This window comes from Zea mays, chromosome 1 (assembly GCF_902167145.1).
Source record: "Zea mays cultivar B73 chromosome 1, Zm-B73-REFERENCE-NAM-5.0, whole genome shotgun sequence".
Classification (NCBI taxonomy): domain Eukaryota; kingdom Viridiplantae; phylum Streptophyta; class Magnoliopsida; order Poales; family Poaceae; genus Zea; species Zea mays.
Genome location: NC_050096.1, coordinates 98,199,271 through 98,271,359, shown reverse-complemented (window position 1 = coordinate 98,271,359; position 72,089 = coordinate 98,199,271). Strand labels below are relative to the sequence as shown.

The 72,089-nt window shown below is 45.3% G+C and overlaps 1 protein-coding gene across 1 annotated transcript; it reads left to right on the top strand.

Moving 5' to 3' along the window:
- Positions 1-39,096: 39,096 nt before the first annotated feature.
- Positions 39,097-43,742, top strand: LOC100216593 (Eukaryotic translation initiation factor 3 subunit B). The gene is made up of 11 exons (NM_001360043.1): positions 39,097-39,324; positions 40,194-40,434; positions 40,819-40,965; positions 41,079-41,207; positions 41,338-41,466; positions 41,543-41,626; positions 41,722-41,846; positions 41,941-42,139; positions 42,231-42,763; positions 43,005-43,113; positions 43,212-43,742. Exons 1-11 carry the CDS (start codon positions 39,203-39,205, stop codon positions 43,554-43,556), a joined length of 2,163 nt encoding a protein of 720 aa, NP_001346972.1. The 5' UTR covers positions 39,097-39,202; the 3' UTR covers positions 43,557-43,742.
- The last annotated feature ends 28,347 nt before the right edge of the window (positions 43,743-72,089 follow it).

The window sequence follows — 72,089 nt, the reverse complement described above, 5'->3', positions numbered from 1 at the left end:
TGATGACCAGATCGCTATCCACTACGTCATCAGTGGCCTTCGTGCCGGCGTCCTCTACAGTCATTGTATCAGAGATCCACCCAAAAACCTCCAGGAGCTATATCAGCTCTTTGAGAAATATGCCAAATCCGAAGAGCTCCATCAGCGCAAAGTTGAGTCACAGCGGAAGCCCAAAGATGCCCCGCAGTCCAGCCGCACATGGACGAGGACTCCGCAGCCAGACTCCAGTCGAGATGGCCGCAGTCAGCAGCAAGTGCACAACATCGCCAACCAGCAGCCTGCTGCTGACCCCCCTCGTCGCCAGGAATATCCCCCCCAGGGCCGCGGAAATGGAACTCGCGGCAGGGGCCGAGGGCGCGCGCAGCCGCCGTGCCGATTCTACTGCCTTTTCCACGGCGAAGACTGCGCCCACCAAACCAAGGACTGCCCCGAAACAAAGGCCACCAGAGACAGAATGGCGAGGGCGCAGCCAGCCGACAATCCCAGAATTGTCGCACATAATTACCAGCCACCCCCTCCACCATATATCCACGCTCCCGCCCCGCACCCACCGCACCACGCTTACCAACACCATCAGGAAGTACAAAATCGTACCTCCTCCACCCCCACCACCACACCAGCAACACCAAAACATCCCCCACGCCCCCAAGCAGGAAGACTTCGCCGATCAACCATATCGCGGAGTCATTCACATGATAACAGGGGGGTCAAGCACTGACTTCGACACCAAGCGGCAGAAGCGGGACCACTACCGCAGCATCAACCATGTCGCCGTCACTGGCCCAGTCGTGCAGACAAAGTGGTCCCACATACCGCTAACCTTCGACGCACGAGACGTCGACCTGCGCAGCGCTCCCCACATCGACGTCATGGTAATCAATTGCAGCGTGGCAGGCTGGGACTTACACAAAGTCCTAGTCGACAACGGCAGTCAGGCGGACATCATCTTCCTCCACGCCTTCGACCGCATGGGTATAAGCCACAGCCTGCTCAAGCCTTCGGACAACCCGTTGTATGGTTTCGGCGGCAAGGGCACCTTTCCCGTTGGCAAAATAGAGTTGCCCCTCTCCTTCGGTGTAGCACCCAATGCCCGAAGTGAGCAAGTAACCTTCGACATTGTCGACATGGTATATCCATACAACGCCATCATGGGCCGGGGCTCCATCAATAAGTTTGAAGCTGCCATCCATGGACTGTACCTATGCATGAAGATACCAGGTCCGCTAGGCGCAATTACGATCTACGGCAACCAGCAGACGGCGCGCAACATAGAGCGGGACTTCGTGCCTGGTCAGAGGAACGTGCACTGTCTCACGACCCAGCGCGAGGTCCCTGCGCCCGCCAGTCCAACCGATAAGCTGCATGACAAGGCACAGTTGCAGAGCCAAGACGGGACCAAGACTGTCCCCCTCGATCAGGCCATGCCCAGGCAGACAGTCACTGTCAGCGAAGACCTTACCTCACATGAAGAAGAGAAGCTCCTCTGCTGCCTGGCCAAGAATAAAGATGTCTTCGCCTGGTCTGCCCTCGACCTGGTCGGAGTCAGCCGATCCATAATTGAGCACAGCTTGGGAATTGACCCTTCGGTGCGACCAAAAAAGCAAAGGCTTCGCAAAATGTCCGACGAAAAGACAGAGGCCGCCAAGGCGGAGGTGCACCGCCTCCTAGAAGCTAAATTCATCGAGCCAGTGGCCTACCCCACGTGGCTCTCCAATGTCGTAATGGTGCAGAAAAAAAGCGGGAAATGGCGAATGTGCATAGACTTCACCAGTCTCAATAAGGCCTGCCCAAAAGACAATTTCCCGTTGCCGTGGATCGACAAAATAGTCGATAGCGCGGCCGGATGCGAGGTCATGTCACTCCTTGACTGCTTCTCCGGCTATCACCAGATATACATGAAAGAGGAAGACAAGGCTAGCACCAGCTTTATAACACCCTTCGGCACTTATTGCTTCATCAGAATGCCGGAGGGACTCAAGAACGCCGGGTACTTGAAGGGCAGGTTGGCAGAAATATATTTACATATGTGGACGACATCGTCGTCGCCAGCAAGAATAAGGAGGACCATCTCGCCGACCTCGCCGAGACATTCGCGAACATGCGAGATGCACGACTCCGCCTAAACCCGGAAAAATGCGTCTTTGGCGTTCGCCAGGGCAAGATATTGGGCTACCTGGTGTCACACCGCGGCATTGAGGCCAACCCAACCAAGATCCAGGCCATCGTCGACATGTCGCCTCCGCAGTTCGCCAGGGACGTCCAACGTCTGACAGGCAGATTGGCCGCTCTCAACAGATTCATCTCCAGGTCCACCGAGCGAAGTCTCCCCTTCCTCAAAACACTCTGCGGTGCAAAAGACTTCGCCTGGGGACCAGAGCAAGCAGCGGCCTTCGCCTCACTAAAACAGTACCTGTCGGAGCTGGCCATCCTCACGAGCCCCGACTCCTCGCTCCCCCTATTGCTCTATGTCGCGGCTTCGCCGCACGCGGTCAGCGCGGCACTTGTGCAGGAGCAGACAGTTGAGGGCGTGGTCAGACAGTGCCCTGTTTACTATGTCTCCGAAGTCCTGTCACCGTCCAAATGCAACATGACAGAGCTGGAAAAGATCGCCTACGCAGTTGTTATGTCTTCGCGCAAACTGCGCCATTACTTTGAAGCATTCAAGGTCCGAGTCACCTCTGACAGGGGGCTCGGCGAACTATTCAGAAACCCGAAGGCATCGGTGAGGATTGCCAAGTGGGCAGCCGAACTCTCCGGCTACCACATCAGCTTCGAGCCCAGGACAGCCATCAAGTCACAAGTCCTGGCAGACTTCGTCGTCGACTGGACTGGGCCAATAACGCAGCCGGACCCGTCCACAGGGAAGGTCTGGACCATCCATTGCGACAGAGCATGGTGCCATGTGGGGGCAGGCGTCGCCGCAGTCGTCACCTCACCAGCCGGAATCAAACACAGATATGCAGCACGCCTCAGCTTCGCCCTGGAATCCGATAGATGCACAAACAATATAGCAGAGTATGAAGCGGTTATTCTCGGCCTCCGCAAGCTAAGGGCCCTCGGAGTCACCACATGTATCATCAAAACAGACTCCAAGATAGTTGTCGGCCAGGTCGAGAAAGACTATGCAGCAAAAGACCCCACGCTCATGCAATACCTCGCGACCATCCGAAGTCTCGAGAGACAGTTCAAGGGATTCACCTTGCAGCATGTGGATAGGGCCAAGAACGAGGAGGCCGATGCATTGGCCAAGGCTGCCGCCAGGGGCGAGCCCTTGCCCTCCGACGTGTTCTTCCACACCATCGGCACGCCAGCCGTCCGGAGCCCCGAAGGGCTCCAAATAACTAATGATAGCGAGGGCCACCGCATAGTCAACCTAATCATGACCGAAGACTGGCGGGCACCAATAACCCTGTTCCTACAGGGCTACTATCATCCAGCCGACGTTAGTGAGGCCAAGCGCCTCAGACACCGAAGCCGGGATTTTGCACTGATTGAGGGCCAACTCTACAAGAAAGGGGTCAGTCAGCCAATGCTTAAGTGCGTCACCGAAACCGAAGGCATGCAGATCCTACGTGAAGTCCACAGTGGCACGTGCGGCTCGCACGCAGGGCCAAGGGCCCTAGCTGCCAAGGTGATCCGCCAAGGGTTTTACTGGCCCGCAATGATCTGCGCCGCAAATCGGGTTGCAAGATCCTGCGAAGCCTGCCAGAAGTTTTCTCCTCGGTCAGGCAGCCCCTCGCAGTATACAAAGCTGATTGCCCATACATGGCCTCTCCAGCGCTGGGGCCTGGACATCGTCGGGCCCCTGCCCACCGCTCAGGGGAACCTCAAGTTCGCCTTCGTAGCCGTCGAATACTTCACCAAATGGATCGAAGCGAGGGCTGTTTCTACAATAACATCAAAGACTGCCCAGAAATTCTTCTGGCAAAACATTGTTTGCCGCTTCGGAGTACCGTCCGAGCTAACAGTTGACAACGGCAAGCAGTTTGATAGCCAAGATTTCAAGGATTTTTGTTTCTCCATCGGCACCAAGCTTGCCTTCGCTTCGGTCTATCACCCGCAGTCCAACGGGGTCGTGGAGCGCGCCAATGGGAAAATCTTCACAGCTGTCAAGAAGATGCTCCTCGATGAAAAAAAAGGCAGATGGACCGATTTGTTGCCGGAGGCAGTCTGGGCGCTAAACACAACTGAGTGCAGGGCGACTGGGTTCACTCCTTTCCGCCTTTTATACGGATCGGAGGCCATGACCCCACAAGAAATAAAGCACGGGTCCCCGCGTACAGTTCCGTCAGCCGTGCCCGACGTGGACGAACCAACTTCAAAAGATCTCATTGACGGAGACCGGGTCTTCGCCCTACAGGCCCTAAACAAATACCAAGCCCAGACCAAAGCATGGCGCGACCACGCAGTCATCCCGAGGGAGTTCAGCGAGGGGGACCTCGTACTCGTCCGAACAGCTCGGACGGAGTCCAGAGGCAAGTTGGAGCCCAAGTGGGAGGGCCCCTTTATAGTCAAGACAAAAGCTTCCCCCAGCGCTTACAAGCTCACAACGCCAAACGGCGAGGACCTGGAGCACTCCTGGAACATCGACAACCTTCGCAAATTTTTTGTTTGACTCATTAGGGCTGATTTCGCCCTTGTAATTCGCCAAAAACAATCTTGTACCGGCCCGCACTCTTTTCCTCCGGGGGGGTGAGGTTTTTAACGAGGCGGAGCCATGTAATATATGTGTGAAAAATCCCCCGCAAAAACATGCGTCGAAAAAAGACCGCGACGACGGTCTTCGACATTCGACCAATTCGAGGTCACCGCGAGGCTAAGCGCTAGCCACCCTCGCGTGCGACAAATCCGCGTAGAAGTCGCCTAAGGGTGCAGCCGGACTAGCACAACAAGTGCGAAAAAACACGAAGTCTATCGCGAAGACCATCTGCGCAGAAGTCGCCTAAGGGTGCAGCCGGACTAGCACAACAAGTGCGAAAAAACACGAAGTCTATCGCGAAGACCATCCGCGCAGAAGTCGCCTAAGGGTGCAGCCGGACTAGCACAACAAGTGCGAAAAAACACGAAGTCTATCGCGAAGACCATCCGCGCAGAAGTCGCCTAAGGGTGCAGCCGGACTAGCACAACAAGTGCGAAAAAACACGAAGTCTATCGCGAAGACCATCCGCGCAGAAGTCGCCTAAGGGTGCAGCCGGACTAGCACAACAAGTGCGAAAAAACACGAAGTCTATCGCGAAGACCATCCGCGCAGAAGTCGCCTAAGGGTGCAGCCGGACTAGCACAACAAGTGCGAAAAAACACGAAGTCTATCGCGAAGACCATCCACGCAGAAGTCGCCTAAGGGTGCAGCCGGACTAGCACAACAAGTGCGCAAAAACCGAAGTCCACCACGAGGACCATCCGCGCAGAAGTCGCCTAAGGGTGCAGCCGGACTAGCACAACAAATACGGAAGAGCCGAAGTCTACCGCGAAGACTGTCGCACCAGCATCGCATAACAAAACATACCAGACAAAGCACCCAACACCTTCGCAGGCACGGGCAAGCGAGGGCACACAACTTCATACAAGCCTTCACACATATACAAGCGAGGGCGCCACACCCTACATCGGCTCCACCTTAGGAATAATTCCCATCTCCCTATAATTAAATAACATTATCCTAAGCTCCTCACCCGCGAAAAGACTTCGCAGTTCCCCTTCCCCTGTATTCGCGGCGGCCGGCAAAGACAACAGCTCCTGCCGACCAGCCCTACTCACGCGAAGCCGAGCCCTTTCCTCCGTACTAACCCTATGCTTTGCAACCGCCCTCCGTCGTCGGCGCCCGGTGCTAGGACCTGGCACGTCTGGCGCGTCCGCGGCGTGTGTCGAAGCCTCCGCCGCAGCCACGTCCAAGGCCGCAAAATAATCCAAGTCCTCCTCCGACGACTCCTCAGTCCACTCAACCGAGCTCCCAGAGTCAGTAAAATCAAAAAACTCAGATGCAGACCCACCATATTCATTACCACCTTCCACGGTCGAAGCCGCCAAAAACTCAGTAGTAGCGGTTGCGTGCGCAGGCCCAAAATCTTGAACCTGCGCAGCAACCAAAATTCAGCACAACATCCAAAATTCCCCAACCCTAAACACCCACTACGCCACCTGCGAAGGCCCTGACGCCGCGGGAGCCTCCGCCGTTGGCTCCGCCGCTGCTTCCGCCGTTGTTTCCACAGCCACCGCCGCAGGATCTTCAGCACTCGGCACAGCAGCTGCGGGGGCATCAGGGGCGCCTTCGGCCACCTTTGGGGGCAGGTCTTCGCCGGCCGCAGCAGATGTGGGGGCAGCCGTCGCGATCGCTGCGGTCTCCGGGGTTGGCTCCAGGGCGACCCCAGTCGAAGCCTCTGCAGGGGTCGGCTCCGGGTCTGGCAGCGCGCTGTTCAGAGCCCCGAAGTCGTCCACCCGCTCGCCACGCTCCGCCTAAGGCAAAACACACACAATTTAGCAAACCAAAGCACACCCCACATACAGCAAACGCCAAACAAACAACAACGTTACCTGAGCCCTCGAAATCTCGGCCCGCTCCCTGACCACCTCACGACCGTGCGGGCCCCACATCCGGTCGTAGAGGGCCCCGGCGGATTCCTTCACAACGGGGTCTTCGACCTTATAGACATCTCGCTCAAAATCTTCATCTGCCTGGTCAAAGACCTCGAAGTGCCGGCACCCTTCGCGGGAGAGTGCGTTCACCGCCCCCTCGCAGGTGACCAGGGAGGCGTACGACATGAACCCCCCCACGACAGCGGGGAGTTCCTGCAGCTCCTCCTGCACCCATTCTAGACAACGAAGCCCGGGCTCTCGGTCCGGCACCTCGAAGTCACCGGTCCGCGCACCCAGCTCACGATATGTATCCATAAGCTGTGTGCGCGTCCGTTCGGCCTCCGCACGCATCGCGGCCTCGGCCCCCTTCGCGCGGCTCTCCAGGGCGGTGAGCCGCTCCTGCAGATGTCCGGCGAGCTCCTTGGCAATATTGCCTTCCGCCCGCGCCAGCTTGGCCTCCGCCTGCGCAGCCTGCTCTTTGGCGATGGCTTCGTTGGCCTCCCTCCTCTCCCCCGCCAGCTGGCGCCGGAGGTCAGCCTTCTCCTTCCCCAGGGCGGCCACCCTGTCAGCCAGTTTACGGCACTTGCTGTCGGAGGCCGATTTCTCACGGACAGTGTCGGCATGTTGCGTCCGAAGTCTCTCGACTTCGGCAGACAAAGCCGTCGTAAGGGCCCCCGACGCAGTACGGCTGGTGAAGTCAGCCACCTGCAGAGCACACGTAAGGCCGTTGCCTTTAAAAAAAAGGGGGGAGGGGAAGAGAGTATAGCTCAGCGGACCTGACTCAGCGCCTCCGTCGCCTGACTCAGCGCCTCCATCACTCCCTTCAGCCGGCGGGTCGCTGCGCCCGCCTCATCCCTGACCACCGCGAGGGCCGACACCTCGCCTCCGGCGCCAAGAGCTTCGCCCTTCGCCCTCGGCACTATGGCAGCCGTCGCGATCGCCGCGCCAGGCGCAGCCATAGCAAGCTGGCCCTCGTCCGACCCTGCAACGCATCAACGAATTAAAAAAATAAATAAATAAATAAAATAAAATAATAACAATAGACCAACGACTCACCACCAAGATAATCGTCCACAGTAATATCGGTGCCGAAGTTGGCAACGCGTTTGCCCGACAACGGCAACGCTCGGGCCGCCTTCGAAGCCTCCGCCACTCCGCTGGCCGGCGGCACCACCTTCGTTGACTTGGAGCCTCTGGCGCCCGCCGTTGCCTCCGGCGCCTTGCTAGGTGCAGAGGCGCCCGCCTTCGCCGCCAGCGGCGGCTTGCCTCCGCCGGAGGCCGCAGGCTTCGCAGCCCCCCGCTGCCGCTTCGGCCTAGCTTCATGCAGCCTGACAGCCGCCTGGCGTTTTTGCGCCGCCCCTTGGCGATCCTTGTCCATCACTGCCCACACAACAGCACCGATATTCCGCCCGTAAGGAAAAACTCTCCACTGACGAACCATACGAGATGTAAAACAGTCCTCGTCAGCCGCGCAGGGGATAGGAACATTCCTAGGCCAGCAACCCCCGGTAACCCTCAGCATCCGAGCTGAAGACTCCCGGAGCTCGGGCGAAGACATCCTTTCCCCCGGGGCCGCACACATCCTCATCAACTCTCTAGCAAAACTATCAGACACCCCAAGTCCTCCCATCGCAGTACCTAATTTTCTCTTTTTTGAGGGAGGAGCGGCCGCCGGCGCAGGGTCGCCTCCAGTCTCCACCGCCGGCTTCTTCCCACGGCGGTCTGCTTCGTCTTGCCCAGGGTAGCCGTCGTACGGCAGCTGATTTAATTCAAAGACCCTGTTCAAACGGTCATTCAACCCGCGGATATCAAAGCTGTGCTGGCCTTCCGTCCTCGGCACGTAACGTCCCACGAGCCGCACCGCCCCGTCCTCCGCATCGCGCACAAAGGCGGCCGGGTCGCGGTTCCGCAGATTCAGTGCGAAGGCAGGACTTCGCACCTCCCTTCCTCCGTGAAAGGGCATCTGGCGAGGGCACACTTCGCCCAACGCCCAGCCATGCGCCAAGGGCCACACCCCGTACGCCACGAACTCCTCAACTAAATCACGCCCACTGCTCTGACCGGCGGCGCACCGAAGGGCCCCTTCGTCTGCATCCTCCTCTACCACTTCAAAGGGCGGATACGCAGAGTAATAATGAGAGCACATCTCAGACACGGGGAGTCCCTCATGGCCTTCGACAGTACCCTCAGCAACGTAAAACCAAAATTCATTCCAATTGCCCCACTTGTTGCGGGCGCACGGAACCAACTCCACTACTTGCATTGTGGTCTTGCCAGTCTTCGGCGTGAATGTGCATGACCCGAACTGGGCAACTTCGTCCCCAATCATCCTCTTCTGCCAGTGCAAGCAATAATACTTCGCAAAAACTTCAACCGACGGCTGCCCGCCGTACGAAGTCGTCGCCCAGACATACTTCGACAGTGCCACCATGGCATTCGGTGTCAGCTGATGTATTTGAACGTTGAATCTACGCAGGACTTCGCCAACAAACCGGTGCGCAGGCAAGCGGAGACCGGCGGCGAAGAACGCCTCGAAAACGACCAACTCACCCTCCGGCTCGGGGACTTCCTCCGTCCCCGGAGCACGAGCAACTCCGCCGCCAAAATAGCCCAACCAGTGCATATCTTCAACGCGGGCTGACGTCATCCGCGACACACCAAAATCAACAGAGTCGCCGGCGCGCAACTCCTCCACCATCAAGCTACTCAACGTCTCCTCAGACGAGGCGGCGGCCGGCGGCGTAGCGGCAGCGGATGAAGAAGAGGACGGCATTGCTACGTACCGTCGGCGGCGGCGGGCGGTCTGCTTCACTCGAGCCAGATCTCCGGCGAGCAAGAGCACGGCGGGCAGACGAGCAGCAAGACGGCGGGCGGCTAGGGTTTTCGCGGAGCGCGGAAGGCAAAGTTCAAAAAGCGCCGACCCCCGCCCCCTTTTATAGGCAGGGCGCGGCTCTTCGGGAAACCCGCAATCCGACAGGGCGCGGCGCTTCGGGAAACTCGCAATCCAACAGTACGCCGTCCATCAACGATCACATCAAAAACCCCCCGCGGAACCACTTCGAGCGAGGGCAGCGTCTCCGCCATCTAGCGACGTCTCCGGCACCAGGTGACTTTGTCGAACTGGTCCCTCGGAGGGCAAATGTTGGGGCGAAGGCAAAGACGCCACCCTTCGCTCGAGGCCTTCGCTGCAGTCGCTGGTCTGACAGAGACAAAACGGGCAGGGACACCCTTCGCTCCATTCAGCACCAGACGAAGGCCTGCGGCGACGTCACCCCGCGGCACGGCCTCGTCCAGCTCTGAGGCCCACGTGTAATCTGGCCCATTGTAACGGGCCCTGCGTGGCCGCCTCTGTGTTACGGGCCTAATTTGTAAAGGCATTCTTGTAATTACAGCTTGTAACCCTGCTTTATGGGAATATTCTGGGGATAAACTAGGTGTCTGAGGGCACATGCGTCCTTAACACAAGGCGCTGGGTACTCAGATACCTATAAATACCCCCGCACAATGCCCATGAGAGGCTAGATCAACAGAGCTATTGCCTTCTAGCACGTAACCCTGTTGCCACCACTGTTCACCCTTGTTGGCCACCTTGCAGTTGGGAGCAAGTTCCAACAGGGTTGATTCTTATGTTTTCTAGGGTCTCTTCTGCGAACTGGCAAAGTGAAGGGGTATCGGCCATGATGGGCCATCGGATCAGACCTGAACGGCCCAGATTAGGTACGTGCACTTAAGTGATCAGTCTGCAACGCGAGCCCTTGGATCGGGATCCTACGGCCCATAGCCAATCCGTGGGTTGGAACGCAGAGCCAAATCTACCCGTTTGTTCCCAAACCAACGGTTCCGATTTAAAGAAATTCATCACCGCGCCAGCACTAATCTCAAGCGCCCAACCAGAATCCAACGGCCCAGCACCGACCAATCCCCACCGTCCATCTCCCACTCCACGGATCACCGGCTGTCTTCTTCCTCCCCACGCCCATCTACCCCTTTTCTCTCTCTTCATGGTTGTATCCTCGCCTGAAGCCCCCCCATGGCGATGAGTACCCCAGAGACCGAGGCCCACGATTGACAGGCAATAACTACCGCAGACCGCAGTAGCTAGGCGCGGGTTATGCGTTATGAGACTCACAGGGAGGTTAACGCACCGGAACCCGGATGGTGTTGGGGAAGATGGCCGTCGGCGGACTTGCGTTGGAGCGCGGATCCTTCGCCTAGTTGCCCGACTCCTAGCGCTGGTAGTGGGGAGAGGGTGTAGCGGTGGCGTTTGGCTCGATTCCTCCCACGACTGCGACGATGATGGGGCATGGTACGAGGGCAGGGTGGTGACGGTCCTCGATTTTATAGCCCCGAGGTAAGTCCGCGTGGGCGCTAGGACCCCGGTCGGAGCGGGGAGGTCGACCCTGCAGCATCGCACGACCCGGCGAGAGATTTGCAACAACCCGAGGAGGAAGAGGAGGGCTGTTGACCCGGGCCCATCCATCATGCTGATAGAAAAGATAGGAGTGGCTGACGGAGTGGACCCACGCGCAGTGAGAAACGGGAGAGCAACGCGCGCAAGCAGCCGATCCAGGGGACCCCACCTGTCGGCACGTCCGTTTGGCTAGTGGGCCGCGCGAGTGGCTTCTTCAGGTGGGCCGAAAGGAGGATTCCGAGTCCAGGTAACTCTCATCCTTTTTTTCTTTTCCTTTTTCTGGTTTATATTTTTTTTTATTTGAATTCCAATTTCAAATTCAGCCATGTGATAAATCTTCCCCAGATCAGGAGTATAATTTGAACATACTTTTGTTACCTTTATTTATAGTATTTATTTTGTATATATATATTTTTTCTCCTTTGTTTCAATCCTAGGATTTCTTTTAGATTCTAAATTCCCTTTTGGACTTTAATATACTTCCTGTCACATTATTTTCATATCATCACAAAATGCACACAAAATAAACATCCAGCATGATGCATAGTTTAGTGGTATAACTTTTTATTAGTTATTTGTCTTTAAATATGCTATTCACATGTGATGATAAGTAGATACAAAATACACATATACATAAAGGAGATAAATTTTCCCTTTTATATATGATCTCTTACAAATTGGGTATTACAAATCCTACCCCCCTTAAAAATAATCTCGTCCACGAGATTAGTAAGAAAAGGGATACAATAAGTTTGGTCTAGAATTTTAGTTTCTCATTTGGGTTTTGGAAATCAAAGTTTTGTTCAAGTTTTTACATAACGGTTAGTAGATGATATGAATATTGTATGTCTAGATATTCATTAGGTCAAGTACGGTTATGGCAAGTAGAGGTTGTGGCAAGGGCATAATAAGGAAAGACTTCATCCTAAACTATGGATCTTGATTCCGCTGGCGATTCAACTTGATCTTTGAAGTCTTGAGTTGATGCTTATCCTTCTTTGACATGGTTGGTCTTCTTTGGCCTTTATTTCTTGGAGTTGTCATCCGAGTTAAGGACATATGGCTAGGACATATGTGAGTAGGATGGATTGTATGGTGTAGGTAGGTTAGAATCTCTTGCTAGGTTAAAATTGTGGGGTTATGCAACTATTGGATGGTTAAGGTAGTTGCATATGGCCAAGTCGATCTGTCATTCTTAATTTAGTGCAGGGTGAACTAAGTTAAGACCCGTTCTATAGGAGTAGAGTCTAATCTATTTCATCAGTATTATCTAACATGTTTGATAAGTCACTTTAGATTAGATCAGATCTAGGTTAGATTGGTGTGACTAGTTTGACTAGATAAGATCTTATTTATTTTAGGCTAGATCATGGTTGTTACACTAGCGTGGGATAAATATGCTTATTGGGGTAAGATGAATCCATAAGGATAAGGTAGAATCTTTTGAGGTCAGATAGATCTATTAGGATAAGATAAATCTTTTCAAGATAAGATGAGAATCTATTTTTTTAGGATAAGATGGATCTATGAGTGTAGGATAGACTTTTTCAAGATAAGATGGATTTTGCTAGGCTAGATTCTTTGATGAGGGATAACCTAGTTCATTTAGATATTTTTATAACCGTTTTTTTTCTATATGTATATGCAGATGTGATTGTGGACATTACTCCACAACTAATCACACTCAATCAAAGATCCAAATCAAACAAGTATCATAAGAACAAACATTCAAGCATACAAATACCTATAAAAATAGTTTTGTTTTTGTTCCTAAGAGTAGGTCTCCTATTCCTAAAGTCACTTTAGGCACAGGATTTCAAAGTGTGAAATCCACATTTGTCTTTAGAATGAAAAGAAAATAAGAGTAATCAGAGTAAAGCGAAAATAGATGAGAAAAGATTAAGAGAAGTTTAGAAAGAATCAGAGTAGCAAAGGTAAGTAAGTATTGGTTGTCCAGTTCTATCTAGGCTTCGTCCTACAGTCAACATTCCTCTGATACCACTTCTGTCACACCCGGGTTTTAGGGGCACCAAGACCCGGGCGCGAACATAATCACCAGGTGTGCTGGGACCAAGTCTCACACATATGATGAATCATGGCACAGGATCGAATGTCAAATCTTTACTACATAACAGGAGTTCTGTACAAAATAAATAAATAATTACATTATAAGGAGACGACGGTCCAGCAACCCAAAGTTGACTGGGAGACGACGACCTAGACCTCTCACGAACACATCGCAGCATCCTCCACGCGCCTCATCCTGTGGTACCTGCTCTTGACCTGTGTGGGGGGGTGTGAGACAGCAAGAGTGAGCTCACATACGTTCATCGCTCAACAAGTTGTGGGGAATAATGTGCATGAACTCGCCAAAGGTGGGAGCTCACGTGAAGTGTAAGGCTTACCAAAGAGGATGGTTAGAGCTGAGCATTGCTTTTAAAGTTGGTCAAAATTTTATTAGCAATTACTAAGTATAAGTAAATACCAACCCAATTAAATAGTAGAACAAAAGTAACAACCTCACCTGCGATGCAATGCATATGACAAATTGAGTTTAAGTTCCATAATTTAATCATGTGAGTGTCCGAGCTGCTCATGACCGTGAGCACGGCTAGTATACCAGTTTTACACTCTGCAGAGGTTGCGCATCTTTACCCACAAGTCGTGTTACCCATTTGCCACGGAGTTGATCAGACTCCATACACCTCTACCGAGGAAGCGAGGCAGGGTACCACTACGAGGCCTTTACAAAGTTCCACTAGCTTCAGACTACCCGCTACAGTTTATAGGAAGCTCCAGTGCAGGGTTCTTGCCTGACCGCCATCGCAGCAAAATCAACCAAGGACCTCCCTACACTGACCACTCCCCTACTGCCCTTGCCCCTTTCGGGTAAGGTAGCCATCCACTAGCTTTCCTAGTTAATCAGCCAAGGGCGTCCCATAAACCCTTGTGGTAGCACTGTTTTCCCGGGTGGTTCTCCATGTTCCAATTAACATAATGATCTTATCATGAACAGTAAATAACAACTGATAACAAAGATATAATCATGAATAAAAGGTATCTCCATACCCAAAACCACATATAGCACTAGCAAGTACTACCCAGAAAGTTCAGTGGTAAACAAGGTATAAAGATAGACAAACTAGGGTATCCTATTGGGACCCATCAAAATTAACCTATGCAGATCATTATGATTAATTAGAACATGAGTGGGTAAAACGAAGTGATCAAGGGCACAACTTGCCTTCCACGAGCTCCTGCTCAGCAGTCTCTACCAGCTGAACCTCAGAATCCTCGGTAACTTGACCGTCTACTCGCATCAACACAATACATACATAGTATAGCAAGAATTAACATTACACCAACCATGTAAAAAAATACACAGTAATAATCTATACACTAAAATGAGATCACAGGAACTTGAATCATTAAATTTGGAGTTACAGATTTTAAGATATGAATTTCTGAAGGTTTTAAGTATTTACTACAAGATTAATTGCTAGATAAATTTTAATGTGTCTTTCATGCCAAAACAGAGGCACTAATGGCTAGACAATAATATTACAAAAATTTAGGAACTGGAATGGACTAATTTAGAGTTCATATGCATTTTCTACAAATTAAACAAGTTTCTGCATTTAAATATGTACTAAAAACCATTTTCTAAAGGATTTTCCTGGTTTTGTTAATTATCTGGACTGGGCCTCAATTACAGAAATGCGCAGGGGCTAAACAATAAAAATTCCCGAGACACAGAGGGTAACTCAAGTGACTGCGGGTTGATTCTTAAGTTTTCTAGGGTCTCTTCTGCGAACTGGCAAAGTGAAGGGGTATCGGCCATGATGGGCCATCGGATCAGACCCGAACGGCCCAGATTAGGTACGTGCACTTAAGTGATCAGTCTGCAACGCGAGCCCTTGGATCGGGATCCTACGGCCCATAGCCAATCCGTGGGTTGGAACGCAGAGCCAAATCTACCCGTTTGTTCCCAAACCAACGGTTCCGATTTAAAGAAATTCATCACCGCGCCAGCACTAATCTCAAGCGCCCAACCAGAATCCAACGGCCCAGCACCGACCAATCCCCACCGTCCATCTCCCACTCCACGGATCACCGGCTGTCTTCTTCCTCCCCACGCCCATCTACCCCTTTTCTCTCTCTTCATGGTTGTATGCTCGCCTGAAGCCCCCCCCCATGGCGATGAGTACCCCAGAGACCGGGGCCCACGATTGACAGGCAATAACTACCGCAGACCGCAGTAGCTAGGCGCGGGTTATGCGTTATGAGACTCACAGGGAGGTTAACGCACCGGAACCCGGATGGTGTCGGGGAAGAAGGCCGTCGGCGGACTTGCGTTGGAGCGCAGATCCTTCGCCCAGTTGCCCGACTCCTAGCGCTGGTAGTGGGGAGAGGGTGTAGCAGCGGCGTTCGGCTCGATTCCTCCCACGACTACAACGGTGATGGGGCATGGTACGAGGGCAGGGTGGTGACGGTCCTCGATTTTATAGCCCCGAGGTAAGTCCGCGTGGGCGCCAGGACCCCGGTCGGAGCGGGGAGGTCGACCCTGCAGCATCGCACGACCCGGCGAGAGATTTGCAACAACCCGAGGAGGAAGAGGAGGGCTGTTGACCCGGGCCCATCCATCGTGCTGATAGAAAAGATAGGAGTGGTTGACGGAGCGGACCCACGCGCAGCGAGAAACGGGAGAGCAACGCGCGCAAGCGGCCGATCCAGGGGACCCCACCTGTCGGCACGTCTGTTTGGCTAGTGGTCCACGCGAGTGGCTTCTTCAGGTGGGCCGAAAGGAGGATTCCGAGCCCAGGTAACTCTCATCCTTTTTTCTTTTCCTTTTTCTGGTTTATATTTTTTTTATTTGAATTCCAATTTCAAATTCAGCCATGTGATAAATCATCCCCAGATCAGGAGTATAATTTGAACATACTTTTATTACCTTTATTTATAGTATTTATTTTGTATATATATATTTTTTTCTCCTTTGTTTCAATCCTAGGATTTCTTTTAGATTCTAAATTCCCTTTTGGACTTTAATATACTTCCTGTCACATTATTTTCATATCATCACAAAATGCACACAAAATAAACATCCAGCATGATGCATAGTTTAGTGGTATAACTTTTTATTAGTTATTTGTCTTTAAATATGCTATTCACATGTGATGATAAGTAGATACAAAATACACATATACATAAAGGAGATAACTTTTCCCTTTTATATATGATCTCTTACAAATTGGGTATTACACCTGAGCAGCTTCTAGGTTTTTCTTGATGACTCTGACCTTTTCCTCTGCTTCAAGTACCAAATCTGGTCCAAATATTTCCCTCTCTCCTGCTTGAGACCAATTCACCTGGGTTCTACATCTTCTCCCATATAAGGCTTCAAAAGGTGCCATCTTCAGACTGGACTGGTAGTTGTTATTATAAGAAAACTCTGCCAAAGAAAGACACTTGTCCCAATCCTTTCCGTAGTGTAGCGCACATGCCCTCAACATGTCTTCCAAAATCTGGTTTACCCTTTCTGTCTGGCCATCTGTTTGAGGATGGTATGCTGAGCTTCGAACTACATGGGTCCCAAGTGATTCTTGTAGCTGCTCCCAAAAGCGTGCCACAAACAGTGCTCCTCTGTCAGATACAATGGTCTTTGGAATACCTTGCAACCGCACTATTTGATCAACATAAATTTCTGCATATTTCTCTGTCTTGTGGGTGGCATGGACTGGTAAGAAATGAGCGGTCTTGGTCAATCTGTCCACAATAACCCAAATTGAATCGTGGTGCCCGGAGGTATTGGGCAACCCCACGATAAAGTCCATGCAAATGTCCTCCCATTTCCAAGATGGTATGGGAAGGGGTTGCAAAGGGCCTGCTGCCTTCAAATGACTGGCTTTGATCCTCTGGCAGGTGTCACACTCGGATATGTACTTGGCAATTTCCCTCTTCATTCTGGTCCACCAGTATAAAGATCTAAGATCATGATACATCTTGTTGCTGCCGGGGTGCATGGAGAACTTTGAAAGGTGAGCTTCATCCAATATCTTCTTTCTAAGCTCAGGGTCCTTGGGAACAACCAATTGATCTCCAAACCATAGAATTCCCTTGCTGTCCTGACGGAAGCACTTGTATTTCTCCGCCTTCTGCTTGATCATTTCTTTGATAACCTGAACACCCTTGTCTTCAATCTGTGCCCTGACTATTTGCTCTTGCAGTGTGGGCTCCACCGAGATATAATTTAAATCACCCGAAGAAACAACTTCCAGGTTCAATTTGCACAACTCATCACACAGGGTGGTAACTCTTGCATCCATGCTCATACAATTGCACTGGGCCTTTCTGCTCAAGGCATCTGCCACAACTTTTGCTTTGCTCGGATGGTAATGCACCTCCAAATCATAGTCCTTGATTAACTCCAACCATCTCCTCTGCCTCATGTTCAGATCTGCCTGAGTGAAAATGTATTTGAGACTCTTGTGATCAGTGTAAATGTTACAGTGAGCTCCCATCAAGTAGTGTCTCCATATCTTGAGAGCATGAACCACGGCTGCTAACTCCAGATCATGTGTGGGGTAGTTCTGCTCATGGGGTCTGAGTGCTCGGGAGGCATAAGCAATTACTCTGTTATCTTGCATTAAGACACATCCCAATCCAGTACCAGAAGCATCACAATAAACTTCAAAGGGCTTGGTGTTATCAGGTTGAGCCAGCACTGGGGCTGTTGTCAAATGTTGCCTTAATGTATGAAAGGCATCTTCGCACTTTTGGCTCCAATTATACTTGACTCCCTTCTTTAACAGTTCAGTCATTGGTTTGGCAATTCTGGAGAAATCTGGAATAAATTGTCGATAATACCCTGCCAATCCCAGAAAACTCTGAATCTGCCTCACTGTAGTCGGGGGTTTCCAATCCATTACCTCTTGTACCTTCTCAGGATCAACTGATATCCTGTCCTGAGAAATTGTGTGACCTAAGAATTTAATTTCCCTTAGCTAGAACTCACATTTAGACAACTTGGCATAAAGATGATGATCGCGTACCCGCTGAAGCACGATGTGCAGATGCTCAGTATGTTCGTCTTCATTCTTGGAATAGACCAGAATATCATCAATGAAAACGACCACAAACTTGTCTAACTCTGGCATGAATACTGAGTTCATTAGGTACATAAAATAAGTCGGGGCATTTGTTAGCCCAAAAGACATCACCAAAAACTCATAAAGCCCATATCTGGTTGAGAAGGCCGTCTTGGGAATATCGCTGGCACGGATCTTGATCTGATGGTAACCCGAGCGAAGGCCTATCTTGGAGAACACTTTGGCTCCCACCAACTGATCGAACAAAACATCAATGCGGGACAGTGGGTATTTGTTCTTAATAGTCACCGCATTGAGAGGGCGGTAATCGACACACATTCTCAAACTCTCATCCTTTTTCTTCACAAATAAAGCAGGACATCCCCATGGTGAAGTACTTGGGCGAATAAACCCCTTGTCCAACAACTCCTGCAGTTGCTTTTTCAATTCTGCCAATTCTGCGGGAGGCATCCTATAGGGTCTCTTAGAGATAGGAGCAGTCCCGGGTTGCAATTCAATGGCGAACTCAATGTCTCTATCAGGTGGCATTCCTGGCAATTCATCCGGAAAAACATCTGGGTAGTCACAAACCACTGGGATCTTTTCCACTGGGGATTCTATCATAACGAAGGCACAAGAACGGGTACAACCCTGATCAGGCAAATATAAAACAGTCTCGCCATAAGCAGGGGAGTGAATTTCAATGGCCCTTGCCGCAATATCCAATACTACCTGATGCCTGGTTAGCCAATCAGTTCCCAATATAATATCCACGCTATCCAATCCTAAGATGAGAAGGGTGGTTCTAATAACAATACTCCCCAATTTTATAGGCACTTGCCTGTTGATTTGGTAGGTGGCAACCCTGCCTCCTGGGGTCGAAATTGTAATACCCCCATCGGTGTGGTGAAAAGGTAACTGACACTTGGCACTAAATTTGGCACTGATAAAACTATGCGATGCACCAGAATCAAAAAGAATAATGGCAGGATAATTCAAAACTGTAAAGATACCAGTCATGACGGGTGCTCCCTCTGGAATATCAGCCATGGTGGTGAAGTTCAGCCTACCGTGCCTCACTTGCACCTTCTGTCTTTTGCCTTGATTCTGATTAACATTCTGTCCCTGCCTCTGTTGGTTTCTGGGGCAATTTTTGCATAATGTCCGGTGTTGCCACATGTGAAACACCTGTTGTCATTTGCCTGACGATGCTGCTGCTACTGTTGATTGTTCCTCTGTGCTGGAAATTGGGTACGGTTGGGTGCCTGCTGCTGCTGTTGTGGTCGGATCACCCATCGCCCTTGCTGCTGCTGAGGTCCCCTGTTCTGAGTGTCAGACACAATCCTGAAGCGCTGTGGCTGGGCTGAGGGTCCGACCACAGGGGTCTTCCTCTTCTTTTCTGCCTGACAAGCTGTGATACAGTCCTCCTGGGAGATGGCCATGTTGACCAACTCATTATAGCTGTTGGCCCTGACGGTGTTGAGACGGTCACAGAGCTTAGTGCTGAGCCCCCTCCTGAACCTGTCTCTCTTCTTCTCGTCCGTGTCTGCATGGTACCCGGCATACTGGCACAGGTCATTAAAGGCCTGAGCATACTGCAACACTGTCCTGTTTCTCTGAGTGAGTGCCAGAAACTCGTTGAGCTTTCGGTCCATAATACCGGCTGGTATATGGTGCCCCCTGAAAGCTGCCTTGAACTCTCTCCACTCCACCTCTCGGTCATCTGGCTGCATAGCAAGAAAATGGTCCCACCAAGTCCTTGCGGGTCCGCGAAGCTGCTGGGTGGCGAACCTGACCTTAGTGACCTCTGAGCAAACACCATGGAGTAGCGGGAATTTGGATTCCACTACTCTCAACCACACATCCGCATCAAGTGGGTCCTCTGCCCTGGTAAACAATGGAGGCTGGGTACTGAGGAACTCCTGGTAGGTGGCTGTCGCGGGGTGACGCTGATGATCTCCACCATAGTGCTGAGGTGGTGGCTGGCGCTGAGCCAGCTGCCTCAAGATCTCATTCTGCTGAGCCATTAGCTCCTGCAGAGTGGGAGGCAGTGGCAGCGGTGGAGGAACGCGCTCATTCTGACCACGACGCGCTCTCCCGGCCATCTGAAAAATCACATATATTCTCAATAACACATCTTTAAGGTTCAAGGTTCAATCGCGAAGAAAAAGTCAAAAGGTGAAGTGATAGATTCTTGCATAAACATAAAGGATTTCACAAGGCATGAACTTTTCTTCCCAAATTAAGACTAACATCATCCATCAACCATGCTTCCAAAAGAGTTTATCATGATTACATCAATGGCCCAAAAGACTCAACTCTATCTAGCCTAGTACCCCAAGGGTGCAAAAGCTAAGCTAGCTTTGAGGAGTCCCACCATTACCGACTTCCAGCTCTACCCCTGAGACCTAGTGAGCGAACGAGGCAACACTCGACTCGGGGGAAGGTGGTCTCCCTGAGCCAGCAGTGTCCAAGCTAGAGGCAGGCTCCTCTCCTCCCTCGATGTCGACATCCTCATTGGCCTCCATATCCTGGATCTCCTGGTGATGCAGGTCCAGGTGCTCATTAGCCTCGGCAAACTGCTGCTGGGTATTAATAAGCTGATCCTCAAGAACCTCGATGGTGTTCTCCCTTGTTCCTACTAATTCCTCTAGCTCTTGGATCTCATTTGACAGCTGCTCCACCTGCAAGTCCTTTTCCACCATCTCAGTGGACAAATCAACCACAAGCTCCTCTCTGTTGTCCAGGGTGATCTTAGTTGCCTCCAACAATGCCATCAGATGAGACATTGCCTCACCACGCATCACTTGCAGACGGTACAAGGCATTCATGCACCGCACTGTCAAGTGAGTAGTCTGTCTTGGGTAGAGAGCCCAGATGTCCTTGGCATGCTCTACTCGATCCTTCCACATTGGGTCGTCCTCCTTCTCCGCGGGGAACAAGCCAATGGGGTGGGTGGACAGCTCCAAGGGGTGAAATCCGCAGAAAGTGGTCAACCCGTGCAGAGCAATCGCCTCAATTGTATCCTCAGCCCGGTATCCAAAGGACTCAGAGTCCAGCGAACGATAGCCTGGCTGCAGGGGATGAGGCTCCAGGGTCATCCTCACCCTACAGCGGGGCACTCGGTGCTTCTCGAACTGCTGCACCGCGTACTGAGGAGGCGTTGTGTATCCGGCCCCCTGAAGTACCTCCCTCAAAATACGGAGAAAGCCCTCTCGTGCAAGCCCGTCAGTGTGGGACAATGCATTCCCGTCGTCCGAGGATCCGTGGGAAGTCATCTGTGTACGGTTAAGCGTAAGTAAAAGAAAAAGAATTATAAAAAGAAAAGGGAAACTCAACTCAGCCTCTCTCTAAATATAACAATGGTACTGGGGTACTTAGTTGGTCATCATTTGGTATTAAGGTCCTTACTCAATTATCCATTTGTTTGATTAAGAATGCATGCATGCTCGTCCTGAACGACCTCACATCAACGTAAGGGAGTAGGGAAGAACTCCCATCCCTTATAATAGCCTGTAGGGCTTAATCACTTAGCCACCTAACTACCCCTCTATCATCCTAAGGCTTCACGTCCTAGACCTATCCTGATCGTCCTACGATCTATCCAACATTTGTTTCTATCAAGTTTTACTTCGGAAAAGGATGATATTTATATTTTATTGATTCCTCTGTGGTGGTACAAGCTCTGATACCAGCTGTGGCGGAACTGCCCGAATTATTCCGACTTAAGTGCCTAAGTCCCGCATTAGAGGCCAGACCACACTTAAATGGGAATAACCCGTCAATCCCTCGGATCTAGTCCGACGAGGCCACTGACAGGATCAAGTACCACAATCTCACTCGATGGTGAGTCACAAAGCAAATACAATAAAACGTAAAACCATACATTAAGGAGTATTAAATTATTACATCATCATCGGAGTTTTTGCAAAAGTAGTCATCATTGTTCGAAGTGCAGCGGAAATAAACTAACGATAAATAAATGGAGGGATGGGGAAGCATGTCCCATCACTCCTCATGCTCCTCCTCGGCCGAGGCGGGGTCCCACTCGACAGTCCAACCCGGTGGCAAGATGGACGGCCAAGTCACTCCAGCAACCATGTCCTCCAAAGAACCTGTAAAATTGTGCCACAAGCAAGGCTGAGTATACTAATACTCAGCTAGACTTACCCGGTGTGAGGAGTCTACTCCTCTATCTCTAGACATGCAGCTGTTTGGCTGTGGAGTTTGGTTGCCAAAAGCACTAGCTGAGTTTCTAAATCAAGTTTTAACTTTGTCAAATTTAAGTGTGACTCTCTTAAGGCTAAATATGTACTATCTACTCATACATGGTAGCAAACATTTTTAGCAATCAACATCTTGTATCAACTCATCATATTTCCTCTTGTTACTCAATGCAGTACAATGGATCAAGCAGTCTCATTAGCTGCGAGAAGCAGACGATTCGAATCGAGTTTTTATCCTTGCAAGGTAAACCTAAACACACGACATGTAGGGGCACTCCGTCCCCACACACATCAACCGTCCCCATCGATTCCCCGTCAGCGGATCAGGGCTCACCGCCTTGGCGTACAATGCCTCACTGACCCCGACTGCCGTCGTGCAGTGACCGCACTTGTACCCACCATAACCGGAATGGGAGACCACGTCTCAGGTCGCGTGAGGGGATATGTCCACTGCCAGGTTCACTCAGGTACTAGGCTTACCGATTTACCATATTTCTCGGTATGTGCTTAGTACGTTCAAACGCTTGACACAGGTATCCGCACGTTAATCCTTGTTCCAATTTCATCTCATAGACCACGCATCCCCATGGATCCGTGTCCACAGACCAACTATCAATATGATATGAAAGTGGGTACAACCAATTCCTGACCTCGCGCGAGTGCTAGAAAAATCACTCGACTTCTACCGAGATCCTGGTTAATAAAGCAGCTACTCGACCTAGCATACTAGTATTCATCTCAATAGGATTCCTGAGATCATGCAACTAGGGTTTCAAACACCTCCTACACTTAAGTGCACATTCAATCCTACAATCATTAAGTGTAGTAAAATAACATAAATAACAGGTTATGCATAAAACCGGGGCTTGCCTTCCAAAGCAGTGGCAGACAGATCCTCTGGTGTAGGCTCTGGTGCTGGATCCTGGGCTACCTCCTGAGCAGCTCCTTGCTCCGGCATGAGGACGTACTCTCCGTCAGCGAGGTTGCAATCTATCGAATGCAATGAATATGTATGTCATGATCATGCAGGATTTAACAACTTTATGCGAAAGGAAGAAAAACTAAGTTAATTAGTAACTTAGGGTTTCTTGGTCATACGTGGCTTTTGGTGGTTTATGCTTACTACTCTAGGTTTAGGTTTTGTTAAGGAAAAGTATAGTGGATTGGTATTTCCTTTATATATTTCAGTGGACAAATTACAAAGGGTTTTAGAATGACACTAATTTCCATTATTCATTGTCCCTTTCTTTATTTTCTATTTATGAATTTTAGTGTAGGTTTGAACTACAATAGTGAATTAACTTTTTCCAAAAGTTCTGTAAAAATTATAGTGGCTTGCCATTGGTCAATATAACATGTTCTAGGAATTTGAGGTTCAAAAGTAAAAAGGCTATGCTTTAGACAAAAATAACAAAAGTTGGGTAAATGGGCCACTTTGTACTACAACTCTTAACTAGGGGTGGGTTCTGTCCTAAGGGTTATTTTTGTTGGCATCTAACAGTAATAATAAGCTTCTGTGCTAAAAATCACAGAAAGTTAATTAATGGTTATTTAGTTGTGATTTTCTAAAGTTTAATACCAAAAAGGCACCTTCTACTGTCTTGTTATTTGAAAAATGTCAAACAGCAGATTTCATATTTTTCTATGTTTTTAATAACAAAACATTTATTTTCCCAAGGTTTGGGGTGTTTTCACCTTGAGGTTACTTTTCTAGGGTTTTTCTAAGTTTTCCTTGTTGTCTTAAAATAAAAGGTATTCCAATTATTTTGTACTAAACTAGAGTATAATAAATTTTTCTAGTAAACTATACTGAAATAAGTAGACTAACAAAAATATGGGGGCTCCCTGATTCTTTATTTAATTTACCTTCCCTATTTTCTTTAACCTTAAGCACAATGTGAAATAAATGGCAAACTCTACCTTAATGGGGTGGGCAGAGGGGTTTATCATTTTTAAATAGGTCAGTAGGGGGTCAAGTACTTCTCTATTTTTTCTTAACCTCAGTCAAATAGTGCAACTATTTTTCTTCCTATTATTTAGTTTTTGGCCAAATTAATATTTAAATCAGAACCCTAAAGTTTTCTGTAGCACATAGGGGTTTTATATTTTTCTTAAGTAGTCTACATTATTTAAGATCTGGCAAAATTGGTTTGACTTGATTTGGGTGAATAAAACAGAAGATATGAATTATTCAAGTTCTGTTTGAATTTAAATCAGATTTATTAAAAGGTTTCCTGGAAAAACCACTTTGCACCGAAGTCCTCAGGTTATTTCCAAACTAACTCTGTCAGTTATACCCCCGCGCTACTATTCATCCGAGTCACTGACATTGCGCAAAACCCCCTAGCTTTCTCTTCTTCTCCCCCGCGGTCCCTCCCTAGGTTTAAACAGTACCCGCAAGAAAGAAAAGGGCGGCGCGGCTTACCAGCGGTGAGAGAGGTCCGGCGAGGGGCGGGGTTGGCTCCGGGAGGTCCTGGCGGTCACAACAGTGTACGGCTCGACGGCGGGGGTGGCCGGAATCGTCCGGTCCACGTGCGCAGGCGGGTGCTCTCGTCGGCGGCAGGTGCTCCGGCCAAACCACGGCGATCTAGTTAAATCCAATGGCACGGTGAGCTTCACGGGGTGACGTAGAGGCTGTGTGCACACGGAATCGAAGAATGGAGCAGAGGATTACCCGGTCTACGCTCGCTGGCGGTCGGGTGGAGTCCGGCGACCGTGGACTGGCCTCTTCGGCGAAGCAAACTCCGATTCCTTGCTCGGGGAGCTTCACCAAGGTGTGCACAGTCTTCTCCGAGGGCTGGACGGGGTTGGGAAGGGACCTGTTGGCCGGTCTACGGTGGCAGGGGGATCGGGCGGCCGCGGGCACGCCGTGCACGGGCAAACGCCGGTGGTTTTGGGCTCCGGTGAGGTCGAGCGCGTGCGGAGGGGTACGGTCAAGGTCCCTGGGGGCTTTATAAGCGCTGGCGCGGGCCATGGCGCCGGCTGGGCTTTGGCGCGACGCGGGGCGCGCGTCGGGCGTGCTCTGGCGAGCCCAGAGTGCGTCGAACACGTGGCCGTTGTTTTCTGCCCTTGTTCTTGCGCCTGCTGAGAAGCCAAACGTGTGAATCTCGCCCTATGGCTTTTGTAAGATTTCTTCCCTGCACCTAGGGCTACCTAGTTCATGTAAGTTCCAAGGGAAGATCGGGTCTGGTTTAGAAGATATGGTGGCGCCAAGTCTTGTTTGTCTGCACTGTTCAACCCGAGACAAAATAGATGCCAACTCATGTCAAACGGTCTTGGCTTGGGTTCAAACTCTTCCAGGGGGTTCCTTAGATAATTTGGCTCCTTTTGTTATTTAGACCCTGGGGTTTTGATGCCATTAGCTAGGTGAACACCCCTGATCTCTAGATTAGGGCTGATTTTGGACTTAGAGGGAATGGGGGTGATTCCATAGTGTTCTCCACTTGGGGCTGATTTAGGGGTCTTATAGGGGTCTTTTTGTAAAGTTCCTTTACTGTCTTTTGTAAACATTTTGGTACCCTTAAACTTTGGTTAAGGTTTAAATTATGAAATGTGCATTTGCTTGATCTTTCTCTCAACTAAAGGCTTCAAGAGAGGGGGCCCAAGGTTCAATCCTCCCTTGCCCTAGGTGATCATTGCCTAAAAGCTTGGGTAATACTTTGGTCCTTGGCATTTCTTAACTCACTCATGCTTCCAAGGTCTTAAGTACTCCCTCTCCTCCAAGTTTTACCCACATGTGATAATAGGTAGATGTGCCATTAGGAAGCCAACACCTTGGTAACACCTGGGGTGTTACAATACCGTTAGAGTTGAGTGGAAGCCTTGTCTTTGTCGAATACTCCATTTCCCTTTCAATCTACGACTTAGAATAGAGATACACTTGAAAACATATTAGTCATAGTCTTGGCACAAGAAGAATAAGAAATATACATGTGTACCAAATAAAATATATATGATCAAAGGTATGTAAATGAGCTATGTGTGCAATGTTTCATTCAAAATTCTGAGAATCAAGTATATTTAGCTCATTCCTAAGTTTGCTAAAGGTTTTCTCATCTAATGGCTTGGTAAAGATATCGGCTAATTGATTCTTGGTGTTTACATAAGCTATTTGGATATCCCCCTTTGTTGGTGATCCCTCAGAAAGTGATACTGAATGTCTATGTGCTTAGTGCGGATGTGTTCAACGGGATTATCCGCCATGCGGATTGCACTCTCATTATCACAAAGGAGAGGGACTTTGCTCAATTTGTAGCCATAGTCCCTAAGGGTTTGCCTCATCCAAAGTAATTGCGCGCAACAATGGCCTGCGGCAATGTACTCGGCTTCGGCGGTGGAAAGAGCTACTGAATTTTGTTTCTTTGAAGCCAATAACACCAGGGATCTTCCCAGAAACTGACAAGTCCCTGATGTGCTCTTTCTATCAATTTTACACCCTGCCCAATCGGCATCGGAATATCCTATTAAATCAAAGGTGGATCCCTTGGGGTACCAAAGCCCAAACTTAGGAGTGTAAACTAAGTATCTCATGATTCTCTTCATGGCCCTAAGGTGAACTTCCTTAGGATCGGCCTAAAATCTTGCACACATGCATACAAAAAGCATAATATCTGGTCAAGATACACATAAGTAGAGTAAAGATCCTATCATCGACCGGTATACCTTTTGATCTATGGATTTACCTCTCGTGTCGAGGTCGAGATGCCCATTGGTTCCCATGGGTGTCTTGATGGGTTTGCCATCCTTCATTCCAAACTTATTAAGTATGTTTTGAATGTACTTAGTTTGGCTGATGAAGGTGCCCTCTTGGAGTTGCTTGATTTGAAATCCTAGGAAGTACTTCAACTCCCCCATCATAGACATCTCGAATTTTTGAATCATGAACCTACTAAACTCTTCACAAGTTGATTTGTTAGTAGACCCAAATATGATATCATCAACATAAATTTGGCATACAAACAAATCTTTTGCAACAGTTTTAGTAAAGAGTGTAGGATTGGCTTTACCGACTTTGAAGCCATTAGTGGTAAGAAAATCTCGCAAGCATTCATACCATGCTCTTGGGGCTTCCTTGAGCCCATAAAGCGCCTTTGAGAGTTTATAAACATGGTTAGGGTACTCACTATCTTCAAAGCCGGGAGGTTGCTCAACATAGACTTCTTCCTTGATTGGTCCATTGAGGAAGGCACTTTTCACGTCCATTTGATAAAGCTTAAAGCCATGGTAAGTAGCATAGGCAAGTAATATGCGAATTGACTCAAGCCTAGCTATGGGTGCATAAGTTTCATCGAAATCCAAACCTTCGACTTGTGAATATCCTTTTGCCACAAGTTGGGCTTTGTTCATTGTCACCACACCATGATCATCTTTCTTGTTGCCGAATACCCACTTGGTACCTACAACATTTTGATTAGGACGTGGAACTAAATGTCATACCTCATTCCTTGTGAAGTTGTTGAGTTCCTCTTGCATAGCCAGCACCCAATCCGGATCTCTTAGTGCATCCTTCACCCTGTAAGGCTCAATAGAGGACACAAAAGAGTAATGCTCACAGAAATGTGCAACTCGAGATCTAGTGGTTACCCACTTATGAATGTCACAAAGGATGGAGTTGACAGGGTGATCTTGTTGAATTGCTTGGTGGACTCTTGGGTGTGGCGGTCTTTGACCTGTCTTTCTTGATCATCTTCCTTATCTTCATTCTCTTCATCTCCCCCTTGATTATTGTCCTCCTCTTGAGGTGGCTCATCCTTTTGATCTTCATTTTCATCATTTTGAGACTGTTCCTTATCTTGAGTTGGTGGAGATGCTTGGTTGGAAGATGACGGTTGATCTTGTGCTTGTGTGGGCTCTTCGGATTCCTTAGGGCACACATCTCCAATGGATATGTTCCTTAGCGTGACGCATGGAGCCTCTTCATCATCTAATTCATCAAGATCAACTTGCTCCACTTGGGAGCCATTAGTCTCATCAAACACAATGTCACAAGAAACCTCAACTAATCCAGTGGATTTGTTGAAGACTCTATATGCCCTTGTGTTTGAGTCATAACAAAGTAAAAAACCTTCTACAGCCTTAGGAGCAAATTTAGATTTCCTACCTCTTTTAATTAGAATAAAGCATTTACTCCCAAAGACTCTAAAATATGAAACATTGGGCTTTTTACCGGTGAGGAGTTCGTATTATGTCTTCTTGAGGATTCGGTGAAGGTAGAGCCGGTTGATGGAGTAGCAAGCAGTGTTGATTGCTTCCGCCCAAAACCGGTCCGATGTCTTGTACTCATCAAGCATGGTCCTTGCCATGTCCAGTAGAGTTCTATTCTTCCTCTCCACTGCACCATTTTATTGAGGTGTGTAGGGAGAAGAGAACTCATGCTTGATGCCCTCATCCTCAAGAAATCCTTCAATTTGAGAGTTCTTGAACTCTGTCCTGTTATCGCTTCTTATCTTTTTTATCCTTAATCCGAACTTGTTTTGAGCACGTCTTAAGAATCCTTTTAAGGTCTCTTGGGTTTGTGATTTTTCCTGCAAAAAGAACACCCAAGTGAAGCGAGAATAATCATCCACAATAACTAGACAATACTTACTCCCGCCGATGCTTATGTAAGCGATTGGGATGAATAGATCCATGTGGAGTAGCTAGAGCGGCCTGTCAGTCGTCATGATGTTCTTGTGTGGATGATGAGCACCAACTTGCTTTCCTGCTTGGCATGCGCTACAAACCCTGTCTTTCTCAAAATGAACATTTGTTAGTCCTAAAATGTGTTCTCCCTTTAGAAGTTTGTGGAGATTCTTCATCCCAACATGGGCTAGTCGACGATGCCAGAGCCAACCCATATTAGTCTTAGCAATTAAGCAAGTGTCGAGTTCAGCTTTGTTATCATTAAAATCAACTAAATATAGCTGACCTTCTAACACTCCCTTAAAAGCTATTGAATCATCACTTCTTCTAAAGACAGTAACACCTATATCTATAAATAGACAGTTGTAGCCCATTTTACATAATTGAGAAACTGAAAGCAAGTTATAATCTAAAGAGTCTACGAGAAAAACATTGGAAATAGAATGGTCAGGTGATATAGCAATTTTACCCAAACCTGTGACCAACCCTTGATTTCCATCCCTAAATGTGATAGCTCTTTGGGGATCTTCATTTTTCTCATAGGAGGAGAACATCCTTTTCTCCCCAGTCATGTGGTTTATGCACCCGCTATCGATTATCCAACTTGAACCACCGGATGCATAAACCTACAAAACAAATTTAGGCCTTGTTCTTAGGTACCCAAGCAGTCTTGGGTGCTTTGATGTTAGAAACAAGCACCTTGGGTACCCAAACACAAGTTTTGGAGCTCTTGTGTTTGCCCCCAACATATTTGGCAAGTACTTTGCCTGATTTGTTAGTAAGCACATATGAATATTCAAAAGTCTTAAATGAAATGTTGTGCTCATTTGATGTAGTAGGAGTTTTCTTTTTAGGCAATTTAACATGAGTTGATTGCCTAGAGCTAGAAGCCTCATTTTTATATAAAAATGCATGATGGGAACCAGTGTGAGGTTTTCTAGCATGAATTCTCCTAATCTTATGTTCAGGATAGTTAGCAGGATATAAAATGTAACCCTCCTTATCCTGAACCATGGATGCTTTGCCCTTAACAAAATTAGAAAAATTTTAGGGGCATTAAGCTTGACATTGCTTCCCTGTTGGAAATCAATGTCATCCTTAATGCCAGGGCGTCTCCCATTGTAAAGCATACTACGAGCAAATTTAAAATTTTCATTTTCGAGCTTATGCTCGGCAATTTTAGCATCTAATTTGGCTATATGATCATTTTGTTTCTTAATCATGGCAAGGTCATCATCTATAGCCTCTACATTAATATATCTACATCTAGTGCAAATAGAAACATGATCAACAGTAGATGTAGAGGGTTTGCATGCATTTAATTCTTCTATCTTAGATGTCAATTTAGCATTCTCATCTCTAAGACAGGAAATAGTATCATTGCAAACATTTAAATCTTTAACCTTAGAAACTAAGTTGGCATTTTCACTTCTAAGGCTAGAGATTGATTCATGGCAAATACTAAGTTCCTTAGATAAATTTTCACATTTCTCTACTTCCTTAGCATAAGCATTTTTCAATTTAACAAATTTTTTATTCTCTTTAACAAGGAAGTGCTCTTGGCTATCCAAGAGTTCATCCTTCTCATTAATAGCTTCAATCAATTCATTTAATTTTGCTTTTTGGTCCATGCTAAGGTTGGCAAATAAAGACATTGAATTATCTTCACTATCACTAGAGCTATCCTCATCACTTAATGTTGTGTACTTGGGAGTGGCTCTAGTGTGTACCTTCTTTTTCTTGCCGTCCTTGGCCATAAGGCATTTGTGGCCGACGTTGGGGAAGAGAAGGCCTTTGTTGACGGTGATGTTGGCGGCGTCCTCGTCGGAGGAGGAGTCGGTGGAGCTCTAATCGGAGTCCCATTCCCGACATATGTGAGCATCGCCGCCCTTCTTCTTGTAGTACCTCTTCTTTTCTTTCTTCTTCCCCTTCTTGTCATCATTCCTGTCACTATCACTTGAAATAGGACATTTAGCAATAAAGTGACGGACTTACCACATCGGTAGCAAACCTTCTTGGAGTGGGATTTGTAGTTTTTCCCTCTCCTTTGCTTGAGGATTTAGTGGAAGCTCTTGATGATGAGCGCCATCTCCTCATTATCGAGCTTGGAGGCGTCGATTGGAAGCCTACTCGATGTAGACTCCTCTTTCTTCTCTTCCGTCGCTTTGAATGCAACGGGTTGCACATCGGGTGTTGAGGTGGCGCCTTGCTCCAAGTTGACAATATGTTTGGAGTCTTTGATCATAAGTTCAAAGCTCACAAACTTGCCAATTACTTCCTCGAGAGACATCTGTTTATATCTAGGGTCTCCACAGATTAGTTGCACTTGAGTGGGATTATGAAAAACAAGTGATCTAAGAATAACCTTGACCATTTCATGGTCATCCCACTTGGTGCTCCCGAGGTTGTGCACTTGGTTCACCATAGTCTTTAGCCGGTTATACATTGCTTGCGGCTCTTCTCCCTTGTTGAGGATGAAACGACCGAGCTCCCCCTCGATCGTCTCCCGCTTGGTGATCTTGGTCACCTCGTCCCCTTCGTGCGCGGTCTTGAGCATGTCCCAAATTTCCTTGGCGCTCTTTAACCCTTGCACCTTGTTATACCCCTCTTGACATAAAGAGGTGAGGAGTATAGAAGTTTCTTGGGAGTTAAAGTGCCGGATTTGGGCTACCTCGTCCGAGTCGTAGTCCTTATCCCCCACTTGTGGTACCTGCGCTCCAAATTCAACTATGCCCCATATGCTTTCGTGGTGTGAGGTTAGGTGATGCCTCATTTTATCACTCCACATACAATAATCTTCACCATCAAAATATGGTGGTTTGTCAAGGGAACGGAAAGTAATGGAGCGCGCTTAGAAATACGGGGATAGCGGAAAGGCATCTTACTATACTTCTTGCGCTCATGGCGCTTAGAAGCGACGGACGAGTCGGAGCTCGATGTAGAGGGTGACGAAGAGTCGGTCTCATAGTAGACCACCTTGTTCATCTTCTTCTTCTTGTCACCCTTCCAAAGCGTCTTGTTGGAGGAAGAGGATTCCTCCTTGTGCTTGTGGTCGGACTCCCTAGAGAGGGTTCTCCCCGAGCTTGCGGGCTTGTCGCCGGTCACGATCTCCCTCTTGGTGTGATCTCCCGTCATCACTTCGAGTTGTTAAACTCTAATGAAGCACCGCCTTTGATACCAATTGAAAGTCGCCTAGAGGGGGGTGAATAGGCGTAATCTGAAATTTATAACTTTAAACACACACTACAAGCCGGGGTTAGCGTTAGAACTAAAACAAGTCCGGGAGAGAGGGGGAAAACAAATCAAATGGAAATCAAGCGAATGAACACGGTGATTTGTTTTACCGCGGTTCGGTTCCAAAGAACTTAGCCCCCGTTGAGGAGGTCACAAAGACCGAGTCTATTTCAACCCTTTCCCTCTCTCAAACGGTCACTTAGACCGAGTGAGCTTTCTTCCTTAATCTCACAGGTCACTAAGACCCCGCAAGGACCACCACACACTTGGTGTCTCTTGCCTCGCTTACAAAGCACTTGAGAGTAAGAATGGGAAAAGACGAAAGCAATCCAAGCGACAAGAACTCAAATGAACACAAATATCTCTCTCTCTCACAAGCCACTAAGTGTTTGGAGTGAATTTGGGACTTGGAGAGGATTTGATCTCTTGTATTGTGTCTTGGAGTGAATGTTAGAGCTCTTGTATTGAATGTGATATTTAGAAAACTTGGATGCTTGGAGTTGTGGTGGTTGGGGGTATTTATAGCCCTCAACCACCAAAGTAGCCGTTGGGGAGGCTGCTGGCGATGGGCGCATCGGACAGTCCGGTGCGCCACCGGACAGGCACTGTGCACTGTCCGGTGCCCTGCCACGTCACCCAACCGTTAGGGTTCGGAGCTCGGGCGACCACTGGAGCTTTATCCTCTTGTGGCACCGGACAGTCCGGTGCCCTCTGACTTTGCGCCTCTAACTTCTGTCGCGACACTGTTCACACGTCAGGTGCTTTTGCAATCAACCGTTGCGCAGATAGCTGTTGCCTGCTGGCTCACCGGACAGTCCGGTGAATTATAGCGGGAAACGCCGTTGAAAACCCGAGAGTGGCTGGTTGGAGCCTGTACGGCCCTGGTGCACCGGACACTATCCGGTGGCACACCGGACAGTCTGGTGCGCTAGACCACATCACACTTGGTTCCTTTTGCTCCTTTTGATTTGGGTCCCTAACTTGAATATTTATTGGTTTGTGTTGAACCTTAAGCACATGTAATACATGAGTTCTAGAGCAAACTAGTTAGTCCATATATTTGTGTTGGACATTCAACCACCAAAATTAATTATAGGAAAATGTTAACCCTATTTCTCTTTTAGTATCCAAAGGGGTCTACCTTTGACTTAATCGGATATTCAGATTCTGATTATGCTGGGTGCAAGGTTGATAGGAAAAGCACATCATGGACTTGTCAGTTTCTGGGAAGGTCCCTGGTGTCTTGGAGCTCTAAGAAACAAACATTTGTCGCCCTATACACCGCTAAGGACGAGTATGTTGTCGCAGGCCAGTGTTCCGCGCAACTACTTTGGATGAGGCAAACCCTCCGGGACTTTGGCTACAATCTGAGAAAAGTCCCACTCCTATGTGATAATGTGAGTGCAATCCGCTTGGCGGATAATCCTGTTGAACACAGTCGCACTAAGCACATAGACATCTGGCATCACTTTTTGAGAGGCCACTAGCAAAGGGGAGATTTCGATATTTACCATATTAGCACCGAGAACCAGTTAGCTGATATCTTCACCAAGACTTTAGATGAGAAAAGGTTTTGCAGGTTGCGTAGTGAGCTAAATGTCTTAGATTCGTGGAACTTAGATTGATCTATAACATACATGTGTTTTATGCCTTTGATAATGTTACTTTAAGCATTAATTTCTTTACTTGCTTATTTTTTGGTGCTCAAGTTGTACAGGTCATCCCCGGACCTCACAAGTCCTTATGCAAATGATGCACATGTTTAGGGGGGGATGTGCTACAACTTGACCCCTTTGAGACTAATATGTTTGCTTGAGTGATTTTGACATAGTCTCAAAGTTGAATTGAAAGGGAAAAGGGTGAACTTGGACAAATAAAGGGCTTCCACTGCATTCTGGTATCAATATATCTTGTCCCAAGTTCTTGTTTGTGTTCTCATTGCCTTTTGATCTTATATGACATTTTGGTGAGGCAATGGGGTTAAAGGGCCAAATAGTTCTCCTGTTTTGGTGCTTAATGCCAAAGGGGGAGAAATTAAGGCCAAAGTAACGAGATCAACCAACCACTTGTGAATTTCAAAAAATTTAGTGTTAGATTCTTGGTGTTTGATCAAAACCCTCTTATTGCAAAAACTGTTCTCTTGTGGGGGAGAAGTTTGATTTATGGGAAAGGGGGGGGTAAGTTTTTGGCATTTGATCAAATTTACTCTTGAAAGATCTTTTGATTTGCCAAAACAAGTGTTTTTGACATAGAGATAGGAAAAAGAATTTGTTTTGTAAAAATAAACCAAGTGGTGCAAAACTGATCCAAATATGCCAAATCCTATGTGAGATAAATTGGTCTTCAATTAGCACTCTTTAGCTTCTCTTTGAAAATGTTGTTGCATTTTGAGTTGCTTTTAATGTGTTGGCATAAATCACCAAAAAGGGGGAGGTTGAAAGGGAAATGTACGCTTGGGCCATTTCTATAATTGTTTTGGTGATTAGATGCCCAACACATAATGTTTTGGTTGATATGTGCTAAGTATCAAAGATATGCAAATCAAGAATCAAGGTATAACTCTAGCCTTAGTGAATTGTTTTTGGTATTGACATATTCCTCTAAGTTATAGGAACCTTGTAAAATCAAATGAGATTGGATTAGAGAAGTTTGGCTAAGTACAGCTAGACTTGCACCAGCCTGTGGTGCACCGGATTGTCCGGTGTGCACCGGATAGTGTCCGGTGCCCAAGCTGGCGCACGTGACGAACTCGCTGCTCTCGGGAAAAGCTGGGGGAGTCGCGACCAGACTGTCCGATGTGCCACTAGACTATTCGGTGAGCCAGCCACGCTCGCATCAACGGTCGGTAGCGAATCAGCGGGCGACGTGTGGCCTGCACCAACGGTCACCACGCCGCACCGGACTGTCCAGTGTGCCAAGGGGGTCGTGGATGCAACGATCGGCTTTGCCAGAAAAGGAAGGATACCACACACTGTTCACTGTCCGATGGTGCACGGGACTGTCCGGTGCGCCCACGAACAGAAGGCAATTATTGCCTTCCAAATGGAGCTCCAACGGCTCCTAGCTGCCTTGGGGTTATAAAAGGGACCCCTAGGCGCATGGAGCAGTACACCAAGCATCTCTTGAACATCCTAAGACGCCTAGACTCTGCAAGCACGCATTTGATTCATTGTGTTTGAGATTTGAGCACTTGTTTGAGCTATGAACTTGTTGCGTTGTGTTGTGTGGTCGTTTCTTGACTTGTGTGCGTGTCGTTGCTGTGACTCTAGATCTTGCATGTGTTTCTATTCCCTCCCTTACTCTTGTGGTTTCATTGTGATCAATCTTGTAAGGGTGACAAGCTCCAACTTGTGGAGATTCCTCACAAAGGGATAAACTTGAGATAAAGAGAACCGTGGTATTCAAGTTGATCTTTGGATCACTTGAAAGGGGTTGAGTGCAACCCTCGTCCATTGTGACGCCACAACGTGGACTAGGCAAGTGCTCTACTTGGTCGAACCATGGGATAAAAATCGTTGTGTCACTTGTTTTGTTCTTGTGCGATTCTCTCTACTTCTATTCACTTTATAATTGCTCTAAGTTTAATACTCATCTTGTGAAGAGCAATTGAGTGAAGAAGTTGTCTCTACTCATTCTCCTCTCTCGAACTTGGCCTTAACTTTCACTAATCTAATATTAGTCCAAGTTTGTTTTGTTAAACTATTTTTTATAGGATCCCCTATTCACCCCCTCTAGGTGCTCTCAACTACGCACACAGAGGGCACATACTAGAATGGGAGGCCAAGTCAGTCGGCCAACTCCAAGAGTCACTGCATGGTGTCCGTCCTACGGTGCATGCAGGTGACGGCCATCAGGACCACTTTCATCAGGCGGAACGGCTTGCGACTGCTGTGGCATACAAGGTCTGACATGAGCGACACCCATTGCACACACTCACCGATGTTTAGGCCCACTGCTCACCAAGATCTGGTCTGTGATGTTGTGGCGGCTAGGGTTAGGGAGGGATGACGCTTGGGAGAGGAGGGAAGGACTTTAATAGCGGCAATATCTTATCTTATGGAGGAGGTGGACACCATTTGAGGAGTAGAGGGGAAGACAGAGTTCTCGAAGTCGACACGGTGGGCACCGAGCCACGAGGTTGCTGCTCCCGGGGATCACGTGGGGTGCGAGGACCGCGAGCGGGTCTAGCGGACACGGGCTATTACCGAGCAGGGGAAGCATGTTGTGTGGTGGCTGGTGCGGAGATGCTTTTGCGTGGGCGAGCAACAACGCAGGAGGACGACAGGGAGTGGGGGTCTGCACGAAGCTGTCACATTACAGTAGTAGAGATAAAGATAGAGAAGTGCTAGAAACATTGTAATGGACCTATGCAACATGTCTAAGGGTGCAAACCTCACAACTTTACCATTTTTCTTCAAGTTGCATTTTGAGGCATCCATCTAAGCTCTTTTGGACTTGATGTCTTTTCAAATTGCATTTTAGTAGACTTGTGCTCATACTCATACTACACAAGTTAGTCCATGATGATGTGCTGAACACTTAATCACTAAAACAGGTAGAAATGGTTGTTAGGCACATTTCCCTTTCAACTTCCATCACACAAGTACTATCTTGGCCCTTCTCTTGATGAGGTTTAGTCATTCTTGCTATCATTTTATTTATATATAGCTACATGGGTATGTAGACTAACACTCTGAAAGACTAACATCATCGACATAGAAAAAATAATGGTACAGATGGCAAAAAATGTTGAAATTGGGCTTGTGATTCCATAACTATACTCTTGCCAACCATAGGCTATAACCACATAACTGTTATAAATATGGTACAAGTGGGTGCAAAATTTGGGTAGAACATTTTTAACAACAGTTTTGATACATAACAGGTTTAGAAAGAAGGTATGTGAGTCTTGGACAATTTTGTTTCTTAATGTTAATGAGTGATAGTTGTGTTTTCATAGATTGTAGGATACAATCTTTCATCAAATGTATAATACTTCTGAGTTATAGTCCATAAAGAGTTATAATCCACTAAAAATAGAAATATTCTATTATGATGTCGAAAGCCTGAAGGTCAATGAATTCTTTTCAATATAGATCCAATCAAGCATGCAACTATTAATTTTCAAAAATAGGAAATATTTTGGATCTTTCTGAATGTTTAGCATGGGCATTGTCTGGAAATGCACATGTTAGATGGTTTGCATATGTGCATATCTTTATTGCTGATTTCAGTTGTTATGTGCTACGGGGTGGGTTGTTGACCACATGCGCAGCCATGGATTTTTGAAGTCTTTTTCAGAATGGATCAACAATAACTTGAAGAAGGGCAACGATCATGTGACCTAGGCTTTCAATCTTAAGGCTACCATAGACATGTTTAGTTCTTATAGGTAAAGTTTGGTGTGAAGTTCAAGTGTAACTGTATATTATTTATATATCGACATTTTCTTGTTGACATGAATCATAACATTAGACAAAATTGCTTTGCTGCTAATTCATGTTGCTAAGTTCATATAATGTTCATTCTTAGGGAAATGGACTATCGGGCAGTGATGGAACACCCACATAAGGATTTGGAGACTGCAATAGTGCAATTAGAGCGCAATGATTCATGGGTCCTTGGTGATGTTCAAAGGCTAAAAGCATTGGATAGGACATAGTCCAAGCCTAATGTAGGAAAAGTGTCACTTCACGCTCTCCCCAACTCTGATTTATTTGTGCTGTGATTAGTATAACCATTTAAGCAACTGTGTAATTGTTTTTCTTTCAATCTTACACTTGTTATGTTTAGCATAATGAGAGTAGTTTTGTTACTTTCTAGGAAGAGAAAATCCAGTTTGTTTTTGTTTTTAGTGTTTACTTAATACGAGATTGAATGCATGGTATTACGAGGTGTATATTTAGTGTGACCACATCTTTGTTATAGAAATTTGGACCTTTCAATTGACATATCAAATTGGTTCATAAGTATAAAAAATAAAGAGACACGATCTCTTATTTCTCTTCTTATCTAATATAATAAAATACATTGTTATAAAAACACCAATTAACATTATATATTTTTGTTAGCGTCACTAAAAATAAATGTTTACATACCTTAAAATATACAGTAAGGTGTCCATATATTGCTACGACTATCCTCTGTTCATAAAGCTGGTTAGATTTTATGGGTCAAAATTTGTTTACCATCTGTCAAATGCAAAACATGCTCACAAAACTTTCTTAAGGCTAGTTTAGGAATCATATTTTCCTAAATAGGGATGAAAACGGTCGAAAACGATCGAAAAAACAGCTAAATTGTTTTTGTTTTCATATTTTTTTGGTCGGGACGAAAATGAAAATCAACCGTAGAAATACGGGATCGGAATTGTCGGTTATTCGAAAACGATAAACTATAGTCGGAAAGATAACTATTTTATAGTTTTATCAAAAATATAATAAAGTGATGTATTGCCTAATTTTTAAGATTTAGAAATACACAAACAACTCTTTTTCATCATTCATATTAGTTAGAGTAATTATAACATTTGCTTTTTGCTTATTCATTCACTTGAACACAACAAAAGTTTATAACTTAAATAAATTATATGCTAGATCTATCTCATATTATATAAAACGGTATTAGCATGACTCGGAAACGAAAAATACGAAAACGATCGAAAAACTAGCTAAATTGTTTTCGTACCGTTTCTAATCGGTTCCTGAACAATTCGAAAACGATCGGGAAAAAATAGTATTCGAAACGGGACGGTACGGAAATTTCCCGTCATGTTTTCATCCATATTCCTAAATCTTTTGGAAAAATGTGGTTCCCAAACTAGCGCTTAAGAGGCAGATCGGGATCCTCTCCATGGCCCACCTGTCATCTGTGTAGTCGTGTAGTCATAAGAAGAAGAGTCTCGACTCGCGACTCAAAACCAAAACCCTCCATCCATTCTACACGCGCCGCCGCACTCCTGTACACGCCCCGCCGCCACCGCCTCCACCACCACAGCGCGCAGGAATCCCTCGTTCTCTGAGGGTTTCAGGCGTCGTATGTAAGAGAAGATGGCGCTCTCAGTATCCATGGAGGGCATCGAGGCGCGGGCGCGGGATCTCGGGGTGGACCTCTCCGCTGTCGATCTGGACTCCATCACCCTCCCGGCCGGCGAGGACTTCGGCATCGTCAGGTAGACGCACGCGCCGCCTCACGTCAGGTCCCAATCAGTGACAGGCGCCAGCTTAGCGCGCTTAATATGTGGTGGCCTTGGTTGCCCTAATTCTGCTTTTCGCAGATGCGATCGTCTACGGTGGGATTTTGTAGGTTTGGTGCAATATTAGTGTGTTCTGTTCTAGGTCCTGGCATCAGCTGATGTGCAGAGCAAATTTGAGCGATTGTTTTTTCGGGACTGACAGTACTCCGTTGTGGTTGGACTGGTACTAGTGTGTTGTGGTTGCCAAAGACGTTTTTAGATTTTTTGTGTTTGTGGTGGGCGTCAATCTGACGCCTATTTTTACATATTACTCTGGCAAATACCAAAAGAATCTGATATCATATAAAACTATGTAGTCTTGATTTGCTGTTTGCAGCTGCAAGCATTTATGCTGGTTTGTGCCGAATTGTTGACTGTCTCGTTTAATATGCTGCTAGTATATTGTTATGACTGCTCATTTTGTGCAGTAAGCATAGTTCACGAAATAGTAGGCTAGAGGCCTGTTTGGTTTCATGCTTAAGACGCCACAACTTGCCTAACTTTTCCGCCTAAGGTTAGTTACTTAGTTCTTCGATTCGAGTGACTAAGCTTAGATATGTTGTGGCGTCTTAGGAAGGAAACCATACATGCCCACACAAAGGTTAATCAGGTGCAGTAATACCAGTTTTGCATAGACAATACCTTTGCTTGCCAGCACGATGAGAATGTAAATCTTTAGTGCTCTGAGATATGCATTTAGTACAGATGACTTTTATATGATTTTCTGGGTTACAGTATCCTTGATTTGTTTTCAGCGTTGCTTGTTGCTACTTGCTATTTGCTTATAATATCCCTACAATTTGCAGTGATGACGAGGAGGTACTTCGTGGTGAGGATCTTCCAGAACTTGAAATGGGTTTGTCCAACATTATTGTCGTGGACAATCTGCCAGTTGTTCCTCCAGAAAAGTTTGAGAAGCTTGAGAATGTCATACGCAAGATCTACAGCCAAATTGGAGCGATAAAAGAAAATGGTCTATGGATGCCTGTAAACCCAGAGACAAAGAAGACATACGGTTACTGTTTCATTGAGTATAGTACCCCTCAGGTATTTTACTTGTTGGTTGCGTTTTCTTCTTAGTTCTTACCTGCACAATGAAGCAATGAACAATGGCTTAATTATGTTACCTGTTCAATTCATCCCTCGCCGGCCGTTGCCACCATTCTTGTAGTTTGAGTGATGGCTTAGTATTGGTTGTTCTATCCAAACATGCCAGCATATGCTTTTGGAATGCTGTATAAACTAACATCTATGAAAATGTTTTGACAATTTGAATTTCATTATTTTTTAGTTCACCGTGTTTGCTTTTGCCTCTTTCAATCGTTTTGAATTCCATTAAATTATGCATACTGTTGGATCGTTGAAGCAGAAATAGGTCTCCTTTACTTACTGCCAGTTAGTTAATATGTAACTTTCTTTGGTTTTTGCCAGGAAGCTGAGCTGGCTAGGGAAAAAACCAATGGGTACAAACTCGACAAGTCTCACATCTTTGCAGTCAATTTGCTCGATGATTTCGAGAAGTACATGAAAGTTCCTGACACATGGACCCCTGCTGAAATTAAGCCATACACTGCTGGAGTATGTTTTTCCTTCTACTCCCTGGATGGTTGCTTCTGTTTAGTGCTCAATTTTTTTTGAAGCAGCTACGTTTATCGTGCAACACTGCTTAATATATTGATACTGCATCTCAGGAAAATCTTCTGAAGTGGCTAACTGATGAAAAGGCCCGAGATCAATTTGTCATTCGTGCTGGCACACTAACTGAAGTTTATTGGAATGATGCAAGAAAGCTAGCACCTGAGCTTGTTTTTCAAAAGCAGGTATTCAATTCCTTGCATTTACTTGTTGCTGCAATTGATTAAAAGTTAAGTCCATGGTCTGTTACTTCAGTTAGTAGAATAACATCCATATAGGTACTTACCCTTCTGTTTTACTTCATTTTCTTTCCAGTACTGGACAGATAGTTTCATTCAGTGGTCCCCTCTGGGAACCTACATGGCAACGGTTCATAGGCAGGGATCACAGGTGTGGGGCGGTGAAAATGGCTTCGAGCGTTTGATGCGTTTTGCTCATTCCATGGTACTGGTTTTCACTATGCTGAATTGTATCCAATGTTTAAATGTTCAATGTTCTAGCTGACAGTGACTTGCAACAGGTGAAACTGATTGACTTCTCTCCTGGTGAGAGGTATTTGGTCACATACAGCAGCCATGAGCCCAGCAACCCTAGAGACACACATGTAAGATACTGTCACATTTAAATATCTGCTCATAGATTTTCTTTCTTCTTAAGAAATAGCTTTTACTTTCTGACTAACCAATATTAATCTTGTAGAGAGTTGTCCTGAATATATTTGATGTAAGGACTGGGAAAGTGATGCGAGACTTTAAGGGAAGCGCTGATGATTTTACTACTGGCGGGAATATTGGGGTTTCTGGTGTTTCATGGCCTATTTTCAGGTGAAAGCATAAGTGCTGTATTTGTTAACCGCTGCATAAACGTTTTCTTAAGTTGTTCCAGCTGGATGCTTACTATATTTTTACATGTTCAAAGGTGGGGTGGTGGAAAGGATGACAAATATTTTGCGAGGCTTGGGAAGAATATAATATCTGTATACGAAACAGATACATTCTCCCTTCTTGATAAGAAGTCTCTGAAGGTAGAAAATGTAGTGGACTTCAGCTGGTCTCCCACTGATCCTATCATATCTCTGTTCGTGCCTGAAATGGGTGGTGGAAATCAGCCTGCGAGGGTGAGCATAAATTTGTGGAACAGATACCTCTTATACCATGTTTATTCAATAACTAATGATAAAGGCTAAAATTGATCTTTTCTGTTGAAAGGTGAGTCTAGTGCAAATCCCTGGCAAAGAGGAGCTGCGACAGAAAAACCTTTTCAGTGTCAGTGATTGTAAGATGTATTGGCAAAACAGTGGAGAATATCTTGCTGTTCAAGTTGATAGATACACAAAAACAAAAAAGAGCACCTACACTGGGTTTGAGCTGTTTAGAATTAAGGAGAGGGATATCCCAATTGAGGTCCTTGAACTCGAGAACAAGAACGACAAGATCATTGCATTTGCATGGGAACCTAAAGGACATCGCTTTGCTATCATCCATGGTGATGGCCCTAAGCCTGATGTTAGCTTCTACACCATGCGAACTTCCAATAACACTAGCCGTGTATCCAAGCTCACAACCCTCAAGGCCAAGCAAGCTAATACTCTGTACTGGTCTCCTGCTGGGCGCTTCATAGTTCTTGCTGGACTGAAGGGTTTCAACGGGCAGCTGGAATTCTACAATGTTGATGAACTAGAGACAATGGCAACAGGAGAGCATTTTATGGCAACAGATATCATGTGGGATCCAACTGGGAGGTGAGCTAGTCACTGGTTTTAGAAATTTCCTGATTCAACATACTGACTGGTATTACATAATATAGTTAAAAATACCTAATCCAGTTGACACTTGCAGATCACCATCATGTTAAATTCTATGCATCTTGTATGCATAAATTTGTATATTTCTAAATTTTGGCCACAGTCAGTAGTCATACTGTGTCTTGGGTACCCATAGCCCTAAATGTACTGAAATGATTTTGCAACTCCTTTTGTCCAGATATCTCGCGACTGCAGTTACCTCAGTTCATGAAATGGAGAATGGCTTTCAAATATGGTCCTTCAGTGGCAAGCATCTTTACAAGGTGTCAAAGGATCATTTCTATCAGGTAAATGTTCAATCATTCTCCTTTTGGATGCAGTTCAATGATATATACAATTGTCTTCTGTGGTAAGTATCTTTTACATGGACTGAACGGTGGTACAGTTTATATGGCGCCCGAGACCGCCCTCACTACTGACGGCCGAGAAGGAAGAAGAGATCTCAAGGAACCTGAAGAAGTATAGCAAGAAGTACGAACAAGAAGACCAGGATGCATTCAATCAGTTGAGCGAGCAGGACCGCAAGAGGCGGACACAGCTTCAGGAAGAATGGGACTCATGGGTTGCCAAGTGGAAGCAGATGCATGAGGAGGAGCGTGCTTACAGGAGGGAGCTCAGGGATGGGGAGGCCAGCGACGACGAGGAAGAGTATGAGGCCAAGGAAGTTGAGGTGGAGGAAGTCGTTGATGTCCGTCAAGAAGTTCTTGCATTCGACCTAGATCAGGAGTGAAAACACTTATTATAGAATCTGTTGATTTCTTTCCTGTTGGTGTTAAAGTTCATTGGGGTCGCATTGCATAATAGGCCCTAGTGATCAAGTGCGCAATTTACTGATCGTTGTACTGCTTATTTGTACACTTGCTGCTTGAATTGTTGGATCATGTGTTTAGATATCAAATTTTGCTGCTGGATTACTAATCTGTCTGGTTCTGCAAAATTAGTTGTACTGCATTCACAATTCATCTGCTTTCATATTCCCTCTTGATTACGTGTGGCTTAGACCAACTCCAGCAGTCTGGCACTCCGTATCCCTAAAACGCGCGGGCAACACATTCTCTCTCATCTCCGTATCCGTCTCCGTTTCCAGTAACACTCCCCATCCCACTCCGCATGCAGTCTATGACACCTGGGGTCCGCCAGCAGCCGCGCGCGCACGCAGAGAGCTGCGGAGAGGAGAGAGAAAGTGTGGAAATGGGGAGTGCAACCACTGGCCGTGCGTTTTACGGAGCCGGATGCGGAGCCTGCTGGACTGATGAATAGTGTGCTAGACTCCGCAAAATAGGGATACGGAGCCGCATGCGGAGTGCTGCTGGAGTTGGTCTTATACAAAGCGGTCGATTACAAAGTTGGATTTTGGTGCGGATTTTATCAGAATGTGGTGACCCGGATTTGTATTTAAGTAATACGGCGATCCTTTCTAATTCCATACGAGGAATGTGGTGAAGTTTTTGTTCTGTTTTTACTCGTTTTGTGAAAATAGAATTAGGGCTTGTTCGTTTGTGCCGGATTGGTGGGTCGGAACGATTCCCAACCGGATCGCTTCTCTAATTTATATAAACTTTGATTAGCTGGAACGATTCCGAGTCCAATCCGACGCAAACGAACAAGGCCTTAGTTGATGTACCAGTATATCTTTATGGGATGAATATTTTCTAAATTTGTTTGTTCGTCTTGTGGAATAGGATTGGTTCATACACCACCATATCTTTTTAGAATTACCAACTCATAATATAGGACGAATGTGTTTAAAAGGAACCATTGCACCTTTGGTAAGAAGGGGATTAAGGGGCGCTCTTATGACTTGTTATTCATTATTATTTAATTTTAGTCTACTCAATCCCTCCAATCCCATATTTTAAACAATCCTTTTAAACTCTCCAGTCCAATTTCCCACTTCGACATATCCAGTTCCTAGTACCCTGGGGTAGGAATGGAAACGGACGGACCAACTCTTATATGGTTTAGTTTGAGGAATAAGTTACTACATCATTTTGTCACTTTTTACATTTTTATTTGGTTTGTGTAATGTAATAAGTTGATCTACCACCAGCTCATATCTCATAGTTAGTTTTCTCATAGTTAGTTAGTACTAATACGAGAAATAATGTTATTCTACCAAATTTAAGAAATGAGTACATGATGCACCACCTTATTTTGTATGGAGTGATTTATCAAACCAAATCCCCTATTAAAGTTTTTGTATTTTATTGCTGGAAATGGATCCGAGGCAGAAATGGCCACAAACAAAAAGAGTAAAATACCCGGGAACAAAAAAAATCTACATGAATTTAAATAACGAAGGAATACATATGGAAACCAGAAACTTAATAGGGTGTTTGGTTTGATGATTAATTTAATTCATTATCTTCTCACTCACATTTTTGTTTGGTTTTTGGAATGTAATGAGTTGATCCATTACCACCTCATTCCTCATAATTAGTTAGTACTAACTGGAGGAATGAGATCATCCCACTAAATTTAAAGATTGAACTTATAATGCACCGCCTCATGTTGGATGAAGTGATTTTTCAAACCAAACACCTCTAAGTTAATAAACCCATCTAACATGTTTAGGAGTCTTACTGAAGTGCCTCATGAGCATTCTTGAGGGCCCTTAATTAAAATTACTAGAATAACAATTGCTTAGATTTATACGATGAATATCGGTCTATCCTATCTAAAATAGAATCGTACAAAGAAGGATGGGAAACATCTCATCCTGCCTCCGTATTCTTCCTACAAACTAGGATCATGACTGTACCTTGTGACTAGAATAAAAAAAATTAAGTTCGAATATGTGTTCTACTATTATAAACAATAATATTTTAAATCTGATATCTACAACATTAATTATATATTGAGAAGAAAGCTTAAGCTAAGGACACCTGCGCTAACGGAAGCGAGGATACTTCCACCAACATGATTCACAAAAATCACGGCAAGGACAAACGAAAACAAAAGGCCAACAAGACCGATGAGAGCGCACCCTTCAAGAAGAACAGGACGGTGAACTACGCTAAACCCTAAACACTAAACATTTTTTTAAGGACTATCCTAATAGAGCGAATCATCATGAAAAAATGATGTCAACACAATGATTGCTTCCAAAGGTGGAGAAATAGGGTACGATAATTTACCTTTTGTCTTCTCGGTTTTTTCAATCGTCTAGTTGGTGGTGTCTAGTTGGTGGTGGATTGATACGGGTGCTAATGTCCACGTGTGTTTTAATATTAATATATTTTCTTCTTATCAGGTGTTGGGACCGACTGACGCGTGGTCGAGTGGGCCCAAGCAACGAGAAATAAGAATGCTCTAGTGCTCAACAATACAATGGACATAGAACAACAGTGTCTTGTTAAGCGTGTCTCGCGTCAATGTACAATACATGGATATTTATAGGTAACCAGGTGGGTGAGCATGTCCTTCTAAGTATGATTATGCCTCTGGTTACCTGTGTCTTTCGCAAATTATTCCCCCTTGGGGGTCATTATATGTCATTACAGCGGGGTTAAGTACAACCTGATTAAATACACCATAAACTCTACCTCAGGATGGGGCTTACAAATGGGTCCGAGTAGGCCAACAAGGCGCCATTTGGGCCCATTCCATAGTCCACGCGGGCAGGGAGCGACTATCTTCGCTCGGGGGCGTCCGGTCTTCGAGTCTTGCCAAGACATGTACTCAGAGTTGTGGCGAGCGAAGTCTTGAAGAGCCCCCACTTTGAATGTCAGATCCCTTCGCCTCTAAGCTTTCGTCAGCTCTCCAACCGAGGCTTTCCCTTTGGTACAGGTTGAAGTACCCTTCGCCTCCTGTGACTGATGGAACCTGCTCAATTTATATTTAAAGCAGACCGAACGAGGGGGTGGACGACCTTCGCTCCAACATCAGGTCATTTGGGATTCCTCCATCCTAATAGAGAATGGGTCGCATGCTACTGTTCATGGAATTGGCACATTAGATCTAGAGTTCACTTTAGGAAAGATCATGCGGTTGAAGAACGTGCAAAATGCCTCTGCTATAAACAAAAATCTGGTTAGTGGTTCCCTTCCACGCAAAGATGGGTTCAAAGTAGTTTTGAAGTTCAATAAAACAGTTGTATCTAAGTTTGGACAATTTATTGGTAAAGGCTATGAATGTGGAGGCTTATTCCACTTTTTGTTTTAGATTTTTACAATAAGTCCGCGAACCATATTTGTAGTAGTTTTGACGATATTGCGAGTACTAGTATTATTATTTGTGTCATATTAATTTTGATTCTATGACTCGACTTTCCACCATGAGTTTAATTCCAAATTTTACCATTGGCAAAGGTTTTAAGTATCATAGTTGTGCGCAATCAAAACAACCTCCTCACAAGGCAGTAGAGGAGAGACACTTGACACCTCTAGAACTTATACATTATGATCTTTATGAGATGAATGTTGTGTTGACAAAAGGTGGAAGAGGTACTTCATGACTGTAATCGATGATGCAACTAGATTTCGTTATGTTTATTTGTTGAAACCGAAATATGGAATGCTAGACTCTTTTAAAATCTATAAAATTAAAGATGAAAAATTGATTAGATAGAAAGATCAAATGTCTTAGATCAGATCGTGGTGGTGAATATTTTTCCAAAATCTTTGACAATTCCTGCTTAAAATATGACATTATTCACGAGAGAACACCTCCTTACTCACTCAAATCAAACAAGATTGTTGAGAGGAAAAACCACATGTTGACTGACTTGGTTAATGTCATGCTTGTGTCGTCACAGGAACCAACAGGGGGTGTCACCTGGCAGCCGACACATGAAGTGACGAGAGGTGCACTGCTACTGCGGTGATCCCTGCAAAATGTGACCATGTGTATAGGGGTTCTAGGTGTGCCACCCGACTTGTTTTGCATCCAGGAAGGGTGTGTTGACATTGGTGTATCACTCTACAAATGCACAATAATTAGCTAAACATTAAATTTTGCCCAGATCATGTGGATCAACCTGTGCTGGTTACACCGATCGGCTCCTTGAGCGATTGTCATCTTTTTCTGGCTCGACTATGGTCATAATTAATGAATGTAATCGTGCACTAAAATCAACCAATGAGAGAAATAAACATGTCTAAAATATGCTTGAGTCGATTGTTTACTCTAAAGCGGCATAGGATACATGCATGGCCAAAGGGATAACCACAGGCTAAAAAACTAACATTTTTATCCACATTGTTAACCAAATCTAGAGCTAGATAAACATTAAACCATCTATAGAAACATCTCAGATCTAATATACAACATGGATCATGTTGATGATCTCATGAACAAGCACTACTAAGAGCCGATGATCATACACATGAACATAAATCAGAACCTCCAAAAAAGTTCAACTAGAGCAAATAATGAGACTAAGCATGTAAGCAAGGTGCCAGATGTGTATTGGCCTTTCGAGTTACAACATGCACATGTCTAGCTTGTATGTCATGGAGTGTAGCAACTAGTCATGGAATACACATATGACAGTGTAAAATCAATCTAATAATATGAAGCTTAAAGGTAAATATAGATTGAGACTACACAAATGGGCCTGATTAAATACACCATAAACCCTACCCAGGATGGGGCTTACAAATGGGCCCGAGTAGGCCAGCAAGGCGCCGTGTGGTCCCATTCCACAGTCCACACGAACAGGGAGCGTTTGTCTTCGCTCAGGGGTGTCGGATCTTGAATCTTGTCAAGACTTGTACTCAGAGTTATGGCGAGCGAAGTCTTGAAGAGCCCCCGCTTTGAACGTTAGGTCCCTTCGCCTCCAAGCCTTCGTCAGCTCTTTGACCAAGGCTTTCCCTTTGGTACGGGTTGAAGTACCCTTCGCCTCCTGTGACTGATGGAACCTGCTCAATTTATATTTAAAGCATACTGAATGAGGGGGCCAACGACGTTCGCTCCAACACTAGCCCCTCGAGGGACCGATTCAACTTGGTGAGCTGGTCCCGAAGTCTTTTCGGAGAGATGGACGAAACACTGCCCTCACTAGGTTGAAGTGGTCCCCACAGTTTTTTTTGAAATGTGACCGTTGACAGGTGAAATTTTACTGTGGGACTGTTGGTTTCCCGACGCGCCTTTTCGAGTCTATTGTGCCCCACTAGGATTAGGTACCAATACATGCCCCCTTGTTTCTGTAGAATCTTTTGTGCCAAAACTAAATCCTTGCCTTATGGAAAATTTGCACCTCTGTTAGCGGTCACATGTATGTTGTTTTAGCCAACTCAGCATTTATTAAATAGCATTGCCTCGGGTTTTGGCCCTGACACTTCCACTTCGAGCCATTCACTTCCTCGAAGTAGTATTAGTATGCACATGAATTCCCCCCAAATGATACAGACCCATTGCAAACAATAGCATCTCTTCCCTCCTACAACAGTGATTCCTCCACCTTTCCTTCTCATATGATCCTCCTGCTTCTCCTCGCCCCACCCAGCTTCCTCTAGTTGAAGAAGATCGAGGCTTTCGTCAAGATACAAACCCATATTCAACTCATTATACCCCAACAAAAGTTGATGAGTCCGATATAAACTCGTTGGCTGTTGGGCGGTCCGACCACCTCCTAGATCTCCTCATCCTCCCATCCTCGAATGATGACTAGGACTATGATGAGGCCTATGCCACCCCAAACGAGGAGGTGGTCTCCTCTGAAGAGGAGGAGGAGGTGATGTGGGGGATGAAAACGATCAAAACAGATATTTATTCGGAGATCAGTTTTTGGTCGTTTTTCTTTGATTGCGAATAGATAGGATATAAAATCTTCTATTAAAATTTGTATTCTTGTTTTTAGCATTTATGTTGTAAAGATTCATAAAAGGTAAACCTCAAATTTATCTTATATTTTCTCAAATGATATATATAAAATTCAGATACGAATTCACAATTTTGTTGTAGAGAGCAAATAATGCATAAAGCAATTTATGCAAAATTTTATTTTATTTATAATAATGTGCTTAGTAACATAAGAAAAGATCATCATCAAATTTTATACATATATATTTTAAAATATTAAATTTGTCTGAATAATTCATATATCCATTTTCATCCCCAGTAATGAGGAGCCCAAGGAATACCTCGGCTAGGATTTCAGTGATGATCCTAGCCAAGATAGCTTCGTGGAAGATGACTACAATGACGACGACGACAATGATGGCGGTGAGGCGGAGGAACCGACAAGGATGCGTAGGCAGTTGATTCGATAATGTGTCTCTGTGATGGGGTCCTTGAAAGGGAAATGTGACACCCCAGGTGTCAGTTTCGTGTTATGTCGGGAGATTTATCCAAATCTCGGATGCTCAGTGAAAATTTCTGTTTCTCACTCGCGTATGTCTCTGATTATCCAGATTATTCATTCACATTTCATCGAATTCGGAGTTATTTGAGCGCGCGAAACAACCAATTTTGGAGCGTGTTAAAACTTTTTATTCTCAGCACGAATGCAAACTCGAAAATCATTCTCGATTTATAAATCTCATCTGAAGCTCATTTAATCAAGACTCTCGACTACTGTTATTTGATTTGAGCCCGAGTCTAATTCCTTGAACTTGATCTATGTCTGACTATTTTGTCTGAATCCGCTTTCTCAAACGGAATACTCAGTATGTCGTCCCTAATTAATTCTTACTCAATTCAGCCTAGTATCTTTGTGTCTGCACCGAATTCAAAACCCCGTATCGACAGCGATTTTAAAATGCCACGATTCGCCTTCTCCGACTAAAAAAATCCAAAGTCGATAAAAAGTTTGAGAGAAACACTTGTCTCTAAAATAGTGCGCGACAAAATTTGGAAGCGGAATCTCCAATGGGTTGTCCTCAAATAAATTCCTATCCGACTCGGCTTAATACCTCTGCGTTTGATCCAAAATTCGAAAATCAACACCGGCAATGATTTTATTTACCCGACCTGATTGATCTCGATCACGAATCCGAAACCAATCGGTCTCAATTCATTTTGTTCCTAATTGGGTGCGAATTTTTTTTTCTGAGCAACACTAAACAAATCAAATTCTTAGTACGAATAATCCGTCGTTCTGTCCGACCGAGCACAGCTCGCTCTGTTTTTACACAGACGACTTCCACGAGAGCATTTTTATTCCGAGAAATATTTTAGCGCGGCCCGATTAAGTGTTTTGGGCCAAGCCCATTCCAGCCCAATAGGCCCACCAAGGAAACCCTAACCCTAGGGCTCATCTATAAATATAGATCCATCTCCCCTTGCACTTGGCAATTTTTCACTCCCACCCCTCACTTTTCCCTAGCTGCCACCAGCCTTCTTCTCCCCCACGCCGTCCTCCTCTCTGCTCATGGCACGGCAGCAGGCAGGGGGCCGAGCTCCAAGCTCCCATGCCGCTGAGCTCCTCCCAGGGCGCTGGCCTCTCTCCCATGGCTGGCCCTCTGCTCCCTGCGCTCGGCACCCCTGCAGCAGGACGCCCTTCTTCCTTGGCGCGCTGAAGCTGCTCCCATGGCGCCCATCCCTTCCTCCCTCTCTCTGCTGTCCATGGCGAGCAGCCGAGCGCCCTCCCTATCCTCCTCCTGGCGCGCGCTCCCGGCTCCCATGGCGCCGGCGAAGCTCGAGCAGCCGAGCACCCAACCATGGCGCCCCTCCCCCTTCTTCCCTATGGCTGAGTAGCAGCTCCACCTCCCGACGCCCCTGCTCTCCCCTAGGCCGCCAACAGCCTCCCCATGGCCGGCGCCCCCTGCAGGCGAGCAGCAGCTCGTCCACCTCTCTCTCCCATGGCGTTTCCCCCTGCGAGCAGCGCTTCTCCGTTGTCTTCAACCTCCAGTCGCTCCCATGTCCCTGCAGCGCCCCCTTTCTTCCACCTCCGATAGCAAGCTGCGCACTCCAACTTTGGCCAGCCTCCTCTCATCCTCCCCCAGCAGCAGCTCTGCTATCCCCTCCCCATGGCGCGACGCCTCTGCTCAACTCCCTCTCCCGCAGCCCCCACAATGTTGGCACTTCGCTGGTGTTCGATATAATGCGCGGGTGAAGAAATATGTCATGGACAACATGCCATGATGCCCACTGGATGTTTACTGTGCTGTGCAGCCCCATCCGCGGCGTCGTCGACCCTCGGTGAGACATCCCGCTATCCTTGCTGTTTTTGTGTCCATGGTGTCGACGATATGCCAAGTCCCTAAACTCGTGTGTTATCGCAGCCACCGTCAAAGTCGCGCTCCACGCCTTGCAGTTCGACGAAATGCCGAGCCATGTGGACAGTCCATGCGGCTAAGTCCCGACTCGTTCAGGTTGAATCCATGTGATTAACTTACTTACACATTTGTCATTGTCATGTATATATATGTATGTGAATATGTTGTATGCAAATTAAAATTCATGGAGGACAAAGTGGTACGCGTAGATGTGTTTGCGATTGGAATGCCAACAAGTGTTTGTGTGCCTGCAATAGTCCATTTCTGCGTCGTAGGGATTGGTCGCGGATGTATTAATTGTTTGTTAAAACATTTCGTCGTAAATTAGTGTGTTAGTTGTGGTAAATTTAATAAAGCGTAAAGCATGCTTGGTAATTTCCGCAGTCGGCTAAGATGTTCGTCTATGTTAAAAATATTTTATGTATTCATCGTGGTGTAGGATAGAGTGGATCGAAGATATAAATTATGTGACATGTGATTAGTGTTTTTAAGATGAGATGTGAAAATGATCGGTTAGTGTTGCACTTGTCTAGTTGATAAATGTTGTCATAAATAATTATGCAAAAATTGGTCATGAGAATGTCGTGGGCACGTGGTGTGGTTGGATGTGATAAGTAGATTGGAAGTGTGGGTTTGTCGAAGCACTATGATGTCGGACATGCATATCGAAGTGCATTGTTGTGGTAATTGCGTTAAGTTAATCGGTAGTGTCTCAAGTGCACGCCACAATGTGGTTGTATGCGAGACGGGGTTATGCGCACGACGAGTTTAGTAAAAATCCATCGATGTCACTTGTGTTAAGTTGAGGTTTATTTGTGCGTGGAAAGTGATAATGTGATTAATACTTAGAACTCTTAGTCGATGGTAGAAATTGTCTCGGCTTAAATAGAGGGGTGGTGACATGCCAAATTGCCAAGGTAGTCATCATTTCCTCTATGTTTATAAGTCGAGTCGAGTCGATGCGCATTATGTGTTCGTTAAATTATGCTTCGCATATAGTGTATGGTTGCGCTCGCGGATTCTAGTAGTCGCATCGGGTGGTCAAGTAGGATCGTAATACGAGTTGTGTACTGGAGTTAGTTGTTTTGGGATGATTATTAAAATGCTCTGTTCACATGATAAATATGTATGTTTATAAAAACGATGTAGTGTATGTTGAGTCTCAGTCTGCGATAATAATAGGCAAGCCAACGTGTATGTTGTATAGCGGGCTATGTCGTTGCTCTAGTTAGCCGACTTGTTAGATGGCTTTGGTCAAGCTCGTAGTCACGATGATTTGCTTGTTGTAGTCTAAATGCGTATGATTATGGTCGCGAGTAAAAATTAGTAGTGCTCATGTGGTGTCTAAGCTAAAATGCGAACTAGTGGGTGAAAAGCGTCTCGATATACATGTATGCCGGATTTGATGATTGTGGTGAATGCGTTGATTAATTGTGTATGGTAGTTCTAACGCACGAAATAACTTGTGTAAAAATTTAGTAAGTCTACTTGTTAGTTCTCCCTTAGTTATTTTAACTCTAACAAATGGTGAAGTGTTAGAATAATTCAAGTATTTAGAACGCGGCAATTCTTGAATTGTATAGGAGCTGAAATTTATTAATTGTTGTTTTGGACTGCACACAGTGATTTCCCCGTGCTGTATGTTTGATGAACTAAATTGTATTTTCTGTAGAAATGTTCTATAGAAAAGTGGTAGATAACTTTATTATCTTACTTGTGTTAAAATTTGACAGCCATAAGTCTGATCGTTTAGGAGTTATGCTGTTCACAAATTCAGTAACTGAATCTGTCCAAATTCTGTACAGATTTCAGAAACTTCATTGTTTGCTTAATTTAATGTTACAATCAGTTGATGGTCGTTATAAGAAAGTTGTAGATGTTTTTCTTATCTTGATTGTGTTAAAATTTCATAACCATAGGCCTGACAGTTTAGGAGTTATGAATTTTACAAACTGGTTGTTGTGTTCTGTCCACTGACAGAACAGATTTCGAAAACTGAATTGTTCGATTCAGTTCAACATAGAATCACTTTTTGGTGATTATAAAAGTTGTGTATTACTTTTGCTGAGCTTTACAAAAAGTCTTGGATCACTCTTTTTGGTGATCTGAAGCTTGAGTTATGAATGTTTAAAGTGTGAAGACTGAATCTGTCCAGTTCTGGACAGCAAAGTCTTCTAGTGTCTTTTATCCTTAGTTAAATACTGAATCACCTTGAGATGTTTATAAATAATTTGTAGAACATTTAATTAGCTTTCCAGAAAGTCTAGGATCACTTTGTTTGGATGTCTGAATCTTTAGTTATGAAATTTTGAAGTCCCAAGTCTGAATCTGTCCAAATCTGGACAGAGCTGCTGTGTTTGCACAATTCGACTTTGCTAAATGTTGAATCATGTTGTGATGACAATACCAAAGCTGTAGAGCACTTTCTAAAATTTCCAGAAAGTCCTAGTTTACTATTTTTGGATTAATATTTGAAAAGTTATGATTAAAACAAGTAACTGCTGTATTGCTGTCCAAAAATCTACAAGTGCCCATTTGATGGTTGAGTTCACCCTTTTGGCTAAAAATGGTTGGTTAGCACTAAATTAATATAGACTTGCCATGACTAAGCTTAATAATGACATGTGTGTCGTATCTTATATGTTTCCTTCTCTAGTTGGTTGTGATATAGGAGTTTCTATAGCCCTTGATGCATAGGTCCTATGTTAAATCGGTGTTTGGGATGCTTTTGTGTGATTAATAGAAGAACTAAGGAAAAGTCGTAGCGAACTTATAGAATTAACTAATACAAGGATTGGTAACAAGTGAATGATTAAAGTGAACATGGTAAATGCGTGTACTTGTGATGTTGTATTTGTGTTGCGTAAGGACATAAAATAATTGTTGTCTTTTAATGGTGTTATGTTGAACGCCGATAACGTGTAAATAACTAATGTTAGCATGTGTTGTTACAGTGTCTTCCAACTTAATGTTTAGTTATTTGAATATCTTGTGCTACTTTCATTTTATTCATACATATGCATCATGCATCTCATTTAGGACCGAAAGGTGGTGATCGTGCAAGTGATGTGGTGCCAACCACAAGATGCAGTTGGTGGACGACCTGAAGAATGATGGACATGATCAGTGGATGCTCGCCAAGCGAGTGCCACCCGGCAAACACTATCTAAGTGTCAAATTAAAGGCAAGCCCCGGTTTTATGCATGACCTACTATTATGCTATTTTACTACACTTAATGTTTGTAGGTTTGTAATGTGCACTTAAGTGTAGGAGTTGTTTGGAACCTTAGTTGCATGAACTCAGGTTTTTCCCTTGTGATGGATACTAGTATGCTAGGTCGAGTAGTTGCTTTACTAATTAGGGATCTCGGTAGAAGTTGAGTGATTTTTCTAGCACTCGCGCGAGGTCAGGAATTGGTTGTATCCATTTTCATATTGTAATGATGTTGGTTTGTGGACACGGATCCATGGGGATGCGTTGTCTACGAGACGAAAATTGGAATAAGGATTAACATGCGGATACCTGTGTCAAGCATTTGAATGTACTAAACACATGCCGAGAAATATGGTAAATTGGTAAGCCTAGTACCTGAGTGAACCTGGCAGCAGATTTTACCCCTCACGCGACCTGAGACGTGGTCTTCCATTCCGGTTATGGTGGGTACAAGTGCGGTCACTGCACGACGACAGTCAGGGTCAGTGAGGCATTGTACGCCAAGGCGTTGAGCCCTGTCCTGTTGACAGAGAATCGATGGGGACGGTTGATGTGTGTGGGGACGGAGTGCCTCGCCACGTCGTGTGTTTAGGTTTACCTTGCAAGGATAAAAACTCGATTCGAATCGTCTGCTTCTCGCAGCTAATGAGACTGCTTGATCCATTGTACTGCATTGAGTAATAAGTGGAAATGAGATGACTGGCAAAAAGATGTTGATTGATAAAATGTTTGATACCATGTATGAATAGCTAGGTACTCATCTAGTTTAAAAAGGATCATACTAAAACTTGAAAAGCTAAAACTTGATTTTAGACTCAGCTAGTGCTTTTGGCAAACCAAACCCTTCAGCCAAACAGCTGCATGTCTAGAGATAGAGGAGTAGACTCCTCACACCGGGTAAGTCTAGCTGAGTATTAGTATACTCAGCCTTGCTTGTGGCATAATTTTTGCAGATACTCCTTAGGATGATTGGTTGCTGGTGTGTCTTGGCCTCTGTAACATCCCAAAAATCCCAACCCAAGGTTTGGAACCCTAACCTCCTAACCCCCCCTCTTATTTTATTTTCTCCCTAAACTCCACCCTTAGGTCATCTCATCATGTGCATACACTTGAAATGATAGGAGAACCTCACATAGACTATATTCATCACTCAAGATCATTTAGAAAATTATTGATTCAAAGGAAAAAGAAATAAAAAGAAACAAAAGTAGAAAATGAAAAGAAAAGAAAAGAAATAGAAAACAAAAAAAAGAAAAAGAAAAAACCCTCCCCCCTCGGCAGGGCCAATTCTGGCCCAACCCGCGCCGCGCCCGCGCTTCTCCCCCCTCTCCTCCCCCCCGGCCCAAGCGGCCCAGCTTCACGCGCCCGCGCCTCCTCTGACAGACCGGCCCCACCGGTCAGCGACTCCACTCTCTCCCTCTCGCGCAGCTCTCTCTCTGGCAGCCCGAGCCCGCCTGTCAGCATCGTTGTCCCGCCCATGCCTCACCGGCGCGTTCGCCGCCGAGCGCCTCACGCCCCGTCGCCTCGCCATTAAGGCTCGCACCGGCCTCAGCGACCACCCCGCCACTGTACCCGAGCCATCCACTCACCCCTCGCCTGCCCGAGCCGTCCCAATCGTCGTTTGCTCCATTCCCGCCATCATGGCGAGCTCGTCGGCGCTCGCCGTCCCCTCCATCCCTCTCCCTCTCCCGGGCGCCTATAAAAGGAGCCGCCCGAGCCCCGTTCCCTCCACACCAGCTCCGGCCATCTCCTCCGCTTCTCCCCGAGCCAATCGAGCCAGCGCCGCCGCACTTCCCCGTCGCTCCGGTGAGCCCTGTTCTCCCCTCCCAAGTAAATTTCGGTCGAATTAACCTAGTGCTTGAGCTCCGCCACACGCTCACGGTCACGAGGCACCCCTCCCCACCCCCTATTGCACCCGACTGCCTCACCGGCGACCTCACCACCGTGAACACCCGCCACCTCACCGCGGACCGGCCGCCCTAGGCCCCCGCTGGTCAAATTGACCCCACCCCTGTGATCCCCTGCCCCCGCCCGTGCCCCACCACCGCCTCCCCACCGCGGAACCGGACCCACGGCGGAGAACCGCCACGGAATTCCACCGCCGGTCGAACTCCGGTCGACCCCCTCCCCCCGATTGCCGTCCACGCCGTTAAACCCCCCCCCCTCGCTGGCGTGTGGGCCCCACGCCACAGCGCCGTCCCCCGCCGTTTCCCCCTCGCTGCTGGGCCAGCTGGGCCACCAGCCGCGCCCGGGTGGGCCAAATCCCCCCCCGGCCCAGCAAGGCAGGAAATCCTTTTCCTTTTTATTTTCTCATTTCTTTTCCCATTTTCACATATAAAATTATATGCTAATATTTTATGTACCAAAAATAGTTCAAATAAATTATAGGGCACAAAAATAATAAGACATAAGAAATGGCACACCCCACTAAAGTCACCATGATTGATGTATTGTTATTATCTGTGTTTGTTAGCGGAAGAGGGATCCGATCCTCCAGAATTTGTAGCTCCGGAAGAAGGGCAGGAACCCGACCCCTCCGAGATAAACCTTTTGTACCAGGAAAGCTTCGATGAAGGCAAGTCCATCCTTCCCTTGATGCATTATTTACCTATTTCTCTCTACCACTACCTAAGCCTAGAATATGGGATGGAATCAATTTGCATGGTGAGCATGAGAGAGCCCGCATTAACTAATACCTTTGATTACAAGATATGGGATAAGTAAAAGGGTGTGAGTAACATGTTTCCAAAAAGTGTGCGATGAAGGGTATTCACCCTCATCACCTGGTGAGTAGGATGATCAGGGACTCCCTGGTTTAGGGGAGGGCCTAAGGTGATGGCTCAGCTGGTTTAGGCATGAGCAGAAGGATTGTCCTCTCGTATAAGGACCGGTTTGTCATCCTTCACTACCTGTACTCATAAAAAGTACAACCACTCAAGGCTGTGTGGGTAGCCACTCGATCTGAACTCGTACAGTCCAACCCCAGGGTTATGAAGGCTGGGGAGCACCGGGAGGATAAGGAGGGGGAATGATTTGTCCGGTTTGGACATGGCGGTGGCCTGACTCCTTCCGGTATAACCGTTAAGGTTAGGACGTGCAAGGAAGGAAAGAGTTTCGGATTTGGATCTCATTGGCCGTGAGATCGCAGAGCCGGACTAGTGGGTAAAGTGTACCCCTCTGCGCAGAGTTTAAACCTATTCAAATAGTCCGTGTCCACTGGTATGGACGAGTCTTGTGTGGTATGACAATTAGTGTTTCTACAACAATCGGGAACAGGGAAATGTATGTGTGTGTCCCGGGAAAGAAAATGATGCCACGGGAGCGGGAAGCTCAGTGGTGGTTAAGCAAGTGTCATTTCTATTGTCTCGGGAAAACCCTAATAACAAGTACTGCCTTTCCCTGAGAAAAATGAAGAGTGACTTCAACTCCACCATATAAAGCATGTACGATATAGGTCTCTTTCTCTTTACAGGAGTCGTGTGGGCTTGCGGAATACCTAGTTTATTCACCCAGATTTATTTATGTTTTTAGCAGCTGAATACTTTTTTTCTGCTATGCTTGATTGAAGGGGCTGTGTCTTCACCCAGTTCTGCCTATGGCCTGGGCTAATTTATCTTCCACTGCGTTTTATAATTTCCGGCTCACTCTCGAGCTTGTACCCCCGGTATTGTAATAACATTACTCAGACTCTGTAACTATTTGAAGTAAGGAATGTGGTTACTAGCCTCCTGGGACTAGTAATTGTATCACATTTGAGTCCCAAAGGATCGGGACGCTTCAACCTCCATCCCTGCCACCGGGATAGACGATCGAGTGGGTTATTGCTTCCGCAGGAGAGGACCAGGAGGAGTAGCGTGTCCAGGCTTCGCCATGTTACTCGGTTTTCTCCGTTAGTTATTTCCGCTGCATTAAAACTTATGGTTATTATTTCTAAAACTCCGATAATGTAATCACTAATGGTACTTATTAAATTTGTGGTATTATGCTTTATTGTATTTATCTGTGCCTCACCTTCGTGTGAGCTAGTGGTATTCGATCCTGGTAAGTGGCTTTATCGGACTAGATCCGAGGGACTGACGGGTTATTCCTGTTTAAGTGTGTTGCTGCCCTTAAGGGTGCGACTTGGGCACTTAAGCTGGAATAATTCGGGCGATTCCGCCACAGGAAATGCGCTAATGGGCCATTTATATCAGTTTTGGTGATTAAGTGTCCAACACACCATGCTAACCTAACTTGATTAACATGAGTATGAGCATAGGTCCAATAAGACAATTTGAAGGTTTCAAGTCCAAAACAGTTGAAACAGGGGCCCAAAAATGCAACTTGGAGTAAAATGGTAAATCTATGAGGTTTGCACGCTTAAACATGTTGCATAGGTCCATTACAATGTTTATAGCACTTGCACTTGGCCTCTAACCCTTTGTGTAGCAAAAAGTGCATTTTGGACTTGATTTGGCCCAAATTAGGAACCCTAATGAAAATCTAGGAAAGAGGTGAGTTTCCAACACTTAGTCAATTGAATTATATGCTAACTATGTTTGTCTAAGTCGTAGGGAAGCCCCAAAAACAGCAAGAAGAATTGGAGAAGATAGGCTCAGAAGAGCCTACGTTGGGTGTGATGACAACATCAAGACCATTGGAGCTTCTCCACATGGATCTCTTCGGGCCTGTTGCTTATCTTAGCATCGGTGGAAGTAAGTATGGTCTAGTAATAGTTGATGACTATTCCCGCTTCACTTGGGTATTCTTTTTACAGCATAAATCCAAAACCCAAGAAACCCTCAAGTGCTTCCTAAGACGAGCTCAAAATGAGTTTGAGCTAAAATTAAAGAAGATAAGGAGCGATAGTGGATTTGAGTTCAAGAATCTTCACGTGGAAGAATATCTTGAGGTGGAAGGCATCAAGCATGAGTTCTCCGTTCTCTACACGCCACAACAAAATGGTGTAGAGGAGAGGAAGAACAGGACACTCATTGACATGGCGAGGACGATGCTGGGAGAATATAAGACACCGGGACGATTTTGGTTGGAAGCTGTGAATACGGCTTGCCATGCCATAAACCATCTCTATATTGATCACCTCCTCAAGAAGACGGCATATGAGCTACTCACCGGTAACAAACCAAATGTTTCTTACTTTCGTGTATTTGGGAGCAAAGGCTACATCTTGGTAAAGAAAGGTAGGCATTCAAAGTTTGCTCCCAAAGCCGTTGAAGGGTTTTTACTTGGTTATGACACAAATACAAAGGCATATAGAGTCTTCAACAAATCTTTGCGTTTAGTTGTAGTCTCTAGTGATGTTGTATTTGATGACACTAATGACTCTTAAAGAGAGCAAGTTGATCTTGATGTCATAGATGAACATGAAGTTCCAATGGCCGCAATGAGGACTATGGTGAAAGGCGATGTGTGACCACAGGAACAACAAGTGCAAGATCAATCTTCTTCCTCAACTATGGAGCAACCCCCAACTCATGATGAGGAACATGTACCTCAAGGCAATGGCATGGATCAAGGGGGAGCACAAGAACAAGAAAGAAGGGAGGAGTACCACATGCACCTTCAACCCAAGTCCGCACCAACATTCAAAGATATCATCCGGTGGATCAAATTCTTGGTGGCATTAGCAAGAGAGTAACCACTCGTTCATGTATTGCAATTTTTTGTGAGCACTACTCTTTTGTTTCTTCTATTGAGCCTTTCAGGGTAGAAGAAGCCTTGCAGGATCCGGACTGGATATTGGCCATGCAAGAGGAGCTCAACAACTTCAAGAGAAATGAAGTATGGAGTCTGGTGCCACGTCCAAATCAAAATGTTGTGGGCACCAAATGGGTGTTTCACAACAAACAAAATGAATATGGAGTGGTGACAAGAAACAAAGAAAGACTTGTAGCAAAAGGTTATGCTCAAGTCGCAGGTTTAGATTTTGAGGAGACTTTTTCTCCTATAGCTAGGCTTGAGTCTATTCGAATATTACTAGCCTATGTTGCTCACCATTCCTTCAAGCTTTTTCAAATGGACATGAAAAGCACGTTCTTGAATGGGCCAATCAAGTAAGAGGTGTACATGAAACCAAGCCCCTGGCTTTGAGGATGACAGGTACCCTGACCATGTGTACAAGCTCTCTAAGGCTCTCTATGGACTTAAGCAATCCCTAAGAGCATGGTATGAATGCCTCAGAGATTTCCTTATTTCAAATGCTTTCAAGGTTAGGAAAGCCGATCCTACTCTTTTTACTAAGACTTGCAATGGTGATTTATTCATATGCCAAATATATGTCGATGACATAATATTTGGTTCTACTAATCAAAAGTCATGTGAATAGTTTAGCAGGGTTATGACACAGAAATTTGAGATGTCCATGACGACAGAGTTGACTTACTTCCTCAGATTTCAAGTAAAGCAATTCAAAGAAGGGACATTCCTTTATCAAACAAAGTAAATCTAAGATATACTTAAGAAGTTTGGGATGAAGGACACAAAGCCTGCCCAAACGCCAATGGGGACGAACAGACACTTGGATCTCAACATGGGAGGTAACTCCGTAGATCAAAAGATATATCGGTCTGTGATAGGATCTTTGCTTTTTATCTTTGTGCAAGTAGACTGGACATTATGCTTTCTGTTTTCATATGTGCTAGATTTCAATCCAATCCCAAGGAATATCACCTTGTGGCTGTGAAGCGTATTCTTAGATATTTAGTACATACGCCTTACATCGGGCTCTGATATCCTAAGGGGTCTACCTTTGACTTGATTGGATACTTAGACTCCAACTATGTCGGGTGCAAGGTTGATAGGAAGAGCACATCAGGGACCTGTCAGTTTTTGGGAAGGTCCCTGGTGTCTTGGAGTTCAAAGAAACAAACTTCCGTTGCCCTATCCACTGTCGAGGCCGAGTATGTTGCCACAAGCCAGTGTTACGTTCAACTACTTTGGATGAGGGAAACTCTCTGGGACATTGGATACAATTTGAGTAAAGTCCCACTCCTATGTGATAATGAGAGTGCAATCCTCTTGGCGGACAATCCCGTTGAACACAGCCGCACTAAGCACATAGACATCCATCATCACTTTCTGAGAGATCACCAGCAAAAGGGAGATATCGATGTTTGCCATATTAGTACCAATCACCAACTAGCCGATATCTTTACCAACCCTTTAGATGAGAAAAGGTTTTGTAAGCTGCGTAGTGAGCTAAATGTCTTAGATTCGCGGAACTTGGATTGATCTAGAGCACATATGCTGTTATGTATTGATCATGCTATTATAAGCTTCATTATGTATTTATGGTGTTCAAGTTGTAAACATCATCCCCGGACCTCACAAGTCCTTGTGCAAGTAATGCATATGTTTAGGGGGAGGATATGTTACAACTTGACCCTTCGAGACTAACATGTTTGCTTAAGTAATTTTGGTGTAGTCTCAAAGGTGAATGGAAAGGGAAATGGTGAACTTGAACAACAAACAAGGCTTCCACTACAAAATGATATCTTGTTCAAGTTGCCCGTGGTGTTCAATGCCTTCTTGTTTTTAATTCACAAATTTTGGTGAGGCAATTAGGTTTAGAGGCCACTAGTTTCTCCATTTTGGTGCTTAATGCCAAAGAGGGAGAAATTAAAGGCCAAAGCCACTGGGTCAACTACCACTTGTGAATTTCAAAAATCATTGTGCTTAGTACTTGCTTTTTGTTCAAAACCCTCTTATTGCAAAACTACTCTCTTGTGGGGGGGGGGGGGGGGGAGAAATTTGATTATGGGGAAGAGGGGGAGTTTTTCGCTTTTGATCAAAACCAATCATGAAAAATGTGTTGATTTGCCAAAATAGTGTTTTGTCATAGAAGTAATAAAATGAATTTGTATTGCAAAAATAAACCAAGTGGTGGAAAAATGATCCAAATATGCCAAATCCTGTGATAACTCCAATTTGCAAATTTTGGCTCACATTTGGTTTTGTTAGTGCATTTTGAGTTGCTTTTGATGTGTTGGCATAAATCACCAAAAAGGGGGAGATTGAAAGGGAAATGTGCCCTTAGGCTGTTTTGGTGATTAAGTGCCCAACATACCACTTTGATCTAGCATGCCTACTATGAGTATGAGCATAGGTATAAAGAAAGGCAAATTGACAAGTATAGGAGCTCATTGCAAATCCTATTGAAATGGAGAATAAAAGGTATGAATCTAGCAATTAGTCAATTGTTTTAGTTACTAACTATGCCCATCTAAGTGCTAGGAAACTCTCCAAGATGAGACAAAAGTGGAGCAAAGAAGTTTGGCTTGGATTAGCCAAACCTACGCCAGCCTGGGCACACCGGATTGTCCAGTGTGCACCGGACACTCTCCAAGATGAGACAAAAGTGGAGCAAAGAAGTTTGGCTTGGATTAGCCAAACATGCGCCAGCCTAGGCACACCGGACTGTCCGGTGTGCACCGGACAGTGTCAGGTGCCTAGGCCATCAGTTGGCCGAACAGGCCACTCTCGAGAAATCGATCAGGTGCGCTGGCTATAATTCACCGGATTGTCCCGTGAGCCAGGTGGCCAATGGCTCTCGCAGCGCCAACGGTCGGAGCGGAATCAACAATGGACACATGTAAGCATCGGACTGTCCGGTGCACCATCGGACTGTTCGGTGTGTCGGGCAGTCGAAGGATGCAATGAATAACTTAACGGTCGGTGTGGTGGGGATGGAAATAAATTACGCATTGTTCACCGTCCGGTGTGCACCTGACAGTCTAGTGCACCCACGGACAGAAGGCAACTAGGGCCTTCCAAATAAAGAAGAAACGACTCTTTTGGCCCTTAGGACTATAAAAGGACCCCCCTAGGCACATGGAGCTGTAACCCAAGCATATTAAGAGGACACTAAAACTCCGATTCAACGCAACCATGCTTATGACTCATTCTAAATAGATTTGAGCGTTTTCTTGAGAGAAACTTTGTCGTTTTGATTCTTGTGTTCTCTCCTTTGCTTGTGTGTGTGTGTGCGGTGTTGCTACTCTTGTAATCTTGTGTGTGTTTCTACTCCCTCCTTACTCTCGTGCTTTGATTGATATCATTCGTGTAAGGCGTGAGAGACTCCAACTTGTGGAGATTCCTCACAAAGGGATTTGATATAAGGAAGAATAATGTGGTACTCAAGTTTGATCTTTGGATCACTTGAGAGGGGTTGAGTGCAACCCTTGACCGAAGGAGGTCACCACAACGTGGAGTAGGCATTGGCCGAACCACGGGATAAAACCGCCGTGTCTTTTGTGCATTTTCCTTATTGCGATTGTTGTTTTCCATGAGTTCTCATAGCTCACTTGCATTTTTGTTCCTAAATTTAATACACATATCCAAGGAACAATCAAGTGAAGAGTTATCTTCTCCTCTCCACCTCTACTCATAACAACTTGGTTTTATTTTTCACTAACACTCGTCATAAACCAAGTTTGTCTTGGTTAGAATTGATTATTGTAGGATCACCTATTCACCCCCTCTATGTGCTCTCACAATTTCCATGATACGATAAGAATATTGTTAGTTTGGGGACCACTTTCCATAAACCAGGTCCATAGTTCCAACCAAAAAAACCAACTCCCATATGAGGTCTCCAACTTGAAACGATTTGGGTCTGACTTTCTTGTTGAATGCCTGAGTCACTTTGGTCGTATTTTCCTGTTTTTTTTCAAAGACCATAATCTTAATTCAATTAGATCCTCAATGTTGATATTCATCATCATCGCATACTCATCAACCAATAGGTCGTTCTAAAACGTTACCCTTATTGAGCCAATGTTGATTTCCCATGGCATCACAACCTCTTGGTTGTAGACTAGCTAATAAGGCATGTTCTTGGTTTCTTCATGACGTACATCTTGTAAGACCACAAAGCTTCCACCAACTTCTTATGTTAATAATTTATATATTCATCAATCTTACATTTGATTGGCCTGATTAGTCTTTTATTTGAGGCCTTGATCTGTCTATTGGCCTGAGCATAATATGACTGGATTAGGGTGACTCCTATTTCTTCCACAAACTTTCTAAACTCCTCTGGTATGAATACTGACCCTTTATCCATGGTAATAGTCTAGGGTATCTCGAACCTATAAATGATATGTTCTTTCATGAACTTAATCACACCTTAATTGCGACATTCTTCATAGGGATTGCTTCTACCCACTTGGTGAAATAATCAGTGGCTATCAGTATCCATTTATGTTACTTAGTACATGGGTGAAGTTGGCCGATCATGTCCATACCCTAGCCCCTAAACGACGATGACTTGATATGATGTGGTTCATGGAGCTTGCTGAAGAAATATAAATGACCCCAATTTTTTACACTCTTGACAACCCCTATAATATTTGAAACAATATTCTAGGAGTGTCGACTAGTGACAGCCTAACCTCCTTATTAACAATTTCATCTTGTGAGTCGGCTGGTGTGTGCCACATGTGCCCTCATCGACCCCATGCATCAACTCGAAATCTTAAGTGGGACCTAAGAACTTCAGCAGTAATCCTTCAAGGGTATGATAATGCATGTCATCCCTAATAAGAACATACCTCAAGACTTTGTATCTTATTTGCTTGCTTGCCCTCGAGCCACATCCTTCAAGTAATTGAAGATATCGGCTCTCTAGTTGGCTGCCTCGATATGTAGGACTTCTATCTCATAACTTTGATCGGCCAGTGCATATCCAGATGCCATTTAGGCCAGTCAATTGGCTTTTTAATTATGTTCTCATGGCACCCATGTTAATGAGAATAACCTGAAGTTTTCCATAAATTCTTAGCAATCATTAAAATATGGATACAAAGCGTCACTGACATAGTTGAAGTCTCCCATGAGCTAGTGTATCAGACCTTTCGAGTCTCCAAACACTTCTACATTCTCAGCTCCAGCTTCCAATATGAGTTGCATTCCTTTCCAAATAGCTTAATCTCTACCTGATTGTTGGTGCACCTTGTCCTTAAAGGTAGCATGAAATCAAATGTTGTCCCTGAGGGGAAATGATTCGTATCCCAGTTATGCACCCTATGTCGCAAGTCGTTGACCCATCAAAGAAAAGTACTCACGTTTTGATGCCAATCATTAATGCTAGTGTGGCTGTCCTTTCTATGATGAGGTCTACTAGGGTATGTCCTTTGATGGCCTTTGTCGGTTGGTACCGCATATCACATTTTGATAAAGCATACATCCATTTGCCCAATCATCCTTTAAGAATAGGGGCCAAGAGCATGTGTTTGATGATGTTGATCTTGCATATAACCCTTGCTTTAGTGTTGATGAAATAATGCCAAAGTCTGTTGCATATAAAGTGTAGGCATAAACATAGATGCTCCAACTCAGTGTACCTTGTCTTAGTGTTGAGGAGACGCCTAGTAATATAGAAAACAAACCTTCCTTTTCCTTCAAAATCTTGAATCAACACCAAGCCAATGGAGGTTGCTTCAGCCGCAAATGGCTTGTTGGGTTGTGGAGGTACCAATACCAGCGGGGAAACTAGATAGGTTTGATGTTATTGAATGATGCATATTGCTCTAGTCGCCACACTAATTCTTGATTGTTCTTGATTTTCACCCATGGCTCGATCATATGGATCGACCACACCTTTTCCCCTTACTGGTGGATGTGATGTCAACCATGTTGACTAGGAAGGGACTATTGTCAATTTCCATCTTATTATTGAAGATGAGTCAGCCTTGCTCAATGGCCAACCATATCTGCTGCCGCAATGCCTTTTACTGCATGGTGTTGTACGATGAAGGTATTGTGCCACTTGCAGTAGCGTTTGCCTCATCGATCAATGGGGTCTAATGATCGACCGACAACTTCGGTTGCTTTTCTTTTAGGAGTAGCTCAAAAATATGCTGCATCATCTTAGATGTGTCGAAGTCGAAACCGGCTGGCGCTTAAGTAGTGGAGACCTAGGCGCACGAGGTGGGTTGTGCCCCTAGGCCCAATCGAAGGCCGTGACTTCTGCCTCTTCGGTCGAGTCGTCATCTTCTTTGTGAGCTTGGACGTAGGCGATCAACCTTTTATACCGATCCTGAAAGGCCTTCGTGTGTGCCTCTCGAATGCTGATGCCTGAGCCAATAGCTCGTCGATTTACTCAAAGTCTACCATTATGTACACGTCGCGAGTGGAAAGCCCTATGCGCCCGGCTCGAACGACAGACTCCGATGGACGAGAACCGAAGCAAGGTGAGGTGTCGGAGCAGGCTCCCATCGTGCTGCCATCATTTTAGGAAACATGTGACGCCTAAGAGGGGGGTGAATTAGGACTTCTAAAACTTTCACGAAACTAGGCCACAAATAAATCCCTAGAGCAAAACCTATGCAAATAATCAAACTAGAATGTGCAAACTAGGTTTTGTCTAAGTGTTGCTATCTCTACCGCAATGGCTAAGTTTCAATCTACACTACATAAGTATAAAGACAAGATTGAAACTTAAATGCTTAATCTAAATGCGGAAGCTTAAAGAGCAAGGTAGAGATGCAAACTCTCGTGGATGACGCATGTATTTTTACCGAGGTATCCGGAACCACGCAAGGTCCCGACTAATCCTCGTTGGTGCCCCTACGCAAAGAGAAGCCCACGCAAGGGCCAAGCACCTCGGTCGAGTAACTCCGTAGAGAGCCACGGGCCTTCTCCACGCGCAAGTGGTGCTCCGCTGCCGGCTCCTCTCGGATGCTCCCCGCCGTCTCCACTATCGAGCTTCTGGCTGAAAACGCCACGGGTCTCGTTCCCTTCAATACATAGTGGCAGCCATGACACAAACGCAGTTGTCACGGTCTCACAAGACTCTTGCCCCACTCGGTACAATTACAATGGCTCGTGCAAGAGCCAAGGGGTTATGTGGTTTATCTAAACTCACTCAACTAACTAGGATCCACCTAGAGCAAGCGCTAGAGCGGTCTAACTAACCTAAGCACTTCGCAAAGCACCTACGCTAATCATCGAGTGATTCTATTAAGCACTAGGGTGTAAGAGCACTTGAGAATGTCTACTATATGTCTTGGTATGTCTCTTGGGCTCCCACACTTGGAAATGTCTGGTTGGGGGTGTATTTATAGTCCCCAACACAAAACTAACCGTTGGAGGAAAGCTGCTGCTTTCTGTGGTGCACCGGACAGTCCGGTGCGCCTAGCCATAAGGTTTGTCTTCCCTCCACGGTGCCACCTAGAACTAGCCGTTAGGGCTACTGTTCCTGGTGCACCGGACAGTCCGACGTGTGGCACCGGACAGTCCGGTGCTCCTCGCACAGATAGTCCACAGGCAACACTTCTTCGTTTCTTGGACTTTACTTGTTATTCATAATGTCTTCTTTTGAGGTGTTTCTTTCCTCAATGTCTTGGTCCAAGTTACTTTAGCATCCTGTGAACTACAAATATAAACACTAGCAAACGCATTAGTCCACAGGTTATGTTGATCATCAAACACCAAAACCTATTAAGCCAAATGGCCCGGGGTCTATTTTCCTTACAATCTCCCCCTTTTTGGTGATTGATGACAACACAACCAAAGCAAGAAAATATTATAAAAATATTATTGAAAAATATGCAATCTACTTGCTAGGATGCATGATTGTCCCTACAATGTGATATTATGGACTTAAGCCTCCCCCTAACTCCATAATTCACTTACTTCCTCTTTTAGACCAAAGAACCAAAACCACTTGAAGAATTAAAATTTTAAATTGGTGGTGTTTGGTGTTTGATACTAATTTCATTGCTTTGGTCCCTAAACTTATCCCCCTTTGGAATCAACCATCGAAAAGGAAGACATTAAAAACATGTAAGAAGCAATTAAGACTTGCCCTCATAAAGATTTGTCAATTAATACCAGTTGAAGCACTAAACTGTTACTCCCCCTAAATGAGTGTTCTCCTTTAGAAGGAATTTTCTCCCCCTTTAGAGACGAAGAAATACTCCCCCTGACAGAGATCTTCTACTTAGGAAAAAGCATGTGAGAAATAGAGGTGCAAGACATGATTTGAATAGACTAACTTCCCTTATGCATAGGTAAAAAATATGAGTCAACAATATATGCAATTTAACAACATGGGAAGTGTAAGATATCAAATATAGTCTAATCAAATATTGGAGAAGACATGTAAATGATACTGAATGTAGTCTCAAAGATACCAAATAAAAGTCAATGGCGAACCAATTGAAGACCAATGGCAGGCTTGTGAGACATGAGAATTCTTGTAGATTTTGCAGTGGAAGCTTGTTGTCTTTCTCTGGGGACTTCATTTTCCTTACAATGAGACTACTACATGAAATATACTTGAAAAAGGTATTAGTCTCAAAGTCTTAGATTATAGAGTAACCTCCCCCTGAAAATGTGCATACAAGTTTTGAATACTTGTAGGAGACATGCACTTTGAATTGATATCAAGAGGGGCAAATTATCTATAATCCGAGCTTTGGCACATATAAGTTAAATGACCAAACGAAGGATATAAGCTTTTGAAGCATTAGTGTCATTTGTTTAGGGATGTTGAATAAGCTATGTGCCATGCTTAATTAAACAATTTTAAACCATGTAGGTTTGCTCAAGAATATGAAATGAGAACGAACAATCCTACCATGTGATTTACCTAGTATGCATGCATTGTTAATCTAAAGTAAGTACAAAATGAAATACTAGGCATGGAAGGTAAAACTAGATACAAGAAAAATAGATACTCATATCTAAAGATAAGGAATACAATAAATCTAGTTACCTTAGTTATGGGTGGGGAAATTTGGGTCCAAAATATTTACTAACACACTTGGCAATAAACTTGATCCAATATGATGTATCCCATGATATACATTTCTAATTCGCCAAGTCTCCAAATTTCCCGTAGTCCTTCAGATTACTCACTTCCCTTTCGGGATCCAAACCTTCTTGGTGCTTTTCATGGTTGAAATTATTTCCTTTGGCACCCAGATGCTTTTGGCCCCCTTTCCTTTATTGGCTTGCTTGTTGGCCTTGATTGCTATCACCTTTCCATTGTTTTTCTTCTTGATCAAATATGGTGTAGCAGCCTTTTTGTCCACCTTGTTGATGTAGGTGTTGGAGATTTTGCTTGATGGCTTTTGCTTGAGCTTTTGCTTTTGCTTATCCCCGGTCATTGCCTTGCATTGGAAAGACTTATGGCCTTCCTTGTGACATAACCTACAAATCATAGTTTCGCCCTCCACAGGCTTGTTCACTCCCGCAGTGGTGTTATCCTATGGAGGTTGGATTTGTTTGGCTTTGCCTTTCTTGTTGTACAAAGCTTTGCCAAGGCGAGCCACTTCTTGCCTTAATTGCTCAATTGCAACCTCATTTGAACAAGTTTCTACAACAATACTCTTAACAAGAACTTGGTTGCAGGGGTTAGAATTATCAATTAATTCAAAGCAAGAAGTAGAAGCATTCTTTTTAATAATTTCAGGAATTTCAACTAAAGATGCTCCTGGGGTGCTACCGATGTTTTCTAGCTTAGTAGTTAGCTCATTGTTGTGTATGTTAAGAATTTCCATTTTCTCTAGCAAATTTTCAATAGCTTCTTGAGAGCTAACTAACTTAGCCTTAAGTTTTTCATCCTTTTTAATGAGGCCATCATCGGTAGCTGTGGATGTAGCACTAGACTCTAATTGCTCAATTTTAGTTGATAGCTCATAATTTAAATTTGCAAAAGCTTCAAATTTTCTAGCAAACCTTTATAGTCATTTTGAGAGCTAATCAACTTATTTTTCAAAGTTTTAAGTGGAGCCTTTTGTTTAGTGCATACATCTTGAAAAAATTTAACATCTTCCACAAGCTCATCTACGGAGGGCTTTCTCTCACCTTCATCACTACTACTTTCATCACTAGAGGATGTAATACTCATTTTACCTCTTGCCATAAGGCACTTGCGTGATGACCATGATGAGCGTGATGAGGATCGGTGGTTGCGCGTTCTTGGATGTTCATCTTCGCTTGAAGAATTGTCCCAAGTTTTAACACTTGTTAGCGCTTTGCCTTTGCTCCTCTCCTTTTTGGGTTCGGTCATAGTTGGACAGTTGTCCCTGAAGTGGCCCTTCTCCCCGCATGCGAAGCATCCTCTATTTCATTGCTTTTTCCTATCAATGTTAAAGAGAAGATCCTATACCTGCAGGGGCACACCCATTAGATTAATCTTGCGGATCATCCTCATTACTTTTCCGATGCGTCGGATTGTTTCTTCGTCTTCGGTGGATGATGTTGATGGTTGATTATCTCCTTCATCATCACTTTCTTATTCTTCCTCTTCTTCACTTGAGGAACTTGGAGTGGTAGCCTTCTTTTTACCCTTCCTTTCATCACATGCAAAAGCATATGGCCTTGTGGAAGTTGGCTTCTCTCCCTGACACACTTTTTGCGACATCTTAAAGGTCGCGGTTTTCCCAATCACAATGGTCGGGGTCATTGTACTCAAGTCCTCCATGTTGTGAAGAATAGTGATGATGCTCCTGTATCTTTGTTGTGGTAGCAGGGAGATAATCTTCCTCACAATGCCCCCATCACCTAGCTTATTAATGGCAATAGAATTAAGCTCATTGATGATTAGATTTAAAAGAGAATATATATCTCTAACAAGCTCATTTTCTTTCATAGCAAAAGAATTATACTCATTTAAGACTAGACAATGTTTTTGCTCAGGGACATTTGATGTGCCGTCATGGAGCTCATGCAATTTTAGCCAAATCTTGTTAGCAATTTTCAATGTAAATACTTGATTAAAAATATCCATGCTAAGAGATTCATACAAGCAATTTTTGGCTCTAGCATTTAAATGAATTTCTTTTTCCTCAATCATGGTGGGTTTCTCGGGATTCTTGGGAGGTTTCATCCCGTCACGAGTGACTCTCCAAACACCTAGATCAACAACCTCTAGGTAACA

Excerpts from the sequence above, each read along its gene's own strand:
- LOC100216593 (NM_001360043.1), top strand. The coding sequence starts at position 39,203 with ATGGCGCTCTCAGTATCCATGGAGGGCATCGAGGCGCGGGCGCGGGAT. Across the intron at positions 39,325-40,193 it reads GAGGACTTCGGCATCGTCAG|TGATGACGAGGAGGTACTTC; the intron begins GTAGACGCACGC and ends TACAATTTGCAG. Across the intron at positions 42,764-43,004 it reads ATGTGGGATCCAACTGGGAG|ATATCTCGCGACTGCAGTTA; the intron begins GTGAGCTAGTCA and ends CCTTTTGTCCAG.